Raw genomic sequence first — 72,089 nt, 5'->3', positions numbered from 1 at the left:
TAGTGTATTATCTTACTTTTTTCATTGATTGTACTTATTTGTATTTTTGTATTTCCTTCTGATATCTGTACCTGAGCTGAGGTAATGCAAAAATTTCCCTGTCGCGGGATCAATAGTTTTATCTTATCACAATTGCAATATACAAAGTCAGTAACCCGTTATTTCAGTTAAACTGTCCAGAGAAAAGACACAGGCAGATTATGCTGACAGAATGTGACAGCACTAGTAAAATGTGTTAAATACATTTCTTTGTTGTGAAATGGCAAACAAAAGGAGAGGTGATTTGTAAAACTTCACGTGTATGATAAGCTGAAAATACACAATTTGCATTTCATGTAATTTAATGGTTTATTGGAAAGAACAGAAAACATTGAAAGTTAGAAATGGTATTGTGCATGAAACAGGAATTCAAACGTGGAGATGGACCCAGGCACAGATGTGTCACAAATGAATCTGGCTGTAGACTATGGCACTTGGCCGCAGGTGGTGCTAGTTGTCTCAACTCCATCTGAGTGCACACAAGGTAAACTGCACGCTTCAGTTGCGAGGCAAAAACACTGAAATCAGAGTAATAAAATGAACAAGGGGAATGATAATGAAGACAAGATTCTCCAGATCGTTGACTCTTGCTATCCTGTATACAGCACTGGCATGTTGACGTTTGTTTGCTGTTTTCGCGGTTGCTTCGTTCATTAAAAATATCACCAGGTGAACTCGCAACAGTTTTTAATATTGTTCAAGAGCAATAAGACTGACGGACTGTGTTTGAGGTAACCTCGGCCCCTTTGGACTGTTCTGTGAGTTTGCCAGAGACTCTTCCGGTGCTGTAAATTCTGTCTTGCAACAATGAACTAGTTAAGTTACCAGATGGTGGTTTTAAGGACTCAGCCCACATAAAGACTGTTCATCTCATGGACACTGGTTTTTCACTTGCTCCTTCAGAGCATGGAATTATTCCAACAAATACTGTTTTTGTTGCTAAAAGGCTAGTTTTTCCAGAGACTGAGATGGCAAATTTAACCAACTCTGGACACCTGGAGGTTATAAGGAGAGTGAAGCCTTCTCCTCCTCCGTCTGCGGGGAGTTTTGCCATGCTCACACAGCCAGTTATGGACTACGTGAAGTTGTCAGTGCCTAAAAGTGCCTAGAGCAGGCTGTGCGTATTCTGAGCTGGCCAGGTAGCTCCACCTCAGCCAGAGGTCGTCGCATCTGCTAGTCCTGCACTTGTTTCCACTGGGAGCTCCAGAGAGCCCTTGCAGCCACCTGGATTTTCCACACCAGCTGGAGGTGTGGAAAATCACAACCACCTGCAGCTCCTGCACCGCCATTGCTTCATCCGCCTGCAGCTTCCATGGTGTCACCTACTCAACTGGCGGTGGCATCCACACTGTCACCTGCTGCTCCACCCTGTGCAGCCACCTTGCCGCCACCAACAGCGGCTGCTCCTCCACCGGCTCCAGTGTCTGGGGGTTCGACGCCACCATCTGGTCCTGTCTTTTATCAAGTTTACGCTGCCATCGACCGCCAGTCAAGCCACCCGAGGGTCTTCACTTATGCCCGCTTCGCCACCACCGCTAGCCCCACAGTCGGCCTCCTGAACTGTTAAATTATGGACTCTGGTGCCATCGGCCTCTGGGTCGGCCCCTTGACAGGTTGCTTTTTGATTTGGACCTCCATCATGGCCCTCCACCACCTGCCTGGGGTGTTTGTTTTTTTGTTTTTTTTCCCCTGTTCTCAGTGTAGTTTGTTTTACTGTTATGTCTGTGCTCTCGTTTCCCTTTTGTTTTCCGTGGTCCATGTCTGTGTCCACGTTGCCAAACTCATTCTGAGGGCATCCAGCAGGAAAACAGAACGTCACAATGCTTTTAACTGTATTTAGGTTTTATCGTTTTCTACAGGTAAATACCTCGATGACCACCACACAAATAATTAGTATCTTACTACATAATTTACTTCATGTTTAAAAAAAAAAAAAAAGCATATTGTTAAACTTGTCCTTTTTTTCTTATATTAAATGGGACAAAAGTGAGTTTTGCTAGTTCGGCCCGCTTAAGATCAAAGTGGGCTGTATGTGGCCCATGATGTAAAATGCACATCTGACCTATAGTATGAACTAACAAGTGATTTTTGGCTGCGTGAGAGGCCTTAACAGGGTTAGTGAGTTTATGTAAGAAGTTTAAGAATTTATCTCAAGATTTTCACTTCTTGTAAAGATTAATACAAATGCACTGTTCATCTTTTTACAGCAAACACACAGTAAACTCTAATGTTATGGTTTTAATGTTTAGGCATCTACTAACACTATTACTGGCTTCAAAGCTATGGACGTAATGGCATCATCTTGATAATCTGCAACCAAAACCAGGAAACTGACTTCTGCAACGGGCTTATTTGTCTCAATTTATTCTAAATTTAAAGATGATTTAATGTGTTTGTGCTCTTTGAGTCTGTCAAAGCTTCGATCCATTGATTAGAGATTCCTGCCCTTCCCCCCTGCAACTCAGGGCACGGCACGGGTTCTGCACCTCTAACCCCACCACTTAACAGTGACCTCCCTACAGCCAAGAAAACAGACTCCCACTGTTTTGTTTCTGCTTGTCTCAGGGGGGAAGATCCATGGTTGTCCGATTTTTCTTTTTTTTTTTTTTTTTTTCTTTTTTTTTTTTTCCCCAGTCTCTCAAAGGAAGGATTAGGGTTTTTCTCTACACTGTTCTTGTATTTTTAGTTATAGACTTTAAGGCAAGTTCTAAGTCTTAAAAACCTAGAAGTGTTCCAGTAGTCTGGTTCAAAGTTGACGAGATGATGACGATGATGATGATGATGGTGGTAGTAATAGTTTTATTTATAGGCACCTTTAAAGACCCTCAAGGTCACCCTAAATTAGCACAAAAATAAAAACACAAGGTAAATTAAAAAATAACAGATCTAAAAGCTAAACAAGGTAAAAATAGACTAAGGCGAAGTCACGATGAAGGGTACGCAATTCGTAAATGAAAACATCAAAAAGATATAGTGAAAGTGTGCTATCCAAAAAGGAAACATCTCAGTTAGCCAGACAGTTAGCTCTTAGCCGCAAGCCATATGCATTGAAACCAAATGAAACTCGGACTTTTAAAGGCTCTGTATATCAACGTTTTATAATTATTACAACAGCAAGAACTGTCTGCTTGCTATAAAAAGAAATGGTGAGATAATGGCATCCTTTGCAGAGAATTAAATCCTGTTCTGTGTGTTGTAATCCTAGCTTCTTTGTTATTTGTTTTGGTAGCTGATTAACCCAAGAATGCATGTTGCCACATGCAAGTCCTTCCCTTCGAATTCGTCAGCCTTCCACAGAGGAGACTAAGGGACTAGAAGTAATCTCCCACACATAAAACACAATATTGTCTTTTACAGTATCCTTATTCATGTACACCTGAGGAGTGTACTACGAAGTGAGATTAACAGCTTTGTGAGCCATATAGTGAGTTTTCTCTGACTAAATCACCGTGGTAACTTAAGGTGAACCCGTGACCTGGTTATGTTCTGAGTTTCAGTTTAAAGTGGCCTGGACGTACCACATTTTCAGTTTGTTTTACTTCAGCATGTTTAAAGGCATCTTAGACTCTCTGCTAGTTAAATAACTGTGCATGATGTTAAGTCGTACCTTACTAAAACTGTCCAGGTATTCATTTGTTGATGAAGAAAATGTCTTGGCATTATACTTGATCTGCTGCTAAGTCTCTTTTAGACTACTGGAATTGCAGCTATCCCTCCAAACAAAACATATACACTAATACCTGTTCAGTCAGTCCAATTAGTTTCACTTTGATCTGCTGACAGACTGAAGTAATTTCCATGTCTGTTTTATCACGATGTGGGACAGTAACACACAATGTTTAAATATATCAAATTTGAAGTTTCAGGGCTATAACGTGCAGCCATCACCTTAGAAACAAAACAGCAACACTGACACGACACTGGGTTATAAAATAACTGAGTCATCGCCTGTATCACTATAATCATCCTCTAATATCACTGTAAAACACACCCCGTTTTATTTGTCTGAAGCCGAGAGCCCAGCTCAACAGAAAGCTGATTACCACCCTCATGATGGCCATTATTTTTGTCGAGCCAAAGAATCTCAAAGAAAGCCTGGCTGTTTTGACCTTTGTTTGCCATATACTCCTCGGTTTCACGATGATAGAAAATCTGGCAGAGAATTAGGCTAAGGCTAAACACACAATTAGCTACAGGTGAAACACATTAGGGCAGACCAGACTATCGCACAGGGGGAGACACAAGGGGGTGGGGAGGATGGGACTGCTGAAATGAGAGACAAAGGTAAGTAAAGAATCACAAAGGGGAAAAAATAACAGAACGTAACTTATGGCTTCCAATGGGACTTCGCAGGATGTCTCTTTGCTTCCAGTGTGTCTGTTTTACTGTGGCACACACTCAGCAGCTGAAATACAAATAATGTTAGTCAAGTTGTCAACGAGTCAGTAAATTCATGTCATTCAACAGGCTTTACAGTAGCTGTGGATGGATATTTGCCTTGGTGGTGACGTAGTGCCTTTCAAAGTAAGGAAGCTCAGTTCTAATCAGTTTGGCGAACTTTTTCTTTCAGCTGCTCCATTTAGGGGCTGCCAAAGTGGTTCATCTGCCTCCATCTCACACTCTCCAGATTATGTACAATAATTTTCATTTCAGGACTAACATAGCGACAGGGTTCAGGTTTCTTTGTTTGCTGAGAACTTTTCATCCACCATTTATGCGGTTGCTCCAACAAACCAGTCACTGCTACCTGGCTTATTATCCAGAAACCCATCTAACCAAGTTGGGCAGAATCCAGATGATGAACAGCCTTGAGGTCATCAGAAGATTGGCATTTGAGTTTCTTTGAAATTCCAATAAAACCACTACTTACACATTTCATGAAATAACCATCTGTCTTGTGATTGGTTGATCTTCTGGTCGACTGACGAGATTACTCAGAGGAAGCTGTCAATAGGGCCAGGTGAGAGCCAAAGCACACTTAAATCTCACTGCTTAATTTAACTTTTTAGAGCCTCGTTTGGGGCTGACTAATAGAAATTCTTACTTGACACATTTTATAGATAATCAATGTGATCACCTCGCAAAAGAAGCAATCAGGCATTCAGATCCTCGCATCATCTGCTCCATCCACCACTGTGAGTAATGATGACACCTGTAATTGGATTCACTCTGGGAAACAACAATCATAAGAATAGTCCAGGGACGAAAAAAAATGAGTCAATTATGCACAACAGTAATGCGCTGAGCAGCGGATTTAGACAAACTCATATTTATTCTGAGAGGCAAAGTGAGTTAGACTGTGCGGTGGGCACTCTTCTGAGGTGTTTTATTGAATTTGTCAGGCTGTTTCCTTCTCTGCGGCCCAGTCCTTTCCTCTATCTGTTATATCCATCACACAGACACATACACAGACACACAAACTTAAAATGATGGGTTTCTCCCTGCACCCCCGGGGCAGGGTCGACCCCTGCACCAGATTAAATCTGACACTCACGACCAGCTCTGACAGGGGGAGAAAATACCATGGGTGAGAAAGGGGGGGGGAGGGTGGGATTTAAGGATGGTGGGAGCTGAACGGGGCGATTAGGGTGAAGAGAGGGGTCCAATGGTTAGTTTGGAGTGACAGACTAATAAGGCCTTTCCTGCGTGAAGCTTTATTTTCATATTTACTCCAGAACATCAGGAGGCCAAACAGCACCCTGACTCTGACCAGCATAGATTACATAGCAAACACACACACTAGTAAGGTCGAACCTTACCAATCCTGTTACATGGAACTGACAAAATCTAAAGAAGATAAGACTGACACTTGTGTCCAAACCAAGAAAGGAACCGAATACCAACAAACTGGCAACAGCTCCCTCTGCTGACTGAAGCTGAGTGAGCACATAATTAATAGTACGTGCAGTGATCAGATATTAAATTCTGTGGTGAAACTTGTCATTCAAACTGCCACATTCCTACATTATTAGTATTATTATTATTATTAGTAGTAGTAGTAGTAGTATGCTTAACTAGCCTTTACATTTATTGGACAGGTTTGAAAAAAAGACTGTCACACTCGAGTGTTTCTCTAAGTCTATAAGTATTTCTATAAGTCTAGTATTTCTCTAATTATAGTAAATTTATTTAATGTACAATGTTTTTAAAAATGAAAATAAAAGGAGGCCTTCTGATGTCCTCCATGGAAGGGAATGATGAAGGAAAAATGGAACAATTATAGCCATGTATGGAATAAAAATCCATCCAATAAGAGACCTTAATTGTAGCTGGTTTGACATTAACAAAACACAAAAGCTTATCTGATTATGTCTTCTTCGGGGTGTAGACCCTGAAGTCTGCAACTTAGTCCAACAAAAGGATAGCCAAGCATCATACTGATGTCCTTGAAGTTTTATTTATCTGTATATTTATGCAGAGACATATTTATGTTTTCACAAAGCATGAAAACTAAAAAGACCTAAAAGCTTACAGTGTAAATATCTCAGACCAGAAACAGTCTCAAGCAGAAAAGTAAAAAATTAAACCAAAATTACTTAAAATGTCATCTTATCTTATTATAATAAATGTAAACTATATATTATATATATTATTCACAGAAATAATTACTATGTGTGCAGAATAATCTACATTTTGTGGTTTCTCTTTATTATACTAGTTTTGACTTGCAATAACACAGTTGTGCTCTCTGCTAAACTCTGGTCATGTGACAATTACCCTTTGCTTCAAACAAGCTCTTAGAAGGTTTACAGCACTTTTAACCACTGTTAAAATGTGGGAGTATTTAATAATCCCACATTTTAGACTATTTTTAATACATGCCAACATTTTATTCTCTTATTTAATACATTTTTAACCATTTCTTGTGAATTTAGATACACATGAATCTATAACAGAAACATAAAATACACCTTTATTTGACTGTCTCTGCAACAGTGACATTAACTATCAAAAGAGACATTTTTGAGCTATTTTTAACCAAAAAGGTCTCCATGAACGTTTAAAACATAACAGTTGTTCGCATATTTAGGAGTACGCCACCACATGAGGAAGGATGGATCCACGCTTTCATGCTATTTACACCAAATTCCACCCTACCATCTGAATATTGCAGCAGAAATGTGAGATTCAACAGACCAGGCAATGTTTTTATCTTATTTTGTCCAGTTTGGGTCAGCCATGAGTATCCTGTTCTTAGCTGTAGCCCATCTGCTTCAGGGTTCAATGTTCTTCTGCATACTTTGGTTGAAACGAGTGGTCTGAAATCAACGACTCAATGGGTATGTTCTGCATTTCTCATCAGTGTTTGAAATCCTACAGATGACTGACAATCCCAGCAGATCATCAGTTTCTCAAATAATCAGACCAGCACACCTGACACAACAACACCACATTCACAGTCACTTAAATCAAATTTCTACCACATTCTGATTCTCAGCGTCAACTTAAGCTGGTTGTCTCAACCATGTCTACACACCTAAATGCAATAAGTTGCTGCCATGTTCCATTTGGAAGGCTGGTGGAGTTAGTAGCTTGGTGGCTTGGTTGTAGATTGGTGCCTGGCTCACATGTGGCTGATTAGCTAATTACATTAATAAGCTGTTGAAAAGGTGTGCCTGATAAAGTTCCAGGTAGAGTTCCTGTACAGTTATACGTATTAATACTGACTGTAATTTTTGAATATTATGAAGAGTTAAACTGTGAGATGCATTCCAGATTTAAAACCCTTGGAAAGCCAAAACCAACAGTGTGTTAATTCCTAAATATTTTTCCACTTCCCACATTGGATCACTCAGCCCAAATACCATGAATCACACTAAAAACACAGTAAATCTTTAAAAATAAATGATAAATGCATTGTTTTAAAGGGCTCCGTACTTCCATAAAACACTTCGGCACCGTAATGTTTAGCAAACGTCACCCAAACAAGATTGAATGCTACATTTTCATCAAAGGATTTATATACATTTGGTTGGAGTCATTTACAGTTTGGCAGAAGCATGGTAATGTAGGACTGGTGCATAACATAAAAAGCCCAACATATACTGTTTTTGTGGTGCTGAATAAACACATGTTCCTCATTGACTTAAAAAAAAAAAAAACTTTTTATGAGAATTGTTGACAACAAGAAAAATGTAAGTTATCCTTGGCAGCCTTTTTTATGCTTTGGTATATATCAGCATAAAAACTTCAGTGCTGCAGATGTCAACAGGTTAGGCATAACTTTTTAAAAAAAAATCTAAATGAATAAATGGAACAGATTCAAAGGAGGCAAACATCTAACAAAAATTTCTCGGCGTAGCCAAGCTTTGCAGTAGCTACATATTTGATTCATAGCTCGTGTCATAGCAGCTGCAGGTACAACTATAAAATGTCAGCGATCCCATAGACCTGTTAGTCATCTTACTGTGGCCTCCCCTACCAAGTTTTTATCCCCAGATCCCTGTGAGCACTGACACTGAGACCTACTGAAAGTATTTTACTGTGCAAACACAGAGCAAAAGAATCTCACGTGGTTCTAAAGAATAACAAGGATCGTGCAACAGTATATCACTCTTCACAGTTTACATATTACATTTATGTGTATATGCATGTGCGTCATGCCGTGTAGCTGCAGCTGTAGAGGAAACAGAGCTGAGTGGCCAACACTGCACAGCTCGGTGTCTCCTGAGAAGCGGAATGAGATGAGGTCATTTGAATAGTATATTACTTATAAAAAGAAAAGATCCCCTGAGAAAGCACATAAATGGGCACGAGAACATGAAGGCGGGTATCACAGTGCAAGGCTGAACGTACAACATGTTACTTCACTATGAATCATGATACATCCATTTCCTGGGCTGTAGTTTGTGACTGATCTCTCCCTGAGGATAATTACAGCCTGTACAGTTTAGCTTTTCTCCAATGATTTCCTGCCCCATGAAAATTAGGCCTCGCTGAATCCATTTATCATTGCATTACCACAGTCCTGTCCCCCCACTCCCTCTCTATATATATATATATAGATCCAGGTCTGGAAGCAGCAGAACATGAAAGCCAATAGCTCGGACAACAACATCACCAGCAATCACACAATCACTCACCACCGCTTGATTACAGCACTTAAGATAACCCATGTGTTTGAAAACAAGCTACATTGACCTTTGTGGTGGTGAACTTAAAGGAGCACAAACAACCATCCCACAAAGCTATTTTATCAGTTACCATGTGAAAACTAAACTGATATTTATCACTCCCTAAATATTTATGTCATTTTCTTCCTGGGCATTTTCTGGAAGCCCTGTTTTCCAGCTGTGCAGACAGGGAGAGCTGATTGTAAAAACAGATATATGCATGTTAATATGCAGGATCTGTAGGCAAGGATACGGTTTTCTTTTTGCTACCCGAAGGTTTGAGAAAGTCTGAGAACTACTGAACAGTTGCATTTGAGCGTTTGAGCTTTGGTTTGGCGCAAATAAACATTTCCCTGTGAAGAGCAAAAGCTTTTGCTGAAATGCAGTCTAGAAACCATCAATCTGAGCATGATTTGCTTTTTATTAACATCTTCTAATTTATCAGCATTCATAAAACATGACCGACTGCATAAGAGCTGACTGATAAAAGAGCACAAACACAGCAAAGAGGCTCAGTTCAGTGAGTTATAGTGGAGGCGGGGCTTAGAACACACAACTGCTACAGACAAATTAGGAAAACAGTAGTTGGAGTCATGGCTTGACCATAGTCACTGCAATTATGTGCAAAAAACTTGTTGCCCTTAACCTCGTATTTGATACTGGAATTTTAATGTGTTTATGATACTTCTATGTCATCAGTGGGATATTTTTTCTCCCCTCCACAAGTTAATTGCACAATAAATTTTTAGGAAATAAATTGGGGAAAAAAACGTGCGGTGCAGCAAATACATCCATTCTTATCCTTATCAAGGTTGTCGGGGCCCGGAGCCTATCCCAGCTGCCATAGGGCAAGAGGTAAGGTATACCCTGGACAGGTCACCGGTATGCCACAGAGTTAACACAGCGAGACAGACAAACATTCACGTTCACACCTATGGGCGAATTAGAAGTATCAGTTAACCTAACCTCACTAATTGCATGTCTTTGGACTGTGGGAGGAAGATGGGTGTAGCAAATGTGAAACAAATTTAAACTCAAATGAATGTTTCATTTTCAAACATTTTTCTAAATTAGAATCAATTATTTCGGCGTTCGGGCTTTCAAGAGTTAAAATGGTTCCTTGAACGATGGGAACCCGGTTTATGACCACCTGCACTCAGATCCCATCTTCAATGTGACTTTGTTGTGTTAAGATGCCAAACAAACAGCAGTAAGATGGAGTCAGTCTGCTATTAGTTTGCAATTAAATGGGGTCAAGTTGGCAGTTCCATGTAATCTCTTTTGATAAGAGATTAACTCAATAATTTGCCATTTGTTGGAAATACATTGTCATCTGTACACATAGAAATTCACGTGAACTACTTAACATTCTGAGTCCAGCCAGAATATCATAGAAACAGAAATCTATAAAATTCCTCTACAAAGAGTGATATCATTGCTGCAGGACATTATGTTTGGCTCTGGTTGCCTGTGTAGAGACAGAACATTGAACACTTTGAAAACAAATCAGATCTCAGATGCCGGATGTCTTAACTGATCTAGGTAATGTCTATACTGGGCTGGGTAATGTGTTAGGAACTAAAGGAAGCCACATCGTTTGATAGAAATGAAAACGTCTACAGAGGCTGAACTCAAAAATCAAAGTGAAAAAATGTTGTGGCAGGATAGTTCATTTTGCTGAACATTTTTCACTGTCTCAAAATGGCACATAGTAGTTTGTATGGCTAGAATGTGAGAGCATGCTCCTAACAAGACTACAGACAGTGTCCTGGAGATCTCCGCCCAGCTCTCCTGGAGTAACTGGCTGTGCCCTGGAATCTCCTCAATGGGACACATAGTAAACCTTCTGGCAACTGGATGCACCAATGTGCCACCCTGAAGGAGTTGGACTACCTGTGCAGCCTCTGCAGGGTCCATGTATTCCATCATGCTAATAGCAGTGACACTGACCCGAGCCAAAATGCAAAACTACTGAAAAAACAGTCAGAATAGATAAGGAGGGGAAAAAGTGGCCTCCCACTGTAAAACCACTCCTGTTTTGGGGGTAGAAACTGCTGAAAAACCCCTCTGCTGCCTAACTGACCAGATCAATATTGCAGAAAATTTGTTGACTTGAGCAGTGTGCATCTGCACAAAATATCACTGTAATCCATTCATTAGTTGTTGAGTTTCAGCCTGAACCAAAGAGCTGGACCACTGGAGAGAATGACATTTCCATTCCTATAATCATTCTAAAAACAGGAAAGGGAGGTGTGTGTAAGTTGACCCTGCAGCCATGATATTTTGCACACACAGAATAAAAATACATATAATAACATTTTAAGGTCTATACCTTTTATTTATTTATTTCACCATGACACGACTGCTATGAATAATGCAAAAGGGCAGTAAATATTGTGAGAGGGGGAAAAAAAGTCCTTCGAGTCTGCATGATAAAGCGGAGGCAGCACATTACTCACAGATGTATGATGGCAATAAACGCATATCTGGGGAAATGCTATGTACATCTCCTGAGCTTTTCTCTCTCTCTTTGCTTTATGGCTGAAGATGAATTTTCTCATGCATTTAAATTATACACTGCTTCATTAAAACAAGGACTCTCATCAGCCTTTTCTACCAGGAAATAAGCTTCACGAGCAGCCATTAAAATTCATTCAAACATGTACGATGAACTCTCCAGAGAGGCGCGCGCTAGTAGCATAAAATATGACCGTGACGTGTTTGACTTTTGTTGGGAAATGAGGGAATGAGCGCTAACACTTAGCCTGAAGTTTATTTGACAAGGCTGTCACTCCAAAGGGAGCGCCTGGACTGGGCCATAAACACACTTCACCTGCAGTTTAAACAATGTCCAAGTTTTAACAATAAATTTTTATGCGAGAACAAGCCTTCCTTTTATTCCCTTTGTTGTATCAGTAAAACAGCAGGGAGAGGTTTATTTTGAAGAGAGGAAGTAAGAACACATTGCTGAGAGGTTTGGTTTCGATTAAATAAGGTGGCAGCAGTTGTATCAAAGTGGGCTCAGAGACCATCAGTAGTGCATCATTATGTCGGTGGGAAAATGCGGAGTGGGAAGTGAGAAGTGATGAGGGTCACGGCGTGGTCGTGACATCAGGAGCGGGCCTGATTGAGTGAGAGGACCCCGGGGGCTTCTACTCATGCATGAACCTCCTCACCCAAACAAAATATTTCATCTGAGCGTCTCTGTTTAAAAACACATACATATATCCAATATGTGGACTTCTAAACAAGTCATATCAGTCAACACGTTGGTAATGTTCAATGGGAGTCTGTGAAAAGTGTTTTCAGCCTGGAAGCCAAGTCTCCTGAAAACTGAGAAAATCCACTTTAAAAACACAAGAGAATGATTTAAAGGAGGTGCAGCAGAAGGTTAGAAAGTTAAAAGCAGGCACAAGTTTCCCTGTAACTTTCAGTCATTGCTAACATTTTTTTCCTACCTTGTTAACATCATGGCTTTAAGGATGGAGCTTTCCATCTTCCTGTGACCTTCTTCATTTATTATCCTCAGATGTTCCTAAAGACTTTGGTGTTCCTTTGACTTTCTTTAAGCATCTTAAAGGTTTTCAGAAGATTCAATAAACAGTCCAGTCTGATAATTATTTGATGATTCTGGCTTTACAATCTTCAGCATTTGAATTCTCTGAATTTTCAGCTCATATTTTCTGAAGAACATCAGAATGATGCTGACTTTATTTATCCAATTTTGGGGATCTCTTGTTATAGCAGTTACGATGACAACAGAGCAGGTGGAGACAACAGTCACCATTATGTAGCGACCTTAAGCTGCAGTCCAACATTCACACAAAGCTCAGGCTGCTTGACTGAGTTTAGCATAAACTCAGTTTTACCATCACTCTGAGTCTGAAAACTCGCTAAATATAGCGACAAAGTCGCTAAGTTGGCAACACTGGCCAGAGGAAGAGAGAGAGAAAGAGAGCCAGGGACAACAACCTCACATTAGAAAGGTATAGTAATCATCCACAACTATTTTCAGTTGCAGATGATAAAGGATTCAGAAAGTTTATTCATGCGGGCCCATATGACAGAGAATATGCATCTTCTTTTTGTTTTTATATTATAATTTATATTTAATTGTGTTGTGGTTTGCAGTGTTTTGTGTTGTTTCAGTTTAAATTTGTAAAAGGAAAAAGCTGAAAATTTAAATAGTTAAAAGTTGAAATGTGAATAGTTGATTTTTGTATTATATGATTTATTTATTACATTTTATGTGGTGTGAATAAATAAAAGTATATTTACGGTGGCCCCTAGAGACAAAGCACATACAAACTTCAAATCACGTGCAAACCCTGAAGCATGTACAAACTCCAAAACGCGTAAAAACTCAGAAGCACATAAAAACTCAAAACACGTACAAAAGACAACAGAAGTGCTCCAGGATGCTGGGCGCAGTGTTAAGCTTTTGTTACCTAGTGGCTACACAAGCCAGCAAGTACCAACGACCAGATTTGGTGTGTGGTAGTAACAGGGAAATGAACTTTTTTTTTAAATTATTTGAATATATATGAGTGCCTGTGTATAAATACACAAACAATACACACATGCTTTCAATTGTGTAATTTAAGTGATCTAGTAGCTCTGTTTTGAAGTTGAGTTCATGCTAGAAATGTGTTTTGGAGTTTGTACGTGTTTTGTCTCTAGGGGCCACCGCATATATTTATATATACAGTGGGGCAAAAAAGTATTTAGTCAGCCACCGATTGTGCAAGTTCCCCCACTTAAAATGATGACAGAGGTCAGTAATTTGCACCAGAGGTACACTTCAACTGTGAGAGACAGAATGTGAAAAAAAATCCATGAATTCACATGGTAGGATTTGTAAAGAATTTATTCGTAAATTAGGATGGAAAATAAGTATTTAGTCACCTCAAACAAGGAAAATCTCTGGCTCTCACAGACCTGTAACGTCTTCTGTAAGAAGCTTTTCTGTCCCCCACTCGTTACCTGTATGAATGGCACCTGTTTGAACTCATCATCTGTATAAAAGACACCTGTCCACAGCCTCAAACAGTCAGACTCCAAACTCCGCCAGGGCCAAGACCAAAGAGCTTTCGAAGGACACCAGGAAAAGTATTGTAGACCTGCACCAGACTGGGAAGAGTGAATCTACAATAGGCAAGCAGCTTGGTGTGAAAAAATCAACTGTGGGAGCAATCATCAGAAAATGGAAGACATACAAGACCACTGATAATCTCCCTCCATCTGGGGCTCCACGCAAGATCTCATCCCGTGGGGTCAAAATGATCATGAGAACGGTGAGCAAAGATCCCAGAACCACACGGGGGGACCTGGTGAATGACCTGCAGAGAGCTGGGACCAAAGTAACAAAGGTCACCATCAGTAACACACTACAACGGCAGGGAATCAAATCCTGCAGTGCCAGACGTGTTCCGCTGCTGAAGCCAGTGCATGTCCAGGCCCGTCTGAAGTTTGCCAGAGAGCACATGGATGATACAGCAGAGGATTGGGAGAATGTCATGTGGTCAGATGAAACCAAAGTAGAACTTTTTGGTATAAACTCAACTCGTCGTGTTTGGAGGAAGAAGAATACTGAGTTGCATCCCAAGAACACCATACCTACTGTGAAGCATGGGGGTGGAAACATCATGCTATGGGGCTGTTTTTCTGCCAAGGGGACAGGACAACTGATCCGTGTTAAGGACAGAATGAATGGGGCCATGTATCGTGAGATTTTGAGCCAAAACCTCCTTCCATCAGTGAGAAATTTGAAGATGAAACGAGGCTGGGTCTTCCAACATGACAATGATCCAAAACACACCGCCCGGGCAACGAAGGAGTGGCTCCGTAAGAAGCATTTGAAAGTCCTGGAGTGGCCTAGCCAGTCTCCAGACCTCAACCCCATAGAAAATCTGTGGCGGGAGTTGAAAGTCCGTGTTGCTCGGCGACAGCCCCAAAACATCACTGCTCTCGAGAAGATCTGCATGTAGGAATGGGCCAAAATACCAGCTACTGTGTGTGCAAACCTGGTAAAGACCTATAGTAAACGTTTGACCTCTGTTATTGCCAACAAAGGTTATGTTACAAAGTATTGAGTTGTATTTTTGTTATTGACCAAATACTTATTTTCCACCCTGATTTACGAATAAATTCTTTACAAATCCTACCATGTGGATTCATGGATTTTTTTTTTTTCACATTCTGTCTCTCACAGTTGAAGTGTACCTCTGGTGCAAATTACTGACCTCTGTCATCATTTTAGGTGGGGGAACTTGCACAATCGGTGGCTGACTAAATACTTTTTTGCCCCACTGTAAACATATATAAATAAAACCACTTTTTTTACGTTAGTAATTCCTTTTGTGCTTAATTTTATATTATTGTTAATAATAAATTAATTAAAGCAACAAAACAACCCGCAGAGCCGGTTCGGAGCCGGAAATCCCATCACTATTACTGTCCCTCCACACATACAACTCGGTTCTGCTTCTATGCCCCAGCTTTGTTTACTTTTTCCCACCGAGGCTTCTAGACTTCTGATTGGCCAACATTTCTACACGGTTAGGAATATAGCACCACCTGCTGCTTTGGCATGTTCCTAGCAGCGTTTTCCTTCATTTCTGCCTTTACGTGTGGACAGGATTATTTTTTAAAACAGAAAATCTCCGTTTTCAAAAATACCCGTGTACGTGTGGACGTAGCCTAAATGTTTAAGACTCCAACACTGGACGTGAATTTGTAAATATGGCATTTTGCCAGACATTAATAAAACCTCCTGCATTTACATGTGATCGACTCAGATCACTTCTAATTTGGTTGAACCCCACCTCTGAGTTTCATCCAACTTAAAGTAATACTAGTAACAAACAGACAAGCTGAACCAATCAACTAACCTTTGACAGATAGCAAAGACAAAATACTTCTTGTTATCTGCACTTTTTACAGCCCAGTACTTTTACTTTTTCACTTTGCAAGAGTAGCTTTGTATGATTCCCAGTTTAAAATATTCCTTGAATCCTTGGCACCTGGATTCATCTACCGTCTCAAAGAAGCTTTTTTACTCTACTCTAGATCCCTTGCCTTAAAGGCGATTTTCTCTCTAAGCCAGTCTTCTTCTTGTTGGCTTCCCCTCACAAACAAAAAGGTTTGAATAGCAGGTGGGTGGGGCTTCTTGGCTAACAGCCAATAGTAAACAAACAAAAACCAAAGAGAGTGTCATTAACCCTTTAAAACCGGTCGGAGGGCACGCTCTGTTTTGCGTAACAATTTTTAAATCGCGGTAGCACTGCAACCACATAAGCTAGCGCAATAAATGTTTTTTGCATATGAAACCGGAGGAGTTGTACTTACATCTTATGCCATCAGCTTGTCCTAGGTCAAGGTTTCCTTCCACATATAGCTTTGCAAAAACTGCATAAAAAGCACTTGCAGCAACAAAAACATAATATTCCAGAAACACGCTTTGCCGATCCGATGAGCTGTTCATAACACTTCCTACGTTGGAATAGACGTCAGAACGAACTTTCGCATGTCCGCCATTACCTGCCCGAAACCGGAAGGATGTCATTTTTGCAGAAATGTAGTTTTTTACCATCAGGGCCTCATGAGCCTATACTGGTGTTTTTAAAAGTTATCTTTGACTTTATGACTTTCTGTGTCGTTTCTGGGATGCTTAGGACTCATATTGCACTGCTGGAAATAGTTTATTTTGATGCACATGCTGCTTTTTTGCAAATTTGCGCTATAATATTTATTTTCATTTTTCCTGCAGTATATAAAAATTGGTGTATTTGAAAAAATAAAACTATGAAGACACTCAAAATAAATTTCCTGTGGTGGGAAACTATTTTGTGCAACTTTTTTGTATTTACAGTTTTGAGAGATAAGCCTCTTAAATTTCTCTAACTAGAAATATATGTTAAAAAAGCAAAAACGATTTTCAATTTTTTTGTAGTTTATTGCACTTTTTTTGGCAATTTATGTAATTTCTATGCACCTAATGCAGACATATTATTAAAATGTGGGCTATAATGGTTGTATTGATGTATAGCAACTTGAAATGCTCCCAAAAATGGCACTACAGCATGTAAAAATATAATATAAGCTCTGGCGGACTTGGTTCTATGGTAGGTCTTAAAGGGTTAATGGAGGATTTAGAGCAGTATAAGCCTCACGCTTGTGCATTTGTTGACCTATAGACATTATTTGAAACTTAAATTAATGACATACATATGAAAGAAAATAAGTAAGAACGCAATCATTCCACTTTAAATCTGGTGATAAATGATGACCTATTTTATTTTATTGTATTTTTGTGTGTGAAGCATAGCTGGACTGGCCATTTGCCCGGTGGGCCGATGGGGTTTTTTTTTTCTTCGTTTTTTTCTGTAACGGTGTAAACACTGAAAGGTGGTGGTTTGGCCAGATGCTGGGAAATGTGTAAAAAATAACTCAGTTGTTTGGTGGTGGCTATTGCGGAGCTTCCACAGATTCAGTAACATTAGCAAGTGGTGGAGGCCAGCAGGTGGATGACAGAAAGGCAGGAGGAGCAGAGACCCGAGGCGGTGAACTTCAGGTAAGAAGTTATGACCTGCAGTCTATCTGGGTCAGATATAAACCAAGTTTAGGTGGAGTTTATTTTCATTATGCTGACTTTTTACAGTCAGTTACAATAACTCGTACTGTGTACTAGCTAGCATGACGGAGTTTATATACTGCTGGGCGGGTGCTATGATATTATTGATGTTGAACTTGTTTTATCTTATTTTATTCACAAGGTTAGTTATTAGAGTTTCCAACCGTCCCCTAAAAAACTGAGTTGTCTCGTATTCAGAGAAAATATTGCGCGTTTCGTATTGAGGTGAAAAGGAACAGTTTGTCTCGGACTTCAACTACAATGAAAAAGACACAAAGGTGGAGTTATTCTGTGTCTTTGCTGCACAGCTGCCTCTTCTTCTCTCATTCTCCCCCTTTTTCTACTTCAATCATGAAACTGATCAATGATCAGCTGATCGGCTTTTCTCTCTCGTTTGTTTATCGCTCACTTTGTGCCAGAAAGAGGAAACCAGCGGATGTCGCGCTAAACAACAGCAGCACGTTTAAGCTTGATCAGCTGTTGTTAGAATTTATTTAATATTAATTTCTAGTATCAGCTGATGTTTGCTGGAGCCACAGCTGTAAAAGCTGCTGGTCATGATATCGGTTTGGTTATCTGGTGAGAGGGAAACATGAAGATGAAACCAGGAGATGTCCTTACTGAATCATCAGAGCTCAACAGGTGATGGAGAAACAGGTTTACCTTTAAGGTGATATGAATCAGTTGAAGGGAAGTTATGAACTGTTTCTGAGAGACAAATAACACCAGGATCACTTTTTTATGCAGCTGACAGCTGGTAACTGTGCAGGGGCGGGTCTAGCAAAGTTTTGCCCGGGGCCCAAGTAGGGCATTAACAGGAAAGGGGGCACAAATAAAATACTTTTCTTTCTTATTCTTATTTAAGATGTCTCGCTTTTAACGAATAATTATCTGAATCTAACAAACGTTTTCATCTAATGTAAAATATAGAAATCCATTATTGTACATAGTAATTTTTTTTAGGTACCATCATAATTTCTTCAGAAGTAAGTACTGTATATGATGCCAGTATTTTCCCACATTTTCTAGATACTGTACCAGTACTGTGTGTAAAATGCCATCAAAAAGTCAATTAAGTTTTATTCTTTCTCACCTGTCTTTCTATCTCCTTTCACTTTTTAAAGGTTGCCATGTTAGAAAAAATATTTTGCCCTGCCATGCTGTTTATTGATGTGGTAAATGAATAGTTTATGAAAATATATTTAAATCTGTCATCAGTAGTCAGTAATGATCATGTCTCACCTCTAGTCTTCTCTGTCTTAATTTCAGGTTTACACCATGTGTTGTAGATAGTTCAGGAGGTTAACTCGACCAAGCATACTACTTTTGGGTACTGTTTAGAATACCAGAATAGGGAGGATGGTGTAGGTTTAAGTTTATTAGACTGATACATATATACCAACAAGACAGTGTACATCACTGTGACAACAGCGTTTGTTTTCATTCAAAGGCTTTATGGTTTTTCCTATAATACCTGGTGGGCCGGTCTCAAGTCAAAATGCCCGGGACGATTTTTTGTCCCAGTCCAACCCTGGTGTGAAGCAAGACATTATGGAGGCAATGTCTGTAAGTCATTAGTTTGTCTCCACTGGTGCACAGCTATTGTCCATTTGAACTGATCCACGTCCTCACAGCATGGCTGCACATCAAATACACAACCTTCCCTTTTGTCTAGAAGTGAGCGAGCGCTCTGTTCTCTTCCCCATAAATGTTATTCCTGCACTCATCAGATTTCCCCAGCAGTATCTGTGTCACCTCTTCCTGCCGAGAACTAACTGAAAACATGTTTGCCTGTGACTCAGCATACCACGCCGAACTGGTATTTGTTCATTAAACAGAGCGTTCGTTTTGGCTGGGAGGATCTCAGAGGTTTCTTTGCGGGATCAGGTATCGGTCATCCTGTGATTGTGGTGGAGAGTCTCCGGGTCACCACGAGGAAAGAATTGCTCAGAGGAAAATAATGTGTCCGTGTCAATGCCAGTCAAGTGCATCAGCCGATCAAAAAGCATGTTTCCAGTTAACTCTAGACATAAACAATGATTAAAGGCTCACAAACAGTCTGACAATGATGATTAAAAAGGGATGAGAAAATATTACCCACTTAATAAACTATAGGCGTCTCCCTCTCACCGAGCCCGGGGATCTCTTTATTATATACACAACATCTACTGAAGGTTACACCCCCCCAAAGCTTGGCCTTATTAACAGCTGGATTGTTGTGAACTTTACCTTCCATATCTATTTCAAATAAGCTGCACAACACAGTTTTGTTTTGGAGTCTCATTAAACACAAAATATAGCCAAATGTATTTGGCCATTTATATGGATACACCGTAATAACATGGGAATGGTTGGTGATATTAAAGTCCTGTTTGTGGCACATTAGCATATGTGAGGGGGCAAACTCCTCAAGATGGGTGGTGACCATGGTGGCCATTTAGAAGTCGGCCATCTTGGATACAACTTTTGTTTTTTCAATAGGAAGAGGGGCCATGTGACACATCAAACTTATTGGTAATGTCACAAGAAAAACAATGGTGTGCTTGGTTTCAACGTAACTTTATTCTTTCATGAGTTATTTACAAGTGTCTGACCACTTATAAAATGTGTTCAATGTGCTGCCCATTGTGTTGGATTGTCAATGCAACCCTCTTCTCCCACTCTTCACACACTGATAGCAACACCGCAGGAGAAATGCCAGCACAGGCATCCAGTATCCGTAGTTTCAGGTGCTGCACATCTTGTATCTTCACACCACAGACAATTGCCTTCAGATGACCCCAAAGATAAAAGTCTAAGGGGGTCAGATCGGGAGATCTTGGGGGCCATTCAACTGGCCCACGACGACCAATCCACTTTTCAGGAAACTGTTCATCTAGGAATGCTCGGACCTGGCACCCATAATGTGGTGGTGCACCATCTTGCTGGAAAAACTCAGGGAACGTGCCAGCTTCAGCGCACAAAGAGGGAAACACATCATCATGTAGCAATTTCAAATATCCAGTGGCCTTGAGGTTTCCATTGATGAAGAATGGACCCACTATCGTTGTACCCCATAAACCACACCAAACCATCACTTTTGTTGTTCCAACAGTCTTGGAGGGATCCATCCAATGTGGGTTAGTGTCAGACCAATAGTGGTGGTTTTGTTTGTTAACTTCACCATTCACATAAAAGTGGCCCTCTTCCTATTGAAAAAACAAAAGTTGTATCCAAGATGGCCGACTTCTAAATAGCCACCACGGTCACCACCCATCTTGAGGAGTTTGCCCCCTCACATATACTAATGTGCCACAAACAGGACTTTAATATCACCAACCATTCCCATTTTATTATGGTGTATCCATATAAATGGCCCACCCTGTACTTAACTGAAATCTGGAGTCATCATGTGAGGATAATTTAGACAAATTTGACGTCCTTGTATGAAAAAATAATAGAAAATATGTGAAAAATCTTCACATGCGTACAGAAAGACATATGAAAAAATGTTCTGAATTAGATCTGCTTTTAAAGAAACATATGAGCCTTTTAGACACCAATTCCTTTCCATTGATCAGAAGGCATATAAATGTGTTGGCTTTATGTCTGGTTGAGCACAATGGCTACTTTTTCGTGAAGTCTGCAACCGCAGTCTTAGTAGGTCTGACCTTTCAAGATGACACAAGTGTGAACTATGTGCCTTTGCATTAAAAAATAAGCATGCAGAAGATCTCATGTCTAAACAGCTCAGTTTAAGATACCTGCAATGATGCATTCACAATGCATACACTATATGAACAAAAGCATGGAGCCATCTACACATGACACCCACAGGAACTGTTTGGCTGTGAACCCCTGCTATGAAGGTCCCAGCACACAGTTTTTGTGCTGCTGTTAATGCAAGATGGGATTTGGAAATATGAAGCGTTGGCTGATTTTATGATGTGCTTCAGCACTCGACGAAACCCGCTCTGTAACGTTATCTGGTCTGCCACTTCATGCCTGAGCTGCTGTGGTTTATAAATGCTTCCACTCTGTAATAATAGCACTTACAGCTGATTGTGGAACATCAAGAAGGGAAGAAATTTCATTACCTGAATTGCTGCAAGGATGACATCCTAATACAGTATAACAGACACTTGAATTCATCTTTAAAATCTTTGAAACAAGCCTTTCTTTCACAAGTGTTGGTAAAGGCAGACTCCTTGGCTAGGTACTTGATTTTGTACACATGTGACAACCGCACTGAAAATACCTGAATTCAAAGATTAACCACATAGACCACACAGTGTCAAAATTTGCAAGCATAACAACATTCATTCTATCAGTGTTGTTCATATGTTGGAATAAAACCGAGGTGAAAATTCACTCAACTTACTTAGCATATTAATGAAGCTTCATCCCATCACACCTTTCTTCACACATCTGTTGACCTGCTTTGTAAAGTACTTGGTAAATCCACCTGTAATGTGTTGAAATATTATTGTGTCAATACTCAAAATACCTTAGCAGGCAGTATTTTAACAATAGGGTGTATATGTTTGCAGCTGTTGGTGTTGGTGATCAATATCAGCCAAGTGGGCTGGAAACTAACATGTGTAGCCAGATCCCTTTTTTTGGTATATTTGTCCTTTTGTACATTTTCACTGTGTTTTTTTTGTTTTTGTCTCTTTGTGTTTTACTCTTTGTACCTTCTCTGTATGTTGTTAAAGTGCTGTTATTGCGTTCTGTGAGGCCGCTAATTTCCCAGGCTACATTTATACAGTTTCGACCTCTTTATACCCTTGCTCTTTTCCAGGCACCTTAGAAGAACTCAAAGTTGAGCCAGAAACCTCCATCCTGTTTTCAGAGACCTTGATCACAAAGATTTAAACAGCACAGTACTACGTGTATTTGTGGCTTGAATACACGCTTAACTTCACAGATATCTGCTGCCTTTTTGTCCCAGCTGTGAACTGCAGGACATTAATACCTGTCTGCTCTCCACTCCAGTCTTTTATTTTTCAATCCAATTTTATTTATGTAGCACCAAATCACAACTTTATATTGTAAGGTAAAGAACCTACTATAATACAGAGAAAACCCCAACAATCAAACTATGCCCAATGAGCAAGCACTTGGTGACAGTGGGAAGGAAAAACTCTTGTTTAACAGGAAGAAACCTCAGGCAGGGGCACTGGATAATTTGAATCCTCCTGCCTGAGCTTGTTCGACTTATTTACTTCTCTTTACTTTGTGAGTTAATGTAATTAAAACTATCCATCCTGCCTCTGTTGTGTCTGACCTTGACTTCATTTTTTAAAGAAGAATAACATTTACAATCACTCATTTGTTGTTATTCTATACAAAAAAACAAACAACCAAGCATATTTAATCCTACATTTCCCATATTCTCCCCTTCCTGCTCACACCTCCACTTTGTACTGCAGGCTTTTTGTTATAAATTTGCCATCTCAAACTCAAGCTAAGATACCCTGCTGGTTAGTCTCTGGATGATTTGGCAAATAACTGTCTGCCTCTTCTAAACAGAAGAGGTAAGTGTGTGAAAGTAAGTGCATGAGTAAATGAATGTTAGTGAACAGCAGCTTCTCATAACATCCTCCCAAAGACGACAGATAATGAGTTTAGAATCAAATCAGGTGTAAATGCTTATATCATTATAGCGGCTGTAATGACTCAGTAATCACCACCATCGTAGTAGTTATGAGGACTGAAATGAAATTGTAAGTGAGCGATGGAAGTCGAAGCCAAGAAATAGAAAATTGGAAAATGCTTTGTATTAATGCATCGAACAGGATTTAATCTTCATTTAGAGCCATGTGTCCATACAGGGAGAGAAGCTGAGTGGCCTCAGAGTTTGCACACGAAGCATCACATGTGCACACCTGGGCAGGACCTGTGTCACCTTGTAGTCTGTCTAAGAAAACTAAGGAGAGTGTCGTTTGTTAAAAGTTGGACTTTTAATGTTTCTGTACAATATAATACAATACGATAATTTTTAATTCTACAACTGTTTACAACTTGCATAGTTCTGTATATTTCTGTATAGCTTTATATCTCATATTTCTGTATAGTTCTTTATTTCATATTCTGTATAGTTTTTTTTTTTTCATATTTATATCCTGTTCATAGCCTGTACATACTTATAGCATATTCATAACATACTTCATACCGTGTACATACTTACATACCACAATAGACCTATTTCTCTTATATACTTACATATCTATATTATTGCTAATATATATTGTAATATATCTATATCATGGCTAAAGCACTTCTGGATGGATGCAAACTGTATTTCGTTGCCCTGTACCTGTGACATGTGCAATGACAATAAAGTTGAATTATATTCTATTCTATTCTATGCTATTCTATTTAATGGTGTGAAAGGTCGCACTTTAACCCAAACTATGAACGTCAGTCTCTTAGCTGAAAAGGCAGCAGATGGTTTATGCAGAAGTGTAAACACTGAGTATTTTCCAAGAACATTACCAACAGGTATGGAAAATGTTTACAGCGCACTGTCTTGACAGAAGAAGAGCAGACAAGAGTGACTTTGTGATTTTGCAATCCTCATTACAGAATGATGAACTGCTTTAGCAAATCCATTTACGAACCTGGTCTGAAAGACTTGACTTTTTATGCTTTGAATGTTTAGTCTGTCTCGAAGTTTGTCAAAACTTGTTTAATTTCTGTATGTGCTGCTGAGATGAGGAAAGGTTTTCTCCACCAGAAATACTTTATATACCATGCAGTATAAAGCAACTTCTGCTTTTTGTTACTAATCTTGTTGTCCTCTCAATGAAGATATAAACCCTTTGCCCACCTCTTGCTTCCTTATAAATATTGCATAAGTAGCTGCTATTATCTGAGCTCTGTAGCTGTGACCCTTGCAGTCTTGACTTTCACATAGTTCTACTTTTATTCAATGAATCTTTCTCCTGAAGTCATGATATGTCTGGGTCTCTGAAGACATATTGCACAGTATGATTGTTAGTAAACTCTTGTAACTGGTGGAATCAAGCAGGGTCAGTGCACAGGGTGAAAGGACTCACTTTTCTGTGGATTTATCCAAGTGTGTTCTATGATATCTAAGCAGATGTTAAATGAAATATTGTGTGCTTTCCAACCCACAGCAGGCATAAAGGTAGCATAAATCTGGGAGTACATTTGGTGTGTCTTCAATATTGCATCTCTGCAGACTTCACACCATCAAATTACACCAAGAAGCATTTCATAGCTAAAATGTTTAACCTGCACTGAGCCTTTTAATTTGAAAATCCTCCAGATTCTCTTTGGTGTTTCTGTCTCTGACTTCCTGACCATCTTATCTGCTGTGATCACTTATTTTGAATGAGCACTTCCTCTGGGACACACTGCCGATCCTTTGGTGGAATGCATTCAGCGGTTGAATGCAGTGGTGCCAAAATACAACACAGCTGTGTTTCTGTATTCTAAGAGGCCTCTGCACTGGAAACAAGAATAAAACTATATCTGAGCACATGTATGTAAAGAGTTAAAATCAGTGGTATTAACAATACAAAAACAAGTTTGTGTCTTTGTCATCCTCTTTTCAGGTACACCCACTCAACAAGCAATTTCTTATTTATTTTGCTCTATTTCGGCATGTTGTTTTACACCTTCCTGAAACAGAGCTGTGAAAGCACAGCATTGCTGTCAGTCAAAAATAATGAGGAGAAGAAGAAGAATTTGTGTCAGAAAAATTGTGCTGCATGTAGCTCCAAAACCTGCATGCCACAATCCAAGAAAGTTACCAGATAAAAGTAATTTTGCAAACAAGAATGAAAGTGTTTATACCAATAATATGTCTACATAACAACTGTACACAAAAATGAACCATTTATAAATGATAAAGCAGTTTGGTTATATATATTAAGGTAGTTACTCATTAGATAAATAACCTTAATTTCAGTGATTATCAGCACAAAAAAAACATTATATATGGAACAAGATGTGAAAATGTGAAACTTAAAAAGTTTTAAATTTAGGTTTTAAAAGCTTCTTAATAATAATAATGGATACTTTATTGATCCCCATGGGGAAATTACTTGTTTTTCTCTGCATTTGACCCATTCACTCAGTGAAGCAGTGGGCAGCCCACTAAGCAGGCGCCCGGGGAGCAGTGTGTAGGGACGGTACCTTGCTCAGGGGTACCTCAGGGTAGCCGTTAAGTGGATTCGAACCGCCGACCTTCCGATCATGGGGCGACCACTTTACCTACTGAGCTATCCCTGCCCCTGAGCTATCCCTGTGCTGGTTATTAAATTACTATCATCATCTTTGGTGTTGTGGATATCTTCAGTAGATTTCACTTTATTTCAGTGGCATTTCCTTTTTTTATAATGTCTCTGTTGCTACCCATGATTTAATCTACGGCAGTCACCATGGATACCACAGGCTCACGTGCACAGTCCATTATTGTGAACTGTAACTGCAAACACTTCTGTTTAGCTGCCCAGATAAACCTTTCAAACGTGAATCTTTTTATCATTTCATTTGTTAAAAACATTTAATGGACTGAATAAAACAATCTGTAGAGAATGAAGAAATCTGTATTTTCTCTCCTTATTTTCTCAGTCTCGTAGGTAAAGCTATCGCATTTATAACTTTTTTTGTCGCCCCACTGGAAAATACAGACGCTGTCGCTTCAGCTAGGAGACGAACTGTGAGCCAGCTGCACAGAAATCTTCTGTTTTTGTTATTTGTTGAGATGTTTGAAGACTGCATTTGAAATTACCTGTATTATAGCAGTAGCTGTGGATGTTGGTCAGCTGGAGCACCCTTTATGTTCAGCACCCATGGTCCCCAGAAGACTGTGTGTGTGAGAATGTGTCGTAGGCTATTGAAGGGATTCTATTAGACACCTTGATGTTCCTCTCTGAGTAGGTTCCGGTTTATTCATTTATATGGCACATTTACAAACAACAGGGTTGATCAAAGTGCTTAACAATCAGCAAAAAACAGCAAGAGATTAAAAGTAAAGTGTAAAGCGTGTGATTTACCAAATGAGATGTTCCACCTTGATGGTCAGTCCACCTTAAGGCCCAGTAGCCAGGGACAGGAGACGATGATTAATCTTCACCTCTACATTATGTACCGGTGAGGTCCTCTATTTTAGAGAGATGCTAAATGAAGGAGAGGGAGAAGAACTGCTTTGCTGCCTGGGAAGTTATTCATTCCTTGTGGATTGTGATGCAGGACTGAATCCCACCTCCCATACCCCAGAGAGGTCAGGCTAAGAGTTCAACAGACTGCACTGTAGTGTTGGCTGCAGTTTTTTCCTTAATTTTTTATAGTGTTTATTCTTTTTGTTTTTAACCATTGTATACTTTTATTATTGTTATATGAGTTTTTAAGTTTGTACTTACGTGTATAGCATTTATTGCCTCTCTGATTGGTCTGAGCCTTTGCACCTGTTTGACTGAAAGGATACGTGGCCGCCCATGAGAGAGCTGTCGGGTGAAACAATGGAGCCAATTATGGAGCATTTCTTCCAATCTGATTGTGGAAGTTTTATCTATTTTTCTGTAGGGTTTTTGCAGGATATTAACATCCAGTTAGTGCAAAGTTTGAGGATGTAAAAGATAAGTGCTTTAATTTGCTCTTATGCAACAAAAACAAGCACTTTTAACTCTTAAAAACTGAAAGTCGGCATGCAGAATAACCTCCAGCCCTACATCCTCAGGGCTCTTGAAGTGCCAGTGCCTCAGGGCCCAGCACGCCTAGTCCTGATTGATTCTTTAATAAGGAATGAACAGCAGCTCCTGGTGCTTTGGGTAATTGTCACATTTGTCACCCGGAGAGGCGAGCTGAGGCAGTGAGCTAAGGCGGCGAGCACGAGCAGCGTCTGTGATCTAATTGGACAGAGTTATCAGGCACCGAACAGCGGCATCCGAGCGATGAACGGTGGTGATCCATATCCTGCTCACAACAAGAATGAAAAGTCGTTGAGAGAGACAGAGAGACATTAGAGGCATTGGGCACATGCATCAATTTACACACATTCTCATAAACACACACACACACACACACACATTGAGTGTATCATATTAGTTTTAGTACCAATATATCTACGTAAATATATAGCAAATAAGTCTTTGCCATAAAACAAAGCTGCACACAGGTTTTTATCATCACCTGAAATTTACACTAGAAGCAAGACATCATTTTAATAAGCACCATAAAAGCCTCTTTCCTCTTTACCAGGATGACTGATATCAGGAGTATTACCAAACGTTCAATGTGCAAAAGTGTAACACTTTAGTTTTTGCTCACATTTATTAATTGAAATACTTTTGCTGTACATTCTTACTCATATTTCTCATATTTTATTTTTCTCCTTCCAGTACTATGGCCACCTGCCAGAGTATTCATTTTGACAGCCAGAGAGAAAAAATGCTGCCAATGTTCCCAAGTCTGAATATCAAACAATTATAATGACAATTATAATGAATTTAAAATTTTTAAGACCTGGAGAAACTGGCAGTTGTTCAAAATTTTAAACCACTTCCTGAAGATTTTCTTTTACAGTGGAATCATTGGTTTCAAATCAGTTTAAATCCCTTACCAGACTGTTTGGCATCCACCCCGAAGGTTTAGAAAGCTCTTTAGCTCTCCATGTGATCATGAAACCGCACTGTTCAGTGGCAATGAGAGCAGCAGACCCAGAATATAAGAGGTTTTAAATAAGACACATCCCTCCTGTCTAAAAGAAGACCTTATTGTTGGCAACCCTGATTCTATATTTACAGATCTGAAAGCATCACTTTAAAGAACAGGCACTGTTTCATCACTCATTTGATTGCTGAAATATACTGGAACAAAGCAGTAGTTTCCTTGGGATGTACTTACTTTTTCATGACTTAAAGGAAGAAAACTTTAATCGGTTTCAGTGAATTGTGCATTTTACTGTTCCACAATGAAACAAAACATCTAAAGGTGAAACGTCATGTCTTGATTCTCTTGCATTCATCACATGAATCCAACACAGATTTTACATTGATCCATACGTGGGCCATTGATCCACCCATACTGTGGGTGGCCCATGTATGGATCGGATGGTAGTTGAAGCCAAAGGCCTTGGTGGTTCGATCCCCAGGTGCTGAAATGGAGTTTGCATACATGGCTGATTTAAATATTGAACTTTATATTGGGAAATATAAGTAATCCAGGAACCACTTACTTTTAACCGTACTGTCCACCTTTACTGGTCAGTCAAATATGACCTTCAAGGTTTGCCACAACATATACCATCTACTCCAAAACTTAAAACATGACCCTAATATGGTTGTTTTTTAATATATTTTAAAACTTCAGCACCAGAACAATAGTAATTCCTTATGGGTTAATGCAAGTGCATATAAAAGCTGTTTTTTTAAGGGAGGACATTACAGGTGATTAGATATTTTTTTGTATTACATCCTAATATGTTCATATCAGGTGCACAGCTCTTTGTGGGAAGGGCTAAAACAGCCTGTTTCAGATAGAGGTTCAAGTGTGAATCATTCTCTCTGAGAATAAAAAACGGTCTGTAAATACAGAGGACCACTTAAATGTGTACTTGAAGAAGACATGCTAAAATAGCACAAAATCTTCTCATGTTGTCCCATGATTATCCTGAATTATACATGTGATAACATGTGATGTTAACATCGCAACCACAAAGCAGAACACAGCACCAGCGCTATGGTTTGGTTTGGTAAGGTTTGGTTTGCTTTTTCTGACTCTTTTCAGATAGTCGCTTTTTCTCATGAAGAGGGTGTCAGTGCTTAAAATGAATAGGTGACTGGTGCCTAAAACAATTTAGAAAAACGTTTTGTTGCATGTAGACGTCATAGCACAGATAACCCAGGACACATGAAAAAAGAAGCACGAGAGAGCCTCTTTGACAACATATGACGAAGGAGGAGGCTACCTTGTTTAAGACCTTCTGATGAAAGAGTTGAACTAATGCTCATGTGTCCTCTGTAATAATTTATGACCCCCTGCAGCTGTGCAAATACCACTATCGAGCAACATTTCTCACCGCGAATGACGGCATGAGCTTCAGTATTATAATGACGGATCAGCCCTGGATAATTCATCTGAGGGCCCTAAAATATGCAATTACTCTGCAAGTTGCTGAGGATCCATCTATCACAATGCACAGCAATTCACCTACAAAAGGCGGCGTTTTTATCAACGCAGCAGTTAAGGGATAGAACATTAAAGACCCTTGGTGCGTTCTTTTGTTGACCAAGATGAAGATCTGATCCATAACAGCAACTTACAATGGAGGTGGAAGAAGGAAGGAGTTGCAAAAAATATTGACTGTGAAGAGCCAAGTGCTCAGGTTGACCTCTGACCACAACGATAAGGAGCCTGGGAGTGAATGCCTTACAACCTGCAATCAATCTATCATAAACACAAAAGCCAGTCCACTAAGAATTCTAATGTCCAGGGGCCTGTTCTTCGTACGTCGCTTACTACATCCAAGATCAAATGACACATCCAAGACCAAACCATCGCGCTAACCGTGAGCTCGCTAATCCGGTTCCCCGAACACACCTGCTGTTGACGATTAGTACAGCTGGACGCAGTAATGTGACATCACTGGGTGTCGTAAAAGGGGCTACGCATCGATAGTAGAAACATTGATCGGCAACCCGCTGATTGGTCGGCGAAAATGTCGAAGGGGCGTGCACGGTATTTTCCGGCAGCAGAGCAAGAACTCTTGAGTGAGGGATTTCAGGAGTTTCAGAGTTTAATTAAAATGCAAGAGAACACTGCAAAGGCTGCAAAAGCAAGGAGAGAGGGGCTGGCAGAAAGTTGCTGACAAATCAAACTCGTAGGTAATTTAATAATAATAATAATAATGGATTGGGTTTATATAGCGCTTTCCAAGGCACCCAAAGCGCTGTACGATACCACTATTCATTCACTCCCACATTCACACACTGGTGGAGGCAGCTACGGTTGTAGCCAGGCTGCCATATCGCGCCATCGGCCCCTCTGGCCAACACCAGTAGGCGGTAGGGTAGATCTATCATATGACACTATATTGTCCAATATCATATGGCATTATATTATATTATAATATGTTATATTATATCCCCTTTCACATTAGAGCCACAACAGGACCCACAAGAACATGGGAACAAGTAAAAGTGGAATACAGGAGTATTCTACAGAATGGTAATATTTATCTCTTAGATTGCTTTTCGTCTCTTGGCAAGGTAATACTGGCCTGTAATACTCTGTTAGTTTGTTCATAACAGCAACCAAGAAAAGGGCAGAGGAAAAAAAGACAGGTGGTGGTCCTGCACCCCCTCGTCAACAAGTTGGTTAAGTAAATAATACCCTCACGGGAATATCGATATCTCTCTATGAGCACACTGTCGCGCTGAGCTAAAGGATCCTGTCTATCCCGCAATATACGCTGAATTCTGAGGACTCTCCTTATCAATCTTGCACCTTCCGCAATGGGTTGGTCGCGTATACGGACAGGACATGGCTGCGACAGACTTCCCAAATCCACCTTCGCTTTTATAGCCGTGGTCTCTCATCTTGATTACACGAAGTAATTTACAATTACTACTCTGAAATATGAATTACATCTGTAATAATCACATACATGTAATAGAATGTTAATAGTACATTTCCCTTTTTTAGGAAATGACCTGTATGTATCTGTATGAAATCAATAAAAGGATCAGGTGCTGCATTATCTTTAGTTACATTGATAATATTTATTTATGGCGAAACAGTGGTGGAATATCGCTGTTGCTTTCGTATAAATGAAGCGGACATACCTGCGTGGCCGCGATCTAATCCTGTTTACATAAAGTAAACCTGCTCCCGAGCAGGTTTACGCTTACGGCTCTGTTGCTATGACAGCAAGTCCCGGATGAGCTTCGGGGAACCGAACGATCCAGGATCACGCGAAATCGTCAACAATCTAATCCAGCTAACTTACTTAGCGAGGTACGAAGAACAGGCCCCTGGGCCCTGTGCTTCGTACGTCGCTTACTACATCCAAGATCAAATGAAACATCCAAGACCAAACCATCGCGCTAACCGTGAGCGCGCTAATCCGGTTCCCCGAACACACCTGCTGTTGACGATTAGTACAGCTGGATGAAGTAATGTGCGATCACTGGGTGCCGTAAAAGGGGATACGCATCGATAGCAGAAACAGTGATCGGCAACCCGCTGATTGGTTGGCGAAAATGGCGAAGGAGCGCGCCCAGTATTTCACCGCGGCAGAGCAAGAACTCTTGATAGAGGGATTTCAGGAGCACCAGAGTGAAATCAAAACGCAAGGGAACACCGCGAAGGCTGCAAAGGCAAGGAGAGAGGGCTGGCAGAAAGTTGCTGACAAATTAAACGCGTAAGTAATGCAACATATCACATGACACCATACCATATCATAATGTAACATATCAAACCATATCACATGATATCCCTGTACACATTAGAGCCACAACCGGACCCACCAGAACATGGGAACAAGTAAAAGTGAAATACAAGAACATACTACAGAATGGTAATATCCAACACGTATATTGCTGTCAGTCCCATGAAAAGACACCCTGAAACAATCCCTGTGTGTGTGTATAACAGCAACCAAGAAGAGGGCAGAGCAACAAAAGACAGGTGGTGGTCCTGCACCCCCTCGTCACACCCCAGCAGAGGAGCTGGCTCTAAGGTTGAATGCCACCAGACCCATTGTTGAGGGCATCCCTGGGGGCAGCTCTTCCGTAGACCAGCAGAAGCCGGGGTGCAGTAGCAGCAGCACCTACATAACTGGTGAGTGGGCCCATGATGCCATTTGCACAATGTAAAATGTGTGGTTGTTGCCGTAATGAAAATGCTATTCGAACTGTGACATACATTGGCACTGTGGGTTTCCTCTGTGTGTAGTGTTACATGACACCCCATCACTCTTACCTGTTCCCATGGAAGGGGTGACTGGAGCATGCACAGTAAGTTGGGAGATATACATATACCTGTCCCCACCCAATTGTACAGACCAATAGGCTGTACCACATCCCCTTGTAACACCATTGTGCTACCATTGCACAGGACAGTGACGCAACCCTGTCAGATGGCGGTGGTCTGGAGGAAGACCCTGTGAGTACATGCATGCATTGGCCTGAATTGCCATCCACCTGTGTACTGCCATGTGTGTCTGACTGCAGTATGATTCGCAGGCCAAGAGGCCGGCAGAGAGGCCTGCTGATACAGAGGTGGGCTGTGTTGTGACTAATTATACTGCCCATGTGACATGCATCCCCCGTTAAATGTTGTCACTACATTCGACACAGGGTGGCATTCGTCTGCTCTACAAGAGAAGTCTCCAGCAGAAAATAGAGTACACTGAGCTGAAGAAACAAAAGCTCCTAGGTGAGATCGAACTACAAGCTCTAATGAGGCAAAAACTGCAACTGCAAATCGAGTTGCTCCAAGGGGAACTCCAGAGTGAGTAGGAACACACGTTCACTCGGTGCACTATTGCTGACCTTGCGTGACACAGCATATATGCTCTGTCTTTCCAGGCAACTCTGATGACCGGCCTGTGTGTGATGGGACAGACAACGGTGCACAAATAAACGTCAATAGAAAATATGTCATGTCATTTCTTTATTATGCGAAATTGTGTTGCACAATCCTGTCCCGTGCAGCTCTGCCACTAGGTTGGTCCAAGTGCACTGGCTGGAGGTCATCTTCAGGCTGCACCTCCACCACGGGGGTCCTCTCCCCTATGATGGTGGCAATGTTGTGCAGTACGGCACATGCAACAATGATGTCACATGCCCTGTCAGGTGCAACCCTCAGGCGTCTCAGACACTGGAACCGTTCCTTCAGTTGCCCAAAGGTCATTTCAATGCGTGCCCTTGTCCTGGCCAGAGCTGCATTGTAGCGGGTTCGTGGCCCAGGGTCGGGGTCAGGGAACGGTGTCATAAAGTACTGCCTGCATGCATAACCTCTGTCCCCGAGGAGGATCCCATCGTAGGCCCCTGTTTAGTGGGGAACTGCTATTATGTCAGGCCCGAAAGGTGTATGTAGTATCAATATAAGCCTCCCTTACTTACCACGCTCAAATGATGTGCATAACCCTGACTCTCTGAAGATCCGTGCGTCATGCACTGATCCGGGCCATTTAGCTTCCACATTTGTGATGTGGCACATGGAGTCACACACCATCTGGGGGATTGTATCATGTGTGAACACACGTCTCCCATTATATATTGCCATCTGGAATGTCAGTATTACTCACCTGCACATTTATACTGTGGCCCCCCTTTCGGTTGACAAAGTCCCCTTCATTGGGGCCTGGGGGGGCCTGGATCGCAATGTGTGTGCAGTCTATGGCACCAATCACATTCGGGAAGCCTGCGGACGCTCGAGCTACAGTTACCGCCATAGGTCATGATTGCATCACATACACTATACAATTTACTGTACCTGCAATGGCAAAAAAGCCCTGTTTGACGACCTGTGGTCTTACGTGGCTTGGAAAAACCACAAACACACCCAGGTAATGCTTGAGTGCCAGGTACACTTTGCGAATGGCCCGGCAGACGGCACTTTTGCCAACGTTCTCTGCGTCTCCACACGCGTACAGGAACGTGCCACTCGCAAAGAAACGCAAGGCAATGCACACAGTCTGTGCAGTTGTTAATGCCCGACTACGGTGAGTGGTACTCTTAACATGGGGATCCAGCAGGGTGGTTAGGTAGATGATACCCTCACGGGAAAATCGGTATCTCTCTATGAGCACACTGTCGCGCTGTGCTAAAGGATCCTGTCTATCCCGCAATATACGTTGGATTCTGAACACTCTCCTTATCACTCTTGCACCTTCCGCAATGGGTGGCTCGAGTACAAACGGACAGGACATGGCTGCGACAGACTTCCCACTTCCACCTTCGCTTTTATAGCCGTGGGCTGTCATCGTGATTACACGACGTAATGTGCTATTCCCACTCTGGCATGTGTGTTGCATCTGGCGTGGTCACCTACATGACATGGCGTGATTACTGGTACATTTCCCTTTTTTTGGGGACTGACCTGTATGTATCTGTGTGACATCAATAAAAGGATCAAGTGCTGCATTATCTTTGGTTACAGTGATGTTATTTATTTATGGTGAAACAGTGGTGGAATATCGCTGTTGCTTTCGTATGAATGACGCGGGCATACCTGCGTGGCCGCGATCTAATCCTGTTTACATAAAGTAAACCTGCTCCCCAGCAGGTTTACGCTTACGGCTCTGTTGCTATGACAGCAAGTCCCGGATGGGCTTCGGGGAACCGAACGATCCAGGATCACGCGAAATCGTCAACAATCTCATCCAGCTAACTCACTTAGCGCGGTACGAAGAACAGGCCCCTGGTCTCTTAATGTCTTACTATTTTGTCAACATGAACTTTTGGCTTCTGTCATCTCTTAACAAACCGCCACAGTTTTCATCATTTTATTGCTGTCTGTCCTGATTCCAAAGGGGAGGTTGTATACCAAATTTCTTGGAACCAAATTCCAAAGATTCACAGGAACATGATTTAAAAAGATTCACGTAATAACATCTTTGCTCCTCTGCAGGCATGAAAAGTGAAGGCTGTGATTGGCTGAGATTTCTTTGTGTCTAAGAGAGAGGTGGAAAGGCCCAGTTCTAGTCCAGTACCAGAATGTCACCCCCACATTTATAATAGTAATGGATTTATTTTCAAAACATAGTTACAAAATGATTTACGGAAGATGGTAAAACAGCCCAAAGTCAAAAATGAAAAAAAAAAGACTTGAGAAACAAACCATAAAACATGAACAAATGTGAATAATATAACAAATCAACTAAATAAGCGGCGGTAGAGAAATAAAACAGATTCAAGAAATGAAGAAAACAGCTGTCCTGTAAAAGTAAATTTTGAGGAGTGATTTAAAAGCAGAAACATAGTTTGCTAACTACGTTTCCTCTGGTAGAGTTCCACAGTTTTTGCGTCCATTTGTTTATGTATTTGGCTACCATGTTGAAGGATTTTTGGGTATGGAGTCAACCCAGATGTGCTCCAAAAAGCCAACAGCACACAGCAGAACAGTGATGATGCTTTGCAAAGATGGAAGTCTGATGAGTTGAAAAGGTTTCTTAAAGAGGACGGAGAGAGTTCATTGCTTTCTGTTTCTCGTTAAACTAGTGGACCGACAGCAGCACAACCATAAACAAGTGTAGTCCATAGTACTAGTGGTCCCACATGTTTTTTACACTGCCCCCTGGTGACTATACACAGAAACACCACGTATAACATAGTCTGCACAGTTCTTCATAGAACCAGGCCAGAACCATGCTTGTCCCTCAAGAAAGGTTTTACGGTGGCCCTGAGAGGCCAAATGGACTGCAACTTAAGAAAACATCAGCAATAAAAAAAAAAAACGCTGCAAAAGCACACAAAACACAATGGAAATAGGAAAAAAGAAAACAGAAATAGGAAAAACAAAAACAGAAATAGGAAAAAACACAAGGGAAGTGTTTCTGGGGAGACAATAACCTGACGGACCAGTTGCAGGAACCAAAATATGCTAAGAATTGAGCTGGGAGCCACTTAAAAGAAGTTGTGTTTTTTCCTATATTTCTGTTTTCTTTTTTCCTATTTCCATTCTGTTTTGTGTGCTTTTACAGCATTTTTCTTATTGCTGGTGTTTTCTTAAGTTGCCGTCCGTTTGGCCTCTCAGGGCCACCATAGGGTTTGGCTAATAAGGCCTAAATAAATCCATTATATAGATGTAATCAAGAACTTGTAAGAACAAATAAAAGTTAAAATAACCTCTGTAACTAACAGGTAGCCATTGTAGTGTAGCAAGGTTAAGAGTGACGTGGTTATGCCTTTCTGAAATTGTAAAAAGGGTTGCAGCTGAGTTTTGAATGAGCTGAAAGTGGGAGATGGACTTTTTGGCTGTGGCCCAAGTAGAAGGAATTACAGTAGTGCAAGCATGATGAGATGAAAGCACGTGTGACTTTTTCCAGTTCTGCTTGAGATAGCGTCTGTAATACCATGGCAATTTGTATGTCAAAAATAAAGCTCTGTTTGAGTAAAAGATAACACTCAAACTGCACGTGGGATGCTGGATGTTGAAGGATGGCATTCCAAGATCACTAACAGCCATTCCAAACCAACTAGTCTGAAATGAGAATGGGTTATAAAGCCCACGGTCAACAGGCTTGCTAACCTCAACCAACACCTCAGATGTGCAGAGGAAAGTGTGCACACTTACAAAAATTACTTTTGAGTTTTAAGCTCAGAAGAGCTGTCTCAGTAACAAACCAAACTGACTGTCTTTGGTGAAAAAGGGTTAAAAAAAAAGATGATGGGGTTTTGATTTAAGCTGCAATAATTTCAAATACCTGTTAATAGTTTTTAATCACGGAGTTATCCTTTAACTGCTTCTGTGGTACTTCCAGATTTATGCTCTGTGAACTTTTCATGTCCAGCATGTTTATGAATGAATGCAAATAAAAATTAACAATGTGCTCATTGTTGCCTTATTTGTTCTGTATATATACTTCTAGTATTTTTATAGAGGCCCAATTTGAACTTTAACATGTAGATTTAACAGGACAGAAAAATTACAGAACATCGGCACAATAAACACACAACGTGTTTTAACAGACTTTTTTATTCATTGTTTATTTGATTGTTGTAGCACAGCCAAGTCACATGTTCCCCCTTGTTTACCTATGAATTAAGAAAAATACATATTGCTTAATGTTTGATTAATTATTGCTCAAATTTAACTCAAGATAAATGACAGGATAATCCCATCACTCATGCAAACTCACCTCTGCCTCTTCACTAGTCTCCCAGAGTGTTTGGGCAAAAGAATTCCTGTGGAAACTTATCACATGTTTTTTTTTGTTGTTGTGTTTTTTGTAATGTAAATACTGCATACTAGGGACCCAGTGAGATGGAGGGAGATGATCTGCTGTGGCATCCCCTAAAGGAAGCAGCCAAAAGAAAACAAAGAAGACTGTAGATTTGTGCATATTTTTAAACCATTCCTTACTCTGTATGTGCATGCCTTTTTAAATGCACTGGCACATGCCAATAGCAGTCAAAGGCCTTGCAGTGTATATTTACAGACACTTGAAGAGGGCAGCATGGTGATATGGTGGTAAGTAACTGTTGCCTCATAGAAAGAAGGTTCCTGGTTCAAACCTCCTAATCAGGCTGGTGTTTTCTGTAGGATTCACATGCTCTCCAGGTACTTTGGGTTCCTCCCACAGTCCAAAGACATGCATATCAGGTTAATTAGTGCTTCTGGCTGTAGGTGTGGATGTGACAGTGCAAAACGTGTAATAGAACTCTGATCCACCATGTCCATTTCACGCTTTGCCTCTCCAAAACGTGAAATGGACATGCATGCGGAAAGTTGCATGACTTAAAATAAAATATCTCGCTGTGCTGTTATTGCAGCTTATGGCTTGCATTCCCATTTCACGTTTTCGAGAGCCAAAGAAATGGACACGTTGGAACAGCGTGTCTATTATAAGCTTTGGGTTGGGACATCAGGTTGGACAGTGTGTGGTTCTTTTTCTATGTTGGCCCTGTGATAAAGCCTGCAGCTTGCACAGCATGCACTCCCTTAAGTCCCACTATAGCAGGGATAGGCTACATGATTGTAACCGTGGGCTAATGATCATACGTTGGATAGGGAGTTAAGATGATTGATGGATGGACATTCTGTTGACTTATTTGGGTTTAAAGATGATTGGGAGGTGCATTGTCAGGGGTTGACATTTGTTCAAACACAAGTAAGAGAAATAAGACACTGCGGACCGACTCAGAGAGTATTAGAATACGTGCGCACGGGTGAATGTCTCTGGGAAGACACACACACCGAGTGCAGGCTCCGTTGCTTTATTTATAGTGAAAGTAAGTTTACATAGTACTTCCTCTTTTAACTGAAAGGGGAGAGGTCAGGCATTATCTCAGCTTATCTGACCTTGCACACATACACTGAAAATAACAATACAGAAGTATATCATGCTTATCTGACATCACACACTGAGGTAAGGAATGCATTATGTTCTCTTTAACAATAAGTTTGGTTATGTGAAAATATATGAACACACAAAATATAAGGCACACTTGATTATATTGTATTATAGAGATTTGGTTATATTGTATAATGTAGAAAATCTCTTAACATGATTGGGAGGTGCATGTATTCCCTTATGAATGTTTTTTATGATTGATCATCTAACTGACATTATACTGACATCATCTTAGTCCCGAATGAGGCATTCACCCTAGACATTGTCCTTTTGTCAGCCAAACTAGCTCACTGTGTATATCTGGGACTTGCACTCTCCTAGTTTACCCCCTTGGATGCCTGACTGAGGTCACAGTGCTAAATAGTTCAAGTTATTATTTCTTTTTCTTCTAAATTTCTACGATAAATACCAACAAAGTAGAAAAATAATATTTTAATAAAAATCTGTATTATATATTGAAACAGATCAGTCTTTAATCTTCAAGTTATTGACATTAATCTATTTGACTCATACGTTCATGTGATGGGAAGCTCCTGTTTTGGGCCTTAATTAAGAGACTGCTCCACAGGCACAAGTGTGAATCCATGTGGAGTTAACCTCTCGCTCTATGACAAGTGTGGGGACCGACAGGAATGTAGCCTTTATCTCTGCCGCAGTTTGAGCAGCTTTTTCTAGGTCATTGCTCCTCAAACATTTTCTTTTTAATATTACATCTATTATAGGTACATTAGTGGCATCATTAATCACTGAACATCTCAGTGGGAGTGATCACTTAAATAGTTTTTCAGCGGTATTTCAGATTCATTCAAATCATAGTATTTTTTATTTTATTTTATTAAAAACAAGTACTTTTGTAAGCATTTACATAACGAGCTGTAGGAGGGAACTAACAACCTCCACTCGAACATAACCTTGTAACTCTTTTCAAAAAGATTAGTGCTGATTTTGAAATGCTCTGAATATTTAACCTTTCAAATAAAACAAGTCCCTCTGTCCTCATTTTCTACTGATGTTCAATTAAAATAAAATTCACACCACAGGGTGAAATATCGAGAGGGGGACACGAAAATAATAAGAAAAAAGGGCAGTGATGATAAACGGCAATTACACGTTAAATAACAATAATCTAAAAAAGAGAGAGGACAAACATTTTAACTGTTGTGTAGAAGATCCACTCATGATATGGATTGCATTTAAATGTCAGGGGCCATCCAGACTACACTGCTGAACAAGTGGGACGAGAGATTTTATTATTTTGTCACAGGCTGGTGTGGATTCATGATGAGTGTGTGTGACGGGGCTGTTTGAATATATTTCCTCAGTTTTTCTCCTTCTTCAAAAATGAAGTGCAGACATTGTTGGACTTACTCCATAAGCTGCTAATAGTAATTAAAATTAATATTTTTATATTATATGTGTGGTAAGCTCTGGGTTTGCAGGAGGAAAGGTTATATGTTGTGTCATAGCAGGCTGTTATGTTTGCTACATTGTATTTAATAAAAATAAAAATAATAAAAATATGACAGTGAGTCACCTTACTTGTGACTAACACATACACACATTACATTATTACTTGTCTATTTCTTATTTTCTACTGAGGCATTGTGACTATCACTGTTGCCTCATAGCAAGAAGGGTCCTGGTTTGAACCTCCTGATCAGGCTGGAAAGATGCAGAAGGCATAAAAAACATCTACAACAGATAAAAAGTATCTGGAAGTCATGTGCTTAAGAAAGAGGAGGAAAAACCCTCAGCAAGGATATGATCTGAAAGATGAATCTGTCCCTTCAGCTGATCCATCTAATGTTGGATCTAATTTCATCAGACATCTCAGTGGAAGAGTGATTTTCAAGAAGCCGTCCTTAAGGAGACTGGGAAACAAAAAAAGGTTCAGGAATGCCAAACTACACCAGAACTAAGCTGTAAATCATTGGCGATTGGAATTATAGATTGATAAATCCAAATTTGACATTGTAGGGTGAAATCTTCATCAGTATGTATAGAGGAGTGGAGGAGAGAGGTGAGGAACAACGGTGAGTCTGTAAAACCTGGCAGAGCTTCTGTCATGGTTTGGGGCTACATTTCATTCAGTAATGTTGGCTTTCTTTTCAGAATTGATGGAATTATGGACACAGAAAAGTACCGTCAGATTTTTATCAACCACGTAGTACCATCTGGAAAACATCTGATTGAGAATGGCTTAATTTCTCAGCATGACAATGATCCTAAACAGACTGCCAATGCACACAATGGAACACCATCAGTCATGGACTGGCCTCCCAAGTGCCCGTAATTCAATGTTATTAAAGCAATGTGGGATCATCTTCATGTAGAATGGAACAAAAGGCTGCGAAAATCCAAAGAAGAGCTTTGAATATCCTTCAAGAAGCCTGGAGAAGAATTCCTGAAGACAAGTTAAAGAAATGACAAGGAAACAGCCTAAGAGAGTTTAGACTGTGTGGAAGAATACATGTGGTCATACCAAATATTGACTTTTAAACTCAGTTCTTGCTTAATATAACATAATATATCGTTCCTGTGTGTTTCCCCATTTCAATAAATTGCTGCAACAATTCCTCTTTTTCCTAAAATGTAAAGAAATGAAGGCTGGCTCAAGAGTTTTGCACAGTACTGTATGCATCAAAGCCTCAACCACCAGAAAAGCTTAGAGTTTCCACATAATGCTCTCAAGTCCACATGCTTGGAATAAACTAGTCTTTTTAACAAAGTCAGTGGATGAGTGAGAAGTCACGCACATGGCAAAGAACTTCTCTGTAAACTCTTTAACATCACACTCAAAACCTTAGAAAGAGATTAAAGGTAAATAGGGCCAGAGAGCTGAAATCAAGTCAACTCCCTAAAAACGTTTGGGTCTCCTTCCATCCATCAGTGTGTTCGTGGCTCTGACCTCTGTGGAGTCTCAGCAGTGCTGTAGACCAAAAAACAGCTCATCAGCAAACACATCAGAGTTTATTTACTCCTGCTAACCCACTCAGCAGCGTCTCTCTATGGCAGATGAAGCTTGCTCCTTTGATATCCATTACCGTATTATTCGCCGGTAATATCTCTGCCAGCATTATGGCTGTAATTATGACTGTCATTCAAGCTGGGCTTTTAACATAATTGAGTCATAAGAAATTAGCATAAAGGCTAATTTGTTTGATTATGCGTGAATTTGGGGAATTATGGAGCTAAGTGATGACGGCTGTGTGGCAGGTTAAAAATGAGCTGTGGGGAAATTGTTTAAGGAGCTCCGAGGAGAAGTGCAGCGATGCAGCCGCTGTTCATAATGTGTCCGTCATGCCTGCAGATCACCGCCGTCCTGCCAAAACCTCGTAAATCCACTCTTTGACTTTCATGGTTTAATATCGGGAGAAGGATCGCTCCCTCCTCTGTAAATCCCACCGTTGGTTGTGAGAAAGGACGAGGTCATCAGTTGACATTCTGTAGACAAACACTAAATCTCAAGGGGTTTATCCTTAGATTTGAAAGGAGTAGGATAGAAAGAGCACAGCTAGTTGGAGTTTGTGCTGGGTGTCTGACGAGCTTATTGTTGGCGATATGACAGAAATAACCCCCAGAAAGACACTATTTGGTTTTTGTGCAGACTTCAAAATGAGATATAATGCATTAAACACAGGCAGCTGTCTCTGAGACAGGAAAATAAAGCAAACATGAAAGTGCTAACTCTAAGACTGGCTCCAAACGTGAGTCAGTCCCCATAGACTCTCATGTTAAAATGATCAACTTTAGAGGATCAGAAGCAAGATTTTGGCCTCTAGTTTCCCCCTTCATAACAGCTTTATGGGGTCTCTTTCATTAACAGGCATCCCAACACAGAAAGCTGTATGCTAAGAAGATCTGCTGTTGGTGTCCTTTTGAGCAATTTTACTTGATATATCTAACAAAACACTAAGACGTACTGTGAGGTACAGACCACCCAAGAAGCTTAGTTTTGGTACGAGAAATTCTAATATTTAAATTTGATACATAGATATATGTCTGTACACCCAAGGGTGACCGAGTGGTTTTGGGTTGAAAGGAACACGTGAAGGTTCTCAGTCATCCAGGTCATCGTAGTCTAAGGAGCTTGGAAAGAAAAGCGTCTGGACTTCTTTGAGTTGCTTGAAGACGTTTCACCTCTCATCCGAGAAGCTTCTTCAGTTCTAAGGTCAAATGGTGGAGAGTCCCAGATTTAAACCCAGTAGGAGTTTCCTCCCAAAGAGGGACAAAGGACCCCTGATGATCCTCTACCTAATCACATGAGGTGTGAAAGCGGGTGTGGGTCACAATCAGCCAGGGTTTCGGGTGAGCTCATTGTGAAACCTGGCCCCACCCTATCATGTGATTTCCTGAGGTCAGATGGCCCAGGATGTGAGTGGGCATTAAGGCGTCTGGGAAGGGATCTCAAAACTGGATTATAGATGGCAGACAGTTGGTGTCGTAAACCATGACGCTTTTCTTTCCAAGCTCCTTGGGTTGAAAGGAACCTTTCCTAAAAAGTGCAAAACATTAATGATTAAAAATCTGTCTCTTTATTTCTTTTTATCAGTGTTGGGTTGTGACTTTGGGCTGTTTTTTTCAAAGTGGACTGGAATAGAGACCTTTTTTGAGTTTTGAGGACAGATCTAAGTGAGAGAAATCCAAAGCTGGTCACAATGACCCGTCTCGGACAAAAACATTTAGCATGACTATCTCATGATGTGACAGTGGCTACAACCTACATCTGCTAATTTCCTTTTGGATTAATAAAGTATTCTGATTCTGATTCTAAGTACCCAACAACAGGAAGAAGGAACTTTCTGCTGCTCCCATTTTTCTCGAGGGATCACCAAAAGATGTGGTTTGGCACAGATTTTGTACCAAATGCCTTTCCTGACACAACCTTTCCCTTTATCCAGGCACGGGACTGACACCTGAGGCTGAATTTGTATATCCTCTCCATCTTGAAGTGGGGATCTTTCATGTGTGAGATAGTTGTGTTAACCACAACCCCACAGATCCAACTAACTAACCAGCTAATTATATACATACTGTAAGCATAACAGCAAATCTCCATACATCCATTCACTCCCCCTTCCTGTTAATGTGAAGAAGTTTATCTGCACACTTAATGCCTGAAATATCTTAATATAAGAAGAAGTGCAATTTCAACAGTACAGAGAAATCTGACAGCATAACTTTTTAAACACTCTTTAAAATTACAGAAAAAAGGTTCTAGTAGCTCACTGCCCAGACTGCCCTGTAATTATAAAACAGAAACGTTTTGCTATATCACAAAAAGTCCTTTTTGGAAATTGCAAAAAAACCTGAAAATCCTATGGCAGCCAGTGAAAAACAGGAACTTTTCTGCTGTTGAATTGTTTACCTATTACTTTAGTGCAGTATGAATGATCAGGGGGGAGCTTCACAAGTCTTTATTAGTAGTCAAAATTTTAAGCCCTTGTTCACTTTTTTTCAAAGCTGTCCAGTGGACTGAATTGGACTCAGGCCAATTTTGGACCTCGGGACTTATGTCTTACACAGTGTTGGGTAAGTTACTTTAAAATAGTAACTTAGTTACATTACTAGTTACTTCTCTCAAAAGTAACTCAGTTACTTCAAGTTACTCGTTACTTTCAAAGTAACTAGTTGCTAGGGAAAGTAACTTTGGTTTTACTCAGAATTCTCTTGTTAATGTGTTTCTTCCATAACTTTGCCAGTCTTCTAGCTTGCTTACTTGCCACAAGTGCACTGTGCCACCTACCAATAGAAAGGAAAAGATAATGTGCATATTTCCACGAGAGAAATCCCACGCCTGGACCGTCATTGACTGCTGCCATGATTCTAGCCTACGTCACAGAGTCATGTGCGCCTTTTACATCCAACACAAAAACTGCAGTCGTGGTGCTTTCGATTGTACTCAGAACTCGGAAATTCTGTCTTCTGAATAGGAAGATGTTGGTAACACCAGACTGCAGATGAGCTGCATACAGGGCTGGACTGGGACAGAAAATTGGCCCAGGCATTTTGACTAGAGACCGTCCCACCATTATAGGAAAAATCATAAAGCCTTTGAATGAAAATAAACACTGTTGTGACAGTGATGTACACTGTTTTGATGGTATATATGCATCAATCTATCAATCGTTTGTTGTAAGATTCAGATAATTATTTTTTTAAAAGCTAGACATTTTAAATGAGAATAAGAAAGAAAAGTATTTCTTTGTGCCCCCCTCTCCCTGTTAATGCCCTACATGCCCCCCTGGCCACACTTTGCTAGACCCGCCCCTGCACAGTTACCAGCTGTCAGCTACTTAGAAAAGGATCCTGGTGTTATTTGTCTCTCAGAAACAGTTCATAACTTCTCTTCAACTCATTCATGTCACCTAAAAGGTAAACCTGTTTCTCCATCACCTGTTCAGCTCTGATGATTCAGTAACATCAGGACATCTCCTGGTTTCATCTTCATGTTTCCTCTCACCAGATAACCAAACCATATCATGACCAGCAGCTTTTTTGCAGCTGTGGCTCCAGCAAACATCAGCTGATACTAGAAATTAATATTAAATAAATTCTAACAGCTGATCAAGCTTAAACGTGCTGCTGTTGTTTAGCGCGACATCCGCTGGTTTCCTCTTTCGGCGCAAAGTGAGCGATAGACAAACAAGAGAGCCGATCAGCTGATCATTGATCAGTTTTCATGATTGAAGTAGAAACGTGAGAGGGAGGGTGAGAGGATGAAAGAAGAAGAGGCAGCTGTGCAGCAAAGACACAGAATAACTCCAGCTTTGTGTCTTTTTCATTGTAGCTGAATTACGGGACAAACTGTTCCTTTTCACCTCAATAAGAAACGCTTAATATTTTCTCTGAATACCAGACGGGACGGTTGGCAACTCTAATAACTTATGAACAAAATAAAGTTCAACATCATTAACTTCATAGCACCACCCAGCTGTATAGAAACTCCGTCATGCTAGCTAGCACGCAGTACGGAAAAAGTCAGAATAACGAAAATAAACTACACCTAAACTTGGTTTATATCTGACCCAGAGAGACTGCAGGTCATAACTTCTTACCTGAAGTTCAGTTCACACTTGGACCGGCGGCCGCCTCGGGTCTCTTTTCCTTCTGCGTCCCTTTTCCTTCATCCACCTGCTGGCCTCCACCACTTGCTAATGTTACTTAATCTGTGGAAGCTCCGCGATAGCCACCACACGAAGTAACGAGTAACGAGCCTATCTAAATCCCAGTAACGACTAACGCGTTCCTGATTTTGGCATAATAACTAGTTACCGTGCTCGTTACCACAATAATAACGTAGTTACTGTAACGCGTTACTTAATAACGCGTTAGTCCCAACACTGGTCTTACACTCCTGCCACAGACAGTTTAAAAGATGGACACAGCCTAAAGTCTGCTATCATTTTAATGGCCAATAGAGGGCGATACCTACAACAAACTCTCTGGTTGTATAGAAGTCTGTTGAAGAAAAGCCTTCAGCTCCTTTGTTTTTTGATTAAAGTAAACATTAAGTTTGTGAAATTGTACACAAATGTCTGTATTATAATTCCTGTGTTGTGCATTCAGTAGATCATTAAATGCATTTTGTAAACTATGATCATTTAACAAGTCAGAAAAGAAGGATTATCCAGGTTATGCGCGCTGGCTGGCTTGTCTGTGGGTAAAACATGCAAACAAAGTAGAGCTGTAGCAGCGGATCCTTGGTATTCAAGCAACAAAGCTGCCAGTTACATCCAGGTTACACAGTGTGGACCATAGCATGCAGACAACTTTACCCCTTTAACCTGTCTTTGGTTAGGGGCTCAGTTTTTTCCTCTCCTTTCATGGATGCAGTTTTCTGACCAAAGACATCGGTGTGAAGAAACTCTTCCCAAGAGACATTTAAATTCAAACACAGAAGAAACTTTGTAACTTTGTATCCATTTCTAATGGATTTGGAACTTTTTACCTTCACTGAGAACATCCTCTCTGTAATCACTGGAAGTGCTCTTTCTAAAGTAGAACTAGCCTTTAGATCAGGGACCCTGTTATTTTTTTCTTTTTACAGTACACAGAGATCAAAGTTCAGCTCCAGCGCCTCACTCCTGAAGCACGGAGAAAAAGAGAATTTGAAGCGGCAACAGCTTTTGTAATTTAGAGCGTGGCAGACGGACAGATTTTCAAACAAACGTAATTAACGCTGGTGCTTCAGGACAGCAAAGTAATGAAACATAATATAACAGCAAAGTAGGTGAAGAAATGAGGAACGAGCTGCTGATTTAGGATTACATGGAACAGGCTTTTTGACCCGAAGGGAGACTTTATGAAAGCCGGTTTTACACCAAATTGGCAGTTAGAGTCACAAAGCCCACACACACACACACACACACACACACACACACACACACACACACACACACTCTAAACTGAAAAAAAAACAGTAATGAAAAAAAAGGTTCTGCTTTTCTTTTTACTAAAGGTTGAAATAAACTTGCAGTCATGCAATTAAATACTTGTAATAGATTTTTATTTGTTTGTGCGCCGCTGTTTAAAAATGGATAAAATGTTCAAATTATGTTTTCATTATACAGAACATTTCACAGTTTGCAAAGGTCAAGGCAAGAAATGCTACGTAGAAATAGCATCACATTTTTCCCGTAAAGAAAAATATTTTAAAGCTTTTAGTGATTTCTTAAGTGTCCTTCTAATTTTGTGGCAACCAGAAGATGAACAAAGCCAGGGAGTGTAAAAACAGTGTAGCACTTAAGAACATGTGATTTATTTATGATAAAACAAGCCCAGGGGCATTTAAAAATGCTCTAGAATCATCCATCACAGCAATCAGTCACAACAGTTGTGTCTCACTGGGAAAGGCCTCAAGGTCCAACTCCTCCTCCACCTCCGACAGCACCTCCACAAACAATTCCACGGCCAATCTCAGGTCTCCTCGGTATCCATTCATCTTGTTGCCAACAACCACATCACATTTAAAGTGACTTAGATTACCTTTCTTGGCCACGCAAATACTCTGCTTGAACTTCAGCAAGTCGACTTGACCACGTCTAGGCCCCATGTGATTGGCTGATTAGACATTTGCATTATGAAGCATGTGAACAAGTGTTCCTAATAAAGCAAACCAGTTATGTGTAAATGAATCATGAATTCAATTTAATAAGCATGATTTTTTGTTATATGTTTAAAATACACTGGCTTTATTTATTTGGTCTTTCTATGGCTTTACTTGTGATAGGCCTTTGAATTCAGCAGTGTTAAAAACTCAGAAAGTTTTGTTTGGATCATACCACTTCATAATGGAGGGGGTGATGGTTTACTTTAAACATGTTGCTTGTTTCATTTGATTGTTGAGGGATATGGCAATTTAAATGTTGATAGCTTTAAGTAACTATTGAAATAACTGTTGGTTTTGTGTCTTAGTTATAAGACATGTTATAGTGTGTTTGAGCTCCCCCTGTCAGTCAGTGAGCTTGGGTTGGATTTCCTCTGAGTAGTTTTCATGTGTTACTTTGATTGGGTTTAAGGTTTTTTTTTTTACCTCTTACAAGAAGGCCCAGAACTACGATTTGACATTTTTGTTTAAATAAAACCGTTTTCCTTCAAAAACCACACCGTGTTTCTCATCCCAACCAGCTCACAGTCCTGTACAGCTCACCTGATCCAGGCACTATCACCCAGCATCAGTGTCTACCTCGCTAATCTCTCACGGCTGAGTGGGAGCGAGTCTCTGCAGTATATCTGCTCCTTATGTTGTGCAGAAATGCTTGAAACCAGAGTGATGGAGGCTGTTACAGCAGCAGAAAAGGCCACTGTCTAAATGACGGGGTGTCCACATACTTTTGTTCGCGGGTTGTAAGTTTTCAGTTTGCAAGTGTTTAGCAGTGTCGAAGCAACAGCGTCTCCCCCCAGAGTCTATGTTTCTGGCTTGCAGCGGGAGGCTTTGTGTCCTGCAAAAAACTGATACCCAGAGTCAGTGAAGCGCACGAATCCAATTTGCTGTGTGGGAGCATTAGAGTATTAGACTCCTCTGTTAATTTCTTTCTGGAATGACTTCCAGTCTGTTGTGTGCGCACCCTGGGACAGAGAGAGGGGAAGGGGGAGACAGATTAAAAGAGGAAACAGGGGAGAATCAGAGAAAACGGGGGAGGAACCAGACAGAAGGCTGAGCAGAAGTATTCAAATTGCTCAAGTATCAGTTCTAATATTAAGACAGAATGGAGGCAAAAATGGAGGCAAAAGTGTTATAATATAATGGCATATCTTTGTAAATTGAGGAGGGTCCAATAAAGTTGAGTGTTTTTTAGCAAGTGCAATAAGACTGAAATGTTTCAGACGGCTAAAAATAAGTGGATGAGATGACTCAGACAGGGATGATAACAAAATTAGCAGCAGTTATAGCTGGACTGGAGCAAAATAGTGCCCTGAATATTAGTTTTGTCCTGTTTGTGTGGTCTCACATACAAAAGCAGTCTGTAGATGGATTCTAGTGTGCCTATATCTGCTGCTAATGACAGATTCATGTTTGATAAAACACTCAAACTTTAGAGGCGGAGGAGGTGTTCTTACCACACTTCCCTTGATAGCATGTTCAGGTTCTTTTATTTGGTTTAATCCTGAAATAAAGGGGGAAACCCTCCTATCTTTGGAACTTAACCCCTCAAGAAGCTACATTAGTGCTCTAAAACTTGGCTTTCTCCTCCTCTCACTGGGTCAGTGCTGCACCAGAAAAGGCGTGTGTTTGCTTGTGTTATTCCCACAGTAATGAAGTCACATGTGCTGCCCATCGTGTTTGTGTTCATGTGTAAGTGAACGTCTGTTTTCCAGCAGCTGAGAGCCAATTAAAAGGAAAGCTGCCGGACTTCTGACTTCCCCGTCTGACACTGTTTCTCCAGTCAGGCAAATAGTTGCTGTAAGTCAGCAGAGACTTGTGATCTCAACTGTCCGCCGCCAGTTTAAAGGACTGGACTTAAACATGTTGCTGCCTGTAGCCTGTTTCCCTACTGCTGATCTGCTATGAGGACGTGTGGATGTATTTCCAACGCAGTGACCACACACACAGACTCTCTGGTGACTGAAAAACACACTTGCTCAAAACTTTGCTTTAGCTTCACGACTGGGTGGTCTGATTTTTGGGAGGCAGATCCAAGCAGCAGCTGTCATCGCCATCTAAATGTGCATTATGGAGAAAAGGAGGACTAGAAACAGAAGTTGTGATATGCACTTCATGATTGTCTTTTTAGGCTCCTCTGAGTATTTTAACCATCCGACTGACGCAACAGTGGAATTACAGCTTTGGTAAATCTAGCGGACCTTTATCAAATCCACTGAGATTTTAAAAAAGCTATAACAAAAAGATAATTCTACAAAACTGTTAGGGAAGATGGACCTCCCAAGTGCAAACAAAGCACAGCAAAGCCAAGCAATGTGGACGAGAGATGGAATGGTTGACTGCTACCAATTAACCTTATCACCAGACTCCAGCCAACAGGTGCCTGTGGGAAGGGGACTTTCCAGAGGAGAAGGGGTCCCATCTGCAGCTTGGAGACCCGACAGACCGACTTTACTTCATTGCACGACACACCCCACTTAACCTAATCTTGACCCGTCGGCACCACCCGCCCAGTGCTGTGGCTGTGCTTGATATACTCAGCCCAGAGGTCGTCCCACTGGCTGCTTTTCAAGCTATCAAATTCTAATAGGAGCAAATTTACGATACTGTGAAAAAGTGTCAAATCATCGTTCATTTCTTTATATTTTGCCTGGAAAATGAGAAATATGTGCAAAGATTTAATGAAAGGTGCAAATATACATGGAAATATATGTTTATTCTTTAACACAGCCTGAGTTCTCTTAGGAAAGCTGTCATTTCTTTAAGTAGCCTTCATTAATTGTTCTCCAAGGTTCTTGAAGGAGATTTAAAGTTCTTCTTAGGATGTTGTCGGCCTTTTGGTTCACTCTCTGTCAAGATGACCCCGCACTGCTTCAATACTGTTGATGTCTGGGCACCATGACGGATTTGGTTCCACTGTTTGTTTCTTCTAACCTTTTCTGTTCTTTTACTGCATTGTTATTGTGTTTGGGGTCATTGTCGTGCTGAAAAATCAAGCTGTTGTTGATCGGATGCTTTCCAGATGGTATTGCATGGTGGATAAAAATCAGCACTTTTCTGTATTCAAAATTTTATTGATTTTGAAAAGCTCTTTCAGGTCATGCATCAGGTCTTTGCTGGATTTCTTTCTCCCTAATTCTTGGTCATGACTTTGGTATTGTTAGGGACACACAGCACACACTGTTATCTTTGGTATTTCTTGTAGATTTAACTATAGAAATGGGAACAAGTTTTGTTTTTTGTGACATAGCAAAACGTTGCTTTGTTTTCTGTTTGGTTTTCCCTTGAGTTTAGGTGCCTTTTTATGATTGAATGATTAATAGGTCAGTGGTGGTCAGTTATAAGGACTGAAAATGGATGAAAAAGCAGCCAGTGGTCAGAGAAAAACTTTGAAAGACCTGGAGAACTGTTGATTAAGACACCTTTTTAAAAAATAGCTTTAAGAAAGATAAAAAGTCTGGTTCATTGGAAGCAACAATGAGGGATGGGCCAAGCCTTTTGCACAGTAGTGTGGAGTGCTAAATTGTCAGCTAATATAAGCAAGCCTGCTTAGCAAGAGTGTAACTATAAACTGTACTTATGCACTGCACAGTGCTAGGTAGTAGGCTAATGATGTATTAGACTGTCAATCAGCAAAACTGGAGCACAAGTGTCTGGCCTCTCTGAACCACACAACAAGCCATAATATCCTTTAGATAATTCCACTACAGATACAGATCCAGCTAAAAGTGATTTCAAAGTAAAGAATCCTCTTAGAATAACAATAATAATCACAATGGAGAGTGAAATATAAAATAATTATGAATGATAGTTAGTTAATTATCATGATTAATAATAAAATGTTCTAGAAATAACAGATAAGAAATAGAATTTAAGTGCATCATTTGCCCATGATTATTTGTGTTATTTTATCATTTTAACAGATTTATTGCAACAAATAAAGAAACGTTCAGCTTCTTTATTTTATCATCTGAATCTAATTGACATGTTTTTACGGTCATTTTTGGCCTTGATGGACTTAATCAAGACCAGGCTCCACGATACGCTGCACTGTTATGCAGGAACCCCTTTTAACCACTAGGTGGAGCTATTTATCTTCGTTCACTATGCCGACTGGAGGAGAGCGGTGATAGCTGTAGTGCCACTGCGATGCTACAGGCTGACAGAAGAAGACAGGTCCATTATATCTTTAGCTGGAAAGCCAACCTAAACTATTTACCAGTTAGTGTAAAGTGCATTAGTTTATGTCCGTTTTACGCCATGTTTTATGGTCCTACTCCACCTGTCAGCTGTGGTCATCTTTCAGAATAACGTGTTACATTTGAAGAAATACAAACAAGCCTATTAAAAAGAACTGTTCATTTATGATCGCTTTTTATATTTGTGGTGCCTCACAAAAACACTGTGCTCGTCCGTTTCACCGCTATGGTTTCATTCCCCTCCTAAATAAAGATTAGGAGAGAGTCCAGTTAAATGTATTAGATTTTTTGTTTTTTAACCTTTTCTTTCGAGTCTTTCATCTCCTAACACACGGGTTCCCTCTGCTATGCCTTTAGGCAAGTGCAGGCGTGCACTTGTAACAATAATTTTGAGTAAAACTGCAACTAAAATTTCTAAAATCAAATTGTATTTCTTAAAATAATGAATCACTAAGGTATACCAATGGATTAATTTTGACCAGATTCCATTAAATGAAAGATGTCATATGTAAGTCAGCTTTTTTTCTTTCCTACAGCCAGACATACTTAATGCAATAAGCAGTTTCAAGAAAAATGCTTTTAAAATGAATACAAGTAATCTTCTTCTGACACATAAACGCAGTTGATTAACATCATTATACATGACATACTGAATAAATGTATAATTATGGGTTCATTTAAATTCTCACACTATTTACTGAAGATTCTGTATGTTCCATGCTGGCCTGCATTTTGAATTTTGCAGGGCAGCATGTTTTTCTGTCCTTTATGATACAATCATTTGCAACAACTGCAGAAAGAGAGTCAAAGGTCAGGTCGGCTTAGAGGAATAAAACAAATACCTACAGATGACCTATACCTCAAATAACTATTACAGTTTTAATACAAGTTATGTTTATTTTAGGCCACATGCCTGTAAAAATCTCATTCTTTTTGTTTAAAATAGTTCTGGTGCATGAAAGAAAAAAGATTTATTCATATGGTAAAAGTTAGCGCCCAAATATGTAGCATTAGGTTTCTTTTAAATTTGTATTAAAATCTGAGGTTTGATTAATGCTGCTAAATGCACTGACTGCTTTTTAATGTATTTGTTTCATCCTGTGATTAACTGGTTAGTTTCAGTGGACATCTGAGGCAAAAGGAGTCCAGCAAAAAGTCCTAAAAAGTATACAAAAGAACGGATTTTGACAGCTGCAAAAGGAGAGGAAATAAAATATTAATAGCACTTATCAATCTGCCACACAGATCATCCTCAAGTACTAAAACAACAAAGTCTCTCACTTCTATACCTGTCTGGGTAATTGAGACGCTGAGCTTTTAATAACTACATCCCATCGGCCAATCAGAAACCAGAGATTTGTTGTTGCTGAGTAGTGCAGTCGGCAGAGCTCGAGCCGCTATTGGCCTAGGTTGGATTTCTTTTAGTGATTCCTGAACAGATGATGTGCCTACAACCATATGGCAGACCTCGGGGTCCTCCTTTGTGCTGTGACTGATGTGACTCCCATCAACTTTAAAGGGCCTCACTTTAAAAGCACGCCCCCCCCCTCACCCTGCTAAACCCCACCTTCCTCTTCCTCTGCTGCTGCTTATCTGCAGGATCAATGGGGAGTCAACTCTACGTCGATCTGGCAAAGTGTGCCCTTCGTTTTGTATACAGCCTCCCTCCTCCTCTTCTCCACCCCTCCAGCCGTGCAGCCTGTCCACTCACAGCGCCAGACTTTGTTTTTTGGTGAAAAGGACCGGCTCAAATGTCCCATGCAGCCAGCAGCAGCTGCTCCTGGACCTCGCCATTCTTCAGCACAAAAGAGGAGAGAGGGCCCAGGTCTCGCTGCACCTTTGTTTGGGGCCCCTCCTGTCGTTTTCTGCTCTTTGTGTCCATTGATGGGGGCGTAGACGTGTTGGCTGTAGCTTTTTTTTTCTTTCTTTTTTGCCAGAGTTTTGTTTTGGTGTGGGTGTGCAGTGGGTGGAGGTGCGGCACAGGCACATTTAGCCATCTGATCTTCCTCCTCTGCAGCATACAAGGATACGGGCCACTGCTGTGTCACTCAAATCTGGCCTCTAATCTACATTATTACATAAATTATGGTGGCTTTGGACTCATTTCAGTGTTGAAATTCTGCCATGTTGTCTGTAAGGCTAAATGCATACACAGCAATTTGCCGTGTTGAACCAGCAGCAGCTGAGCCAGGCCCTCGAGGGCCTCAACGCTCAATGGAGAAACAGACCCGTGTTTTGGCAACAGCTGGCAGCGCTTCAGCTCTCTGAGTCCACTTTATCTTAACAAGCTGCAACGCTGGACAAAACAGATAATCTCTTTGTCTTCATATTTACTTATAAACACTCTTGTTACCCGAAAGATGAAATTGTCATGCAAACAAATGTATTTTCACTGATTTCTAATTAACTTGTAAAATTGCTGAAGTTTTCTCTGTTACAAATACAAACGAGCTTTGGTTTGCTTCTTTAGATGGTGGCGTGTTTACACCGGATCTTTGTGCAGGATTGAGGCCACCGATGAGCAGCGCACCCTTCAGGGGGCCTGCTAATGTAATTAGTGATTAGACTCATTACGAGCCGGAGCAGGTCTGGGCGATTGAGATCACAACCAGAAATTAGCATCAGCAGCTGATGACCGGGGGAACAGGGTGGGCGTTTCTGTCCCGTATGTACACATGCACACAAGCAGCGCAACAGCAGCAGGCGTATGGAAAGGATGAATCAGGAAATTTGCATAGTTTAAAAAAAAAGATTAGCATTGTTGTCAGACAGCTACTGATTTCTGCAATTTTGTTTTTTCTAAAGTAAAAACAGTTTAATTGACTTTGGCTTTGGCTAGGGCTCTTAGATTATTCAATATTTTAGGATTTTAGATGCATAAAAGCCTTTATTGTCCAAAAAACCCTAATAACCGAGCAAAGCAAGAAATATAAATGGATTGCTCAATCAAAACTCCAATAAAACAGGAGAACACAGAAACACACACTGAGCCTGCAGCCTGTCATTACCATCTGCTGCAGCTCTCCAGCACTGAAAAGACTTTAGGAGGAGAAGAAAGCTTTTATGTTGAAAGGATACTTGAGAAGCAGCATGCGCCTGCAGCAGCACAGCTCTTAATGGTTGGGTTGAGGCTGAGGGCAGCTGGGTTTGTTTAGGGTTCAGAGAAGCAGACAGAAAATGTACCCTTAAATGTGTTTGCAGGTGTGTTTTAAACCTTTCCAGTTCCAGCCTTAATGTTGCTCTCTGACTCCAGCGATGCTAAGCTATCCCCTGCACATGGCAGACACTGGTTCTCATTTAGTGTATCATAAAAAAATAAAATAAAATAAAAGCACATTTTTCTAAAATGCCCAAAACTGTTTAACTACTTTTAGAGACCGCTCCGTCCTGCTGTGCTCAGACTTCAGATGTGTTTCTGCTGACTGCTCGGCCGGGGGATGTTGTTGTTAGTCAGGATTTGGCTTTGAATGGATGAATGGCAGCAGACTTGTGCCAGGCACAGGGCCACCTCCTCCTCCTCTCTCCCTTTCTCTCTCTGTCATTAAATTGGACAGCAGATGGAGTGAGTGTTGGGTTGGTTGCTGTGGAAATTTAAAGGGCTGATTACGTTTCAGCTGGCCTGGCCCTTTTTTCTTCCTCTTTTTTTTGTGTCACAAAGGGCTGCTGGGTGTGCGTACGTGCACACACCAGAGTGCAACACAGACTGATGAAGCTACTTAGGGTGTAACTGATTTAGATCAACCACTTTTCTTCTTCTTTGGTTTAATTTTTCAATCTTTTAAAACATCACATTAGAAAGCAGATCAGCAGAAAGAGTAAAGACTTAAGTAGCAATCATGGGTGTCTGTGTGTGTGTTTGTGTATGTCATTTGGGGCATGGGGGGCCTGCAGCAGCTGTTGACGCCACAATAGTTCACACTGCAGGCAACATGCAGGTCAGAGCGCCTTTAAAATCTGAATTCAAGCACACAAAAGCTTCTTAAAGGTTCTGAATTGTAAATTTGAGAATGAGAAGAAAAAAGTAGCATGTGCCAGGAGCAGAAGATCACCTCCATTAACCTCCATGCAACCTCTGTGTAGCTGAGTTTTATTGGGCGGGGGGTGTTTTTAAAGAAGGGTACAGGGTACAAAGTACAGTTAGCATGCTGACAAGAGTGAAATAATTTAAAATGTTTGGAGTTGGCAATACTAAATGAGCTAGCCTCAGAAAATGTCATCGGTTCAGTCACTGCAAAGTTTTATAAACACCCTTTTTCTTTCAAACATAAACTTACCTCTGCATAAACTGGCCATCAATTAAATGAGGAGACTAAACTTTAAACAGTTTGGAAAGAATCAGATCAGAAAAGCTTGATGGATTAGGCTGGGAGTGCTGCCTGAATGAGCATTTCCTAGCACGAAATGCTCCAGACAGTTAACCATGTACTTCCATATCTGCTCAATCTAACTTTACACAGAGTTTTTAACCAATAAATTAGCAGTGTATGTGTGAAAATGACGTGAAAAACACATTTTCATCATCTTGCTCAAGGTTCAAGGTTCAAGGTTCTTTATTTGTCACATGCATAGTTATACAAGTATAACACACAGTGAAATGTAGCCTGACACGCTCCTCGACATGTGCAAAAAAATAGTAGAGGAAAAACATTATATATATATATATATATATATATATATATATATATATATATATATATATATATATATATATTTTACAGGATAGACAATATAAACATATTTAAAATTAAAGGAATTGAAATGTACATTGTGCCTTGGTTTAGTGTCTGGAAGAGTCCTGTCTCAGTCAATTATAGATGATGTGAGAGGGCGGGTGTGTGTGTTTAGGGCACGGATGGCTTGGGGATAGAAGCTCCTCTTGAGTCTCTCTGTCCTTGCCCGGAAGATGCGGAACCTTCTACCAGATTGCAGAAGTTGGAACAGTTTGTTGCCAGGATGGGACGGGTCCTTGCTTAAAGACAACAGAGAAGCAGAGTGATAGGTTTGTAGCATAAACCTATTCGCTGGAACGTTGAAGACAATATAATTACACCGCAAAGCAAGACACAAATAGGCAAGCTTCTTCATGTTACTCGTGCACGGGAGAGAACCGGACAAACGCCGTTCCTTGCTTGGCCCCAGTTGCTCTCGTCCGTTCTCCCGTACCACTGTCCTTTTATTGAGGTTACATGAATATGCATAGGTTCATTAACATATGACGTCTACATACAAACAAAGAGTACCTTGCCTGTGTGTGTGTGTGTGTGTGTGTGTGTGTGTGTGTGTGTGTGTGTGTGTGGGTGTGTGAGTAAATGTTTCTAAGCATAAATGACAATCAACAATACAAACTCTAACACAGAGTCATCTGAGGCCTCCAGTCTGAACCGAGTTTTACAAATTTGCATATTACCCCGACTTTATTCTCTTTACACTCGCTCCGGGTTGATTTAAGAGTATGTTTTAAAACTGCATCCAGCACACTTATGTACATGAAAATGATTCAGACTATTTATCTCAACTTCTTGTTAGACACATTAGACACAGTGCTGCTCAGTGTCTTCATTCAAAAGCTCAAAATCTGTTTGTTGTCCTTTGTAGAAGACTGAAGCCTTTAAGGCAAACAGAGCCTTTTGGTCTGTGGCGCCAAGGCTCTGGAACAATTTACCACTCCACCTCTGTCTGTGAAGTCTTTTAAAAAATAGTTCACTTCTGTTGAAAAGGGGGATATATAACTAAGTTAAAGGTGTCAAATATGTTTATATTGTCAAAGTCATCAGTTTTTGAGATAGATGCAGATGTTATTTGCCCGTCTATAGACTGCACTCATTATTTGGTCACATTTAACTCGAGTTTAGGTTCATCATCAACAGGACTTTGTAATAATTTAACAGGAAGCAAAACAAACTTGAATATCACAAACTGAAAGTTTTCCTTCATAGGTCAAAGTCGGCCTCTCTGGCTATAGTATTAAAACACAAGCTGCTAATAGCTAATCCACTAGGTTTTTAATGTACCAACTTGAAAAAGCGTGATAAACAATATATACAAAAAATACTTTTTAAATCAATTTTTGAGATTAGAGGGTCACCTGATAGCAGCGGTCGTAGGAATTTCACACTAAAAGAAAAAACATATTTTGGCATTTGAAGTACAGGAGAAGCTGCAGGCTCACAGAGACAAACTTAATTTGATCTGTAATCATTACTGTAGAAGGAATGAAAACAGCAGATTTAAATCTCTGGCCATGCCAGGTAACGTTAAAATCACCTCACCTCCTCTAGAGAAGTAAATGGATTGGTCTTAGCTGTTTTTCATCTGACTATGAAACTTTTTAGAGGTTTACCATTATGCATCTATTTTTCACACTTTATTGTTTTTTATCCATCTCGTAACCCCTCCTAATCCTTTACTGCTATAAAGAAATGAGTCCGATAACAATAATCTGAGCTGTGCAATTACATTGTTATATACTTGGTTTTCTTAACTTTATTCCCATTTCACTCAGGAGCTGCAGACCTTGCTGAGTGATTCCAGTAAAAGTAAAACTCCCTAAAAGGAGCTCAAAATGTTGCCACGGGAAAAAAAATCCAAGTGTTACTGTGTTTCTACTTCAGACAACTGAGACAAAAAATTAAAGAATAGTGAATAAGCAAAGTAGAATTTTCAAATGTTTTATTTGTAACTTTTCATGTGAAAAAATATGCAAGAATTCACAAATAGTTTCGTTTTTCATGAAGTTAAATTGAAAGAGTTTTTGTTTCACACTTCAAGATTTAAAGTCAGATCTTTTTTTTTATTTAAACCTTTTTTTAAATTCAGTATTAAATATCCAAAGTGAAAACCTTAGATGATTTTTTTCTGAATCTTTTTTTTTTTTGTCATTGTTAAATTTCTAAAGTGAAACCTTTAGAGAATTAAGACAATTCTGGAAAGTGGGAAACATTTCCGCTGACTGCAACTGATGTCATGTTGCTCAGCGAAGAGGACATCCTTAAAAAGTCCCTTTCTAAGAAGGCCTCTCTCTCAGCACCGCTTCTTCTCCTGCTGCGCGTGCTTCAACGTGCGACATTTGCTCTGTGGAACCACAGGACGCAGAAATCGCTTCTCCTTCCTCTCCAAACCTCATCCGCACAAAGAATGAGGGTCGATGCGTCGCTCTTGTGGCATGCCCGACCTCATTCACATAAAGAATGAGAGTCATCTTGGCATGGACGGGACAAGAGGCGACGGTTCACGGGGGCCCCTCGGGCCGGCGCCGTGCTGCCTGGACGGGAATCCTCCTCAGGAGCATCCAGGGATGAGCAGAAACAGGGTCATCCTGTCCATCAGGATGAGTATTTCCAGATAAGAAGCTTTGCAGCATCTGAGCGAGTGAGGAGCAGGTCCCAGATCAGCGCTCGGGGAGGCTGATCTCAGGAACCCAGTCGTTCAGATGCCTGCTCTCCTCACAGAACAGGTGCAGCTTCTCCAGAGCGGGGTCCTCCCAAGACCCGTCAGCCGGGTTCTGATCAAACAGGAAGAGGAAAGCAGATTTAGTCGCACGTTTCTTTTCAGAAAGCACAAAAAAATAAAAATAAAAAATCAGCCTTGAAATTCTTCACAGTGCTGCTACTGAGCTCTACATACCGTGATGAGGACGCAGTGCGCATCTTCAAACTGTTCCGCCTTGTCCCCAACAATCTCCACCAGACGCTGCATGTCGCTCACTCTGACGATGCTGATGTCGTTGTCGAAGCAGAAGGACTGGATGAGGGTGAAGTGGATCTGGAGGGCGATGTCACACTCAAACTCCTCATCCATGGCCAGGACGCAGAAAGACACACTGTCCGGGTCTCTGTAGGCAAACAAAAATCATCCTGTTAAGCGCTGCTGTTCAGTGTTTATTAACCCTAATCTTAAGAGAAGATGCTAAGGTCACATGAAGTTTACTTACTCAGTCATAATTTTGGCGCTCTCATAGACTCCAACAGTGAGTCGCTCCTCGCTCTGAGCACACAGCAGAGCTTCCTTCAGAGATTTTCCAGGAGACTGCATGGTTAGTTTGTATCTCACAGTTCAGCTGAAGCAGTATCAGAAAGTCCAGAAAAGGCTGTTTGTGCTGCTTCCAGGAGATTGCCAACATTTATACTGCAGACCCAGCACGTGCTGACTCTTTCATTGGCTGATTGCAGCACAATGGTAACAAGAGGCCAGCAGCCCCCATCCCACCCTCAGGCACGCGTGCCCATAGAAAAGTCTTAGAAAGTTGGGGGCAGCTTCATTTGAAAGGATCAAATGTAGAAAGCCTGACCTTTAAGTGCTTATTTCAGCTTACAAGAATAATGAAACCACACAGCAAGACCAGACTACTATTGTGAAAGTCCTCAAAGTTTTGCAAGATTAAGAAGCGACTGATAACGCCACTGAAATGCTTAAACGATGAAGCCAAAGGATATTTAAATCTAAAGTATTTCTCAATGCAACTGCACGCTTTCCAAATCATAATATTGTGCTTTAGGGGGGCTTGTTTTAATGCACCCAGTCATTTGCATTCATTTGCATGGAGTTAAATTTACCGGTGTTTGTGGCATCTCACCGAACATCAACAAAGTGTTTGTCAGGTTCATTTCAGACTTTTCAAATCTATCTGTTTCAAACTTGCTCTTTCTTGTGCAATCAGCTAGTTTTAATAAAACTTGGAGTGATCTTCGATTACATCAAGAGTAACAGAGCATTAGTAGTAACTTTGGTCAAAACTCCTGCATTCTTGCATTCTTGAGGTTCTCCATGTAACTGTTGCTGTTTTGTGCGAATTGATGTCTGCCTGGATCAGTGCAATAAAAAGCTCCAGTGAAAACAATAAGAAGTCTACATCCTTTTGATCCAGTTATGTCATCCATATCATTTCATATTTGCCATTTAAAATGTATTACTCCATTCATCCACAGAGTTTGGGCTCTGAATAAAGCTTTCCTGCAAGGTTAGAATCCTAACACCATTCATCATGTCAAAGTTAACTTCAGATCAGATCTAAGCAAGCTTATAAAGATTATTAAAATGAGCTGAAATCACAGAGAAAGACTTGCTGTTTTAGTTTAACCTTTTGTGGAAATGAATGGGTGGCAGTGGCTGATTGGTTTGGTCTGCTGTTAAAAATCGATCTAAAGATGGATTTTTAAAATCTGAAGCCAGAGCATTAGATGTTGAACTGGTTTGTTTTCAAATGATGACATTATATTTTTCTGTATAAATAAAAGTTTGATTTAATAAGCTAGTCAGATAAAGTCTTGTGTACACAAATGCTTCAGTAAATCTATTCGAGACTTGTAAGATATTTTCATGCTTTCACCACTTTTTGAAGTTTTTTAAAAGCTAAATATTTTATTCCTAACTGAAACCGCAGCTGGTGTAAAAATGCAAAGATATAAAAATTTATGAAATATGCACAATGTATATTTGTAAATAGGCGAGAAATGTCCAAATTGTTATTAATGCTGTGGTCAGAACAGCTATTGGAACACCGTCGGACAGGGCCCTTTTAAGACGTCGTAGAAAATTTTCTGGAAGAATAAGCAGAAACTTTCTTAAAAACAGCATCAATGCAGGGTATTCAGCAATGTTTGATGTCAAAATAATCAGATCTATCCACCCTTCTAACTGTACTGACTGTCAGGCAGACTTTTAGACGTCGTGACCAGCTTCACAGCATGAACTGTTTGTTGTAGATTAAGAAATGGCACGGGCCGCTGCTTTGCATGTGTAAAGACTGGCGCGTGGCATCTGGAGATGCCTGCGTGCTTTATCTCTCTACTCTGCATCACTCTCCATAGTAACCGGCAGATACCATCTGTCCCAGGGGGAAGGTAAAGTGAGGGTGAACAAAAGAAGTCACGCAGCACCTGCTGGGCGTAATAGACACATGTTCTACTCCTGCAAAGATTATTTTTGTAAGTTGTGTTTAAAACGCAGAATTGTAGACAGACTGCGTGGATCTACGCTAAATATGATTGTTATGTAATGTGTATCGCTCTCTAACTCAAAAACGTATTTTATCAGTGCAAAAATATATACAAATATTTTGTTTTTATTCACAGAGCTCAAGTCATCTCTGCAAACACTAAAAACACATTTCTGCAAACCTCTGAATTATCTGCCACCTTTGGACATTTCCCTTTATAACGCAGAGGGTGGGCTCTGTTGAGTCGCCGCAGGTCACCAGTAAAGAGCTTTGAACACCAACACCTGTCGCGCACTGCCGGAGAGTCCACCATCTGGCAGATGTGCTTCACCAACAATGGGTTGGTATCGATTTGCACGCGCCTGGCCCGTGGTGATAAGAGCTTATCCTTCCTAAAAGTAGATGTGTGTTTTATTTTGTATCAGCTAGATCCAAATCAAACTTTGGGCCAGATGACGCGCAGATGAGGACTGAAGTAAAAACAAATAAATGACCCTGTTTGCAATAATGCAAAGATAAGCATTTTGTTGTTAAACGAAACACTTGGGGCATTCTCGTCTGATTACAGCTCAAACTGAGAGTGATTTTTATTTGCCTCTACTTGTTTGGGGAGATAGCCTTTTACATTTTGCAAGTTTAGACTGTGAAGTCTCATCTTTGGTATTCTAACTTAATCAAAACTCAGACAACAGACTTGCGAATGTTGAGACATGTCGACAAAAGACAAAAAAAAAAAAAAGCCCTGGGGTCGAAGATGACCTAGGTTTAGGAGAACGAGAATGGGGGCTTGGAGAAGGGGGGCTTGGAGGAGGGGGTCCCCTCATAGCGACAGTTCTCCATCTGCCACTGTGCCTTCCATAGAACAATAGTGCTGAATCAATCACCACCGACCTGTGTCTGCACCTCCAACCCCCTGCGCAATTTACGCAGCAATGGCAACAGGTCTGACCTGATGCAAGATGTGTTTTGGATTATTATGCAGATGAAATGGCACCAAATAAGAGAAGAGAAACGGCACTAGAAGTGAACCGAATGAGGCAGGATCGTGCGTAAAAGTTTCGGAGTGAAAAGAAGTTGTGGATAATAATAAAACCAGACACAGGTCAGGTTACTTGAACTGGATACTAAAAATTACCAAATAATGACAATATGTTACATTGAAAGTGCCTAACGCGTGGAGCAGGTGAAATGGAGTCCTGCGTAAAAGTTTGTCGGGACCACTTAAATCGCAAATGAAAGCATTTAGTGGAACTATGGGCCAAATTCCAAGGAAAATAACTTTTAAAGCTATTTCTGCGTAACTCGCGTGGCTCCTGAACTCCCCAGAGTAAATAAATAAAACCCGAGGAAGGAAGGATTTGGGGGCCAGCTGATGGCCACGTGGTTCGCGTGGGCCAGCACTGCAGATTGTGCAGCACGCACTGCGTTCTGGCACGCGCTGATGATTTGCATTTGTATAGAAGACCGTGACAATAGAGGAGCTTCTGTGCTTACAATGGGGCAGTTTTATGGCCAGCCTGTACTCCACAGATGGCATCATCCACCTGCCCTTTCTCTGCTGCTGAGAGGGAGGAGGGGAGCTTCACACTTTCGCCATTCTGCTACTTAGATTCTATCAGAAAAGTATAAAATGAAGGAAAAGACATTAGAAGTTTGTCTGAGTTCAAAAAATGTTTTAGTAAAGTTCACAAAGACGTTTGTGGGGCTAAAAGTGTCCATAAGTAACCTTTGCAAAGATTTCCGAGTAGCTATATGCGCATTTTACTTCAGTTTGTAGTTTATTATGAGTACATGTAAAAAGACAGGTGCACGATGTGTCACTGCAACTTGAATCATATGCTGTGTTTTGAGTGCGTTGCACTAAAGTGCTGCAGAGTAATCAAACGCTTTCTGTAATATAATTAAGCAATTTTTAGCTTGCAGGGCAAGCTGCTGCGTGCGTGCAGCCGGGGGTGTGAGTGGCTCGATGACCCCCATCAATCTGCCACGAGCCGGAGTGTGACAATAGCATTATCATACCAATACACCATTCAGCTTTAGCCAATCAGGGCACAGAGCTTTCACTGCGCCGCACGAGCTGCAGGGTATAAAAGAGAGTGACCGCGGCTGTGAAAGCACTCTGCTCTCTCTGCGGATTTACTCTTCAGACTTTCTCGAGCTTTTCCACAGCGGAATATCCTCACAGCCTTCATCATGACTTTTGAGGAGGTCCTGATCCAGAAACCCACCGAGCGTGCTCAGTGCGCCGGCACTGCCCTCGAGGAGGTCCTGGTGACCGCCAAAGACAACGACTCCCTCACCGTTGGTGTCTACGAGTGCGCAAAAGTTATGAACCTGTAAGTATGAGACTGCTGGAAAGATAAAGTTTACTACGTGTAAACTCATTTAAACGCTGATTTATTCAGTTGTGGGTAGAATCTCATGGATTTTGTTCTTTAATGTCCCCACAGAGACCCGGACAGTGTGTCTTTCTGCGTCCTGGCCATGGATGAGGAGTTTGAGTGTGACATCGCCCTCCAGATCCACTTCACCCTCATCCAGTCCTTCTGCTTCGACAACGACATCAGCATCGTCAGAGTGAGCGACATGCAGCGTCTGGTGGAGATTGTTGGGGACAAGGCGGAACAGTTTGAAGATGCGCACTGCGTCCTCATCACGGTATGTAGAGCTCAGTAGCAGCACTGTGAAGAATTTCAAGGCTGATTTTTTGTTTTTATTTTTTTGTGCTTTCTGAAAAGAAACGTGCGACTAAATCTGCTTTCCTCTTCCTGTTTGATCAGAACCCGGCTGACGGGTCTTGGGAGGACCCCGCTCTGGAGAAGCTGCACCTGTTCTGTGAGGAGAGCAGGCATCTGAACGACTGGGTTCCTGAGATCAGCCTCCCCGAGCGCTGATCTGGGACCTGCTCCTCACTCGCTCAGATGCTGCAAAGCTTCTTATCTGGAAATACTCATCCTGATGGACAGGATGACCCTGTTTCTGCTCATCCCTGGATACTCCTGAGGAGGATTCCCGTCCAGGCAGCACGGCGCCGGCCCGAGGGGCCCCCGTGAACCGTCGCCTCTTGTCCCGTCCATGCCAAGATGACTCTCATTCTTTATGTGAATGAGGTCGGGCATGCCACAAGAGCGACGCATCGACCCTCATTCTTTGTGCGGATGAGGTTTGGAGAGGAAGGAGAAGCGATTTCTGCGTCCTGTGATTCCACAGAGCAAATGTCGCCCGTTGAAGCACGCGCAGCAGGAGAAGAAGCGGTGCTGAGAGAGAGGCCTTCTTAGAAAGGGACTTTTTAAGGATGTCCTCTTCGCTGAGCAACATGACATCAGTTGCAGTCAGCGGAAATGTTTCCCACTTTCCAGAATTGTCTTAATTCTCTAAAGGTTTCACTTTAGAAATTTAACAATGACAAAATATTCTAAAACATATATAGAAAACAACAAAATGTCTATATTCTAAAGGTTTCACTTTAGAAAATCGCTCAATTAACTTAACGTCATGAGAATTTGTTAGCTTATCCTATAAATATTTTACTATGTAGCCTGTAGTGAAAACAAAAAGAAAATAAAATTTGACTTAATGTGTTTGATCTTTTTGAGGCAATGCTGGAAACTAACTTGGTGTTAACTTATCAGCTGTTTCAAACATTATTGGAAGCTGTAAGTGGAAAATACTCAATAAAACTTGAAAGATGAATTTTGCGTTGTGTTTTCACTTGCAGTTGCAAAACTCTGTTTTTTGTGCTTTTTCGGGGTGTTTAGAGGGAGGAGGGCTGAAACTAACACAAGCTTTAAGCTCCCTTTGGGTGGAGAGACGATACGGCCTGACATCTGAGGGAGGAGGGGGCAAACACATTCAGGCCCTCCTCCTCCAGACTTTATCTGCATATGTATGGCGCAGAGCACAATAGCGGGGCTCCCGGCCTGTCAGCTCCAGCGGTCCGAACAGAGTGCCTATTGTTTAGCCCGCAGATGTCTTCCCTGGCCACGCCGCGCCATCTGCTGCTTCCTGCAGGTTGGGGTCGGACAGGGCAGGGCTGGGAGGAGTCGGAGGGGTTAGTCAGTACAGTGCTGAGTGAGGTCTGGCTGGTTTGGGCCGGTTTTGGGGAGAAGAGAGGGTGGGGGTCCTGACTATCTATGGTATCCTGCCAGCTGCTGTCGGGACTATTATTTACTGGCAGGCACTTGGTGAAACTTTGGTAAACACAGCACAAAGACAGGAGATCAGCTGTGTTTGGGTGCAGCAGCAGAACCACCTGCTCTGCCTTTAAAATGAAATCTGCATCAGGCACCGCTCCTTACTTTAGTTACACTTTCGTGAACAGGGCATAAGCGTTGTCTCTCATTTAATGTACGTCCCATTCTCTCTCTCTTTTTACAGCTTTTATATTGTCTGTTGGGCTTTAGAAAAAAAATATTTTATGTGTTTAAATATTGCTAAAAAGTAATAATAAATGAATGAAAACACACATTCCTTCATTGATTACTACCTTTGTTTAATTTCATTAGGCACTTCCATGTTTATTTAACATTTAGGGTATTCCAAACAGTGCAGAAGGTGACTGGGGCATTGCTGCAGGTTGACACCTGAGTTGCATTAGGAGGAGTGAAACAAATTTATCAAAAGCTAAAAACTGTAAAAGCTACAAGTCATTTAAAAATGTTCCTGTTTGTTGCAAGTTGGTATAAAATAAGTCTGTGCAAAAGCAGTGCTTTATTATGAAAGCACACATAACTTGGAGGTGTGCCTGAGGCCCCTGTAGGCCCGGAGCCCCTCCCTCTTGGGGTCTCTCACCATCCCTCGGACTACTGGGGGAGAGTCGCAGCCCTTCTTCTTCTGGGCCTGGTGAAGCAGGATGCGGTAGACCCCGGTGACAGGACTCCGGCTGTCGTTCAGCGGATTGTTTTGCAGGTGCTCTGCGGTAAAGCCAAGCTTCTCCAGCGAGCTTCTGACCTCCTCCACTTCCTCTTCCAGGCTGGTGTTCTCCGAGACCATCAGGCTCCGCAGGGTGGTCATTGAGTCGGAAGGGAGAAACGACCAGGGGAACTCCACAGGTAAGAGCCAATCACAACCCAGCATCTGGTCGATAGCATATCGTTCACTGGGGACCAGCTTCAAGATGCCTTTTATGAGCCTCTGACAGGGGCCTGGCACCCAGGGGGGGATGGTGTAATTGCCTTCAATGACGCAGCGCCGCAGCTTGCCCATGGTTTCGGCACGGAACGGCATGGTGCCGGTCACCATGAAGAAAAGCAGGACTCCCATTGCCCAAACATCTACCGGAGGCCCCAGGTAGGACTCATCCCTGAAGAGCTCTGGGGCTGCGTAGGGCGGCGAGCCACAGAAGGTGTCCAGGGCATTGTTGCAGTTTGACATCTGCGTGCTGAATCCAAAGTCAGCCACCTTCACGCAGCCGTCGATGGTGAACAGGACATTCTCTGCTTTCAGGTCCCGGTGGATGATGTTGATGCTGTGCTGCAGAGCAAAACATAAAGAGAAGGTTGGAATTTCAAACTGTAAAGTAAATGTGAGGTTAGACTTTCACTATTAAAGTTGCATCTGTTAAAAGGCTTTTGGGAATTTAGATGTACAGCTGGATGGCTGTAATGAATTATAATTTTAATGGTGACCAGTTCAGTGACCGCACAACTTTAACATTGTTTTGGAACACAAAAAAGTGCTCTGAGCAGACCTGCACCTAAGCTGCCCAGGTTACAGCTAAACCCACAATCACCCTGAAAAAAATCTAAAGTGAAAATTAAAATATTCACTCCAATGGTTTAGATAACTGGGTCAGCACAAAGGCTTGTTTATAATCATGTTTTTGCATGTTTTTGATGTATGTCTCCATTCTCCATTCCAAGATTTCATCTAACGGACCCTATTTTCATTCTTCTAATGCAACCTGACTATAAGAGTTGAGTGTGAGTCACTAAAATAATATCTTATACAATAAGATAAGGAAAGAACCCTTTTATGAATAAATATGAGATATATATTGGATCTTCATCAGGTCTTCATCAGGATTTTCCTGCAGAGAAAAAAAATTGGGACTTGCCAAAGAGGTTTTATTCTTTCCCTAAAAGAAAATCACCAAGACTGAAATAAAAATATTAAGCAGGATTTTATTTACTGAAGCATAAAGTGCATCGAGTATTTCATGGCCAAAAATAACAGTACATTTCCTCATGTAAGGTAGCACAGACTTGATGCCACTGTCATGATCCTGGATATTTGACCCAGTGCTTCTGGCTTTAGACTCTTTGTTGTAGTTCTTTCAGTTTTTTGCATTCTTTACAGTTATCCCCCGGATGGTTTCCAGTTTCCTGGCAATGTCAGATGTTCCTTTGTTTGGTTACTTCCTGTTTTATTTTGCTAGTCTCTTGTCTCCTGTGTGTTTAGTTTTGATTCCTCTTTATGTCATTAGTTTGATTCTGTCCACCTCTCTTTATTTTTCCAGCCCTGTTCTTTATCTATAATTACCCACCTCGTGTGTGTATTTAAGCCCTGACTTTGTCATCAGGTCTTTGTTGTGTCATTCTGGTTTTTCCCTGGTGAATGTCCTGACTTTTAACCTTTGTTAGTGTGCTGATGTATGTAAACACATCAAGATGTTTTTGGTGTTTTTCCAGTCAGGAAAAACACCAAAAACATCTTACAATACATACATGTCATGAGGGGTTATGTTTTTATTAAAATACCTAATATAATAAATGCATAATGATAAACTAAAATGAACCGTGAAGCTGATGAAAATGAACCAAAACAAGCAAACTCACACTAGAAATTTACCAAATAAAAGAAAAGATAAAATTTCAAATAATTTTTTAAAATGGGTAAAATTATAACAGCTCTGTGTCAGACATGGTGGGATTAACTGTTAGCTGATCTTTGACCTGCCAGCTTCTCAGTAAAAATCCAGTTTGCGTTCCTGTGTGAACAGGGCAGGTTATAATCTGGCTTATTCACAGTGAGCCAGCATCTGTCATGTGTCCTGCCTCCTGCACGCTCTACCCAGGAAGCTCCCTCACCTTCAAACCAAACAGAGGACTGCCAGCAGCCATGACACATCTGAAGCAGATGACATCTTGTGTGTGTCTCACATGTGAGAAGGTGTGACTTCACTGAGCACATAACTAAACTGCATGATGGGAAACACAAGCAGCATCTTGCTCTGAAAGCTTTCAACATCACTGACCATATGTTTGATGGCAGAGAGGATCTGGGCGAAGGTGATCTTGCTGGCATTGTCTGACAATTTTCCCTCGCTGCATATCCTGCTGTGGAGGTCTCCTCCTCCTGCATACTCCAGCACCAGGTGGAGGCGTCTCGGCGTTTCCACGACCTCATACAAACGGATCACATTTGAGTGGTGCAGGGCCTCCATGCTGCTGATCTCCCTGGAGAGAAGACGCTGGGCTTCAGCATCCAGCCTCGTCCTATCCAGGATCTTCAGAGCCACTTTGTCTGTGAAAGATTGGACAGAATGATCGTGTCATGGTAACATAACTCCAGAGAAGGTGTCCATGACATCAGAGGCTGAAAGTCGAACAGAAACTGAAAGCTTACACAGAAACCGGAGTGCTTTTGCATTGCATGGAGATACATGGAGAGAGTAGTTAAATGAATCGGAAAAAAAATGTCTTTAACTAAAGAAGTGACTGCGAGCAGAATTCTTTTATTAAATTTATAACATATGGTGTTAATTATTAAGTAATGATCAAAAAGTTAATAAAGGGTTAGCTTGCTGAAGGTAAACCTGAAATCCCAATGTTTGAAATTGTTTAGCTTAAAGCAGGATAAGATGAAAAAGGACTGGCATCACCAGAACAGCATGTTTATATTATATAATATATAATCAGCTGCAGTTGATTGGTCCTCTTAATTAATTTATCCAGATGAACCACCAGATATCAGCTGCTTTTCAGACTTGACTCCTTGGAATAGAAAAAGTTTAACCAGGTGCATAGTGGAAGGCAACCTGTCTTTGAACATTTGCAGACCAACACAAATGGCAATCAGTCTCAGACAGATTGGCAACTGTTTGCAAATAACTGCCATCTAATTTATAAAAAAATGCTAACATGTTTCAACCAATATGAGTCGGTCTTAGGCAATAAGTGCAACTCAGCTGCGACATGTCTCTTTGCAATAGCAGACTTTTCTCAACTGTTTGTCAGCTGGTTGTATTCTGGTTATATTCCTATGTAAAAGCAGGTCTTTCCAAGCACTTATGCCATTTAGCAGTTTAAATATCTAAATTTCTGTTTCAAATCTACGAGATTCTGGCTAGAATCAAAATAATTCATATGAATTTCTGTGGATGAAGACGGCAACAGATTTTCACAGTTAAATGTTGTATTATCACAAACAAAATTACATGTAATTGTCAGTTTGACCCCATTCAATTCCCAATCGACAGGGGACTGATTGTTTCATTCCCATTGCCCTTCCTTCTTACTGCTTCCCATTGCAAGTTGCTTTGAAGATGGCAACTAACTGCGAGTGGTCACAGACCTGGCCATTTGAAAGGCAGCAATTTTGCAGTAACCTGTTTTCTCTAGCAGTTCTTGTGGTTCTAGTGGTTCAACCACCATTAGCAGTTTTAAGTCATTGGATTTGTGCTTAAATGTTGAAGGTATTTATAATGATACAATCTGTTTGTGCTTTGCAAATGTGAAAATCTCCTCAGCTTAACTTTGCTGTATGTTGAATGTGTTTGTGGTGGACTGTTTTGCAACACATTCAAAGAGAAGCTATCTCAAGCTATGTGAATAATTGGATCTTTTCAGGTCAGATTTCTGCCACCTGTCCTGAAACGACTCAACACATCAGGTTTGGAATCAGGTTGCAGCTGTTCTGCTGCTGTATTTCAGTAATTTCTCCTTTTAACTGAGCAACTAATCAGCATCTGGTGCATTGGAAGCTTTATAGATGAGTTTAAATTTGGAAACTGTGTTGCATAAAATTGCTCATTATTGCATGAGCTGTGTTTTTTTCTCAGTTTCAGGCCCATCAAACATCAGACGTGTGTAGTCTTTAAAAAAGGTTTTCAAGTGTTGTCAACAAAGGGCTGCAACCAGTTTAAACCTTGCATATCCACACTCTATTCAAGCTCTGCTTTGATAGGGTTGAGTCTGAGACAGAGGCAAAGGAAGCAAAGGTAAAATATAAGTGAAGATTATCTTGAAGATTCAGAATATCCATCTACCTCTCGTCAGAGCGTGGAAAGCCAGTTTGACCCTGGAGAATGTCCCGTAGCCGATCTCCCCGCGGACCATATAGAATCCAATTCTGCGCCCTATGATCAGCTCCTTGATGGTCTGCTCATCCTTGCACATATCTCTGGTGAGCTTCTCCAGGGGAGTGAGGTTGTCTGTCTCCTCATCCTCAGGCCCAGCATCAGAGCTGTCCGTCAGGCTGTAGAGGCTGTGGTGGAGCCTGGCGCTCGCCACCTGGTACTGGCCTCCAGGCATTTCTGCAGCAGGCTGAAGATAGTGGTGGAGTCATTAACAGTCCATCTTATGTAAGTTACAGTACAGAGGAGCATATAGAAGTAAACTAGAGGGACAAAGGTGTTGTTTTTTACTTGATTCCTGATATTCTCTATAAATTTCCCCAAAAGAACCACTATTAAGTTTTGACACTTATTTCACTGAAACCAAATCGCTCAAGTAAAACATTAATTAAATCTGCAACGAATACATGTTTTATACTGTTTTAGAAGCCTAGTAGTGAAATGGTTGCAATAAAATAGTAACACACACAAATAACTACAATGAGAAATTTTCTTACCAAGTTTCTGCATCAAACCATGGCTGCAGAGCCCCTTGCAAATGATATTAAAAAAGGGGGTTATTTTTTCTGTACAGAACCCTAAAAAATGTCTTCAGAGCAGCGTTGTCATAGCCTCGCTCTCTTCTCAGTCCTCTAAATCAGATGACTACACACTCATGGCAAATCACATGCAAGGCAGCGTGGTAGGGGGAGCGTCACAACGATTAGTAAAGTGTTCAGTCAGTGTGGGCATCTCTG

General features: G+C 40.9%; 3 protein-coding genes across 3 annotated transcripts; 1 reads left to right on the top strand and 2 right to left on the bottom strand.

The window, feature by feature from the left end:
- Nucleotides 1–59,510: 59,510 nt before the first annotated feature.
- Nucleotides 59,511–60,154, bottom strand: LOC146628658 (growth arrest and DNA damage-inducible protein GADD45 gamma-like). Its single transcript, XM_085357986.1, has 3 exons — nt 60,054–60,154; nt 59,747–59,954; nt 59,511–59,624 (listed from the first exon to the last, which is right to left on the bottom strand). The coding sequence occupies exons 1-3, from the start codon at nt 60,152–60,154 to the stop codon at nt 59,511–59,513; spliced, it is 423 nt and encodes a 140-aa protein (XP_085214112.1).
- A 4,096-nt stretch (nt 60,155–64,250) lies between these two features.
- On the top strand, nt 64,251–64,951 carry LOC146628657 (growth arrest and DNA damage-inducible protein GADD45 gamma-like). The gene is made up of 3 exons (XM_085357985.1): nt 64,251–64,393; nt 64,508–64,715; nt 64,838–64,951. Exons 1-3 carry the CDS (start codon nt 64,251–64,253, stop codon nt 64,949–64,951), a joined length of 465 nt encoding a protein of 154 aa, XP_085214111.1.
- Nucleotides 64,952–66,770: 1,819 nt separating this feature from the next.
- On the bottom strand, nt 66,771–71,530 carry nim1kb (NIM1 serine/threonine protein kinase). Its single transcript, XM_085357984.1, has 3 exons — nt 71,266–71,530; nt 69,253–69,521; nt 66,771–67,529 (listed from the first exon to the last, which is right to left on the bottom strand). The coding sequence occupies exons 1-3, from the start codon at nt 71,528–71,530 to the stop codon at nt 66,771–66,773; spliced, it is 1,293 nt and encodes a 430-aa protein (XP_085214110.1).
- Between the last annotated feature and the right edge of the window lie 559 nt (nt 71,531–72,089).

The sequence above is a fragment of the Diplotaxodon limnothrissa genome, linkage group LG7 (genome assembly GCF_057381915.1).
Source record: "Diplotaxodon limnothrissa isolate DT_005_m linkage group LG7, D_limnothrissa_male_GT1.1, whole genome shotgun sequence".
NCBI classification, from domain to species: Eukaryota; Metazoa; Chordata; class Actinopteri; order Cichliformes; family Cichlidae; genus Diplotaxodon; species Diplotaxodon limnothrissa.
Note: the sequence above shows the minus strand (reverse complement) of the source record. Positions and strands in the feature narration are given on the sequence as shown.

Excerpts from the sequence above, each read along its gene's own strand:
- LOC146628658 (XM_085357986.1), bottom strand. The coding sequence starts at position 60,154 with ATGCAGTCTCCTGGAAAATCTCTGAAGGAAGCTCTGCTGTGTGCTCAG. Across the intron at positions 59,955-60,053 it reads AGCGCCAAAATTATGACTGA|AGACCCGGACAGTGTGTCTT; the intron begins GTAAGTAAACTT and ends GTTTGCCTACAG. Across the intron at positions 59,625-59,746 it reads CGCACTGCGTCCTCATCACG|AACCCGGCTGACGGGTCTTG; the intron begins GTATGTAGAGCT and ends CTGTTTGATCAG.
- LOC146628657 (XM_085357985.1), top strand. The coding sequence starts at position 64,251 with ATGACTTTTGAGGAGGTCCTGATCCAGAAACCCACCGAGCGTGCTCAG. Across the intron at positions 64,394-64,507 it reads TGCGCAAAAGTTATGAACCT|AGACCCGGACAGTGTGTCTT; the intron begins GTAAGTATGAGA and ends ATGTCCCCACAG. Across the intron at positions 64,716-64,837 it reads CGCACTGCGTCCTCATCACG|AACCCGGCTGACGGGTCTTG; the intron begins GTATGTAGAGCT and ends CTGTTTGATCAG.
- nim1kb (XM_085357984.1), bottom strand. The coding sequence starts at position 71,530 with ATGCCTGGAGGCCAGTACCAGGTGGCGAGCGCCAGGCTCCACCACAGC. Across the intron at positions 69,522-71,265 it reads TTTCCACGCTCTGACGAGAG|ACAAAGTGGCTCTGAAGATC; the intron begins GTAGATGGATAT and ends AATCTTTCACAG. Across the intron at positions 67,530-69,252 it reads TCTCTGCCATCAAACATATG|CACAGCATCAACATCATCCA; the intron begins GTCAGTGATGTT and ends TTTGCTCTGCAG.